The sequence below is a fragment of the Colius striatus genome, chromosome 12 (assembly GCF_028858725.1).
Source record: "Colius striatus isolate bColStr4 chromosome 12, bColStr4.1.hap1, whole genome shotgun sequence".
NCBI lineage: Eukaryota > Metazoa > Chordata > Aves > Coliiformes > Coliidae > Colius > Colius striatus.
This window is the reverse complement of record NC_084770.1, coordinates 22090462-22162398: the sequence shown is the minus strand read 5'-3', so window position 1 is coordinate 22162398 and position 71937 is coordinate 22090462. Positions and strand designations below refer to the sequence as shown.

Below are 71937 nucleotides of genomic sequence, written 5' to 3'. Positions count from 1 at the left end.
AGTAATAAAAATCGGATCTCTTTTCTAATGGTGCATTATTATCTCACAGATACAGTAATTCAGCCTATTAATTATACCAGGATGCTCAAGGCTTCCTTTCTTTCAGAAGAAAACCCACATTTCTTTTATTCCATAATCTTCTCTAGGACAAAGCAGTAAAAGTTTCCACCATAGGTCTTGTGTAACTATTCTGCTGCAAGGTCTGATTCGGGATCCCTCTGTCAGAAAGGGCAGGAGGATGTGGATGCTGTGACAGGGTCACCATAGCCCACACTGGAGACAGGGAGGACGGATCAGCCCCATCAATCTCACCCTCAGGTGGGTGCCAATGCACCCAGTTCAGGTCTTATGTCTGGAGGAAGAAGCAATGAGCATCATATAAAAACATAGGGGCTGATATCTGGGATAAAACTTGCTTCCACAAGGAGCCACCTCATTTTATCACGGCGAGGCCAGAGGAGAGACTTTTCCCTCTCTGCACATGGATTTGTGCACAAGATGGCTCATCCACGAGAGGCAGATGGTTGCAAGATTGCTGTTTACTTTGCTATTTCTTTCTTCTTCTGAATTGTTTTTATTTTAGTATGTGAAAAAGCAATTATGAGCAAAACCTGGTTAAAGCCAAATCCTTGTGAGGGAGTGTGCAAAGCTGAGCTGACCGGAGTGCAGCAGGCAGGGGAGAAGCATAGGGGGTCCAGGCAGATGCAGCCCTGCCAAAGCTCTGGTTTCCTCCCTTTGTTTTTGCATAATCATATGATAGAGATGAGGTCTGGGATCTTGTCAAAGCACTTGGCTCAAAGTGCAGCTTTCTAGTGATCTTCTTATTTGAGGGGAAAATGCCACTTTTCTCTACCCATTATTACCCAGCCTAGATACCTTTACATGGACACAGCTTCAGTGCTGGTGTAAAGAAAGAGCATGCTTGGAAATGACAATGTAAACCAAAGACTGACTTTGGAAATGCTGTCAGTAGTGCTGAGGAGGCTGTAGGGAGTGTGTGTGTGATACCCCTAGGGTGTCCCAGGGAAAGGGGTCTGGTACTTCCCTCAACACTCCCCTAAGCCCCTAGCACCAGTCACCATCATTTTTTGGCACTGGGAATGGGTTTTGACAGCATGGGAGAAGTGCAAGCAACTCATTTTCATTTGTTATTTATATAAAATATAGAAAGTCATACAAATGATCCTGCTCTCTGCAAAGCTGCTCAAAGAAGGGAGAGGTTTCCAGTCAATCATCTGCTGTTGTAAATTGAAAGGAACTCTTGGGAAGTGTCTAAAGGCAGAAACCCAACGTGCTGAGAGAAAAAAAGCCTCAGGCACACACGAAGGATGTGTAACAGAGACCTTAAAGTCATTTCAGGCCAAGGTGTTTTGAGTTCTGTCTTTGCAGTGAGAAAAGCAATTGCATGTCAAGCTAAATGAAGAAGTGCTGGAGCTGGAAGTTACGGCTGTGCTGGCATGGTTGTTGGGACACACTGGCTCAGAGAAGTGATGTGCACAGCAGGCTGCCAGACTGCAAATAGAAGAACAGCAAAAAAACCTCACCCCACCCCAACCTCAAATGACATTAGCTCGGAGCAAAACATGCCTCACCAGCTTGGCAGCTTTCATTACCTATCAGTAATGATCTCTCTTCAGTCACAGGGAGACAGAGGACGAATTAAAAAGAAAATAATCTCCTGAGCATGTTATACATTTCAGGTTTTCAGTGCAAGATGTGATTTAGACAGGATGCAGCTCAGGAAAGTCTCTTGTATAGCTTCCACTCACACGCCAGCTCCCCGCAACAGCTCCTTCCCCTGCCAGCCCCTCAGAGCCTGTAGCTCTAACGGGTCATGACAGCTTCAGAATCTTCCCAGTCAAAAAAAGTGTGTGTTTCTTCTTTTCATATGCCAAAATATTTGACAGAAGAGAGTCCTCTAAATGCACAAATGTAGCAAGAGGGAAAGTTGCTGAGGCCAGGGAACTCCCCACATGTTTATGTCAGTTCACTGAGAGGCGATGCTGCGTCTGCAAAGCCGCTGGGTCTCGGATGGAGGGACTGCACGTGGAAAACTCTTGTGGTGCAGAGAAGTACCTTTGTGAGTTAGTTGTGCAGAACTCAGAGCTACTTACACTGGGGCAGCTTTTCTCCCCCAGGTGTGAAGCCTTTGGTCTTTTGGGATGCTTTAGAATTGATGGGCTCTTGCATAAAACCTGGGAATATCCCTTGCAACATCGCCATTCCTCAGGTTAAACCCTGTGAGTGGTAGGAGATCTTTTTAACCTCAGTCCTTAGAAAGGACCATTGATCATCTGCTCTGACCTTTCCTTCATCACAGGCCATTAAGCCTCACACAGATGCCTGTTTTAAGCCCACAGACATTAATTAGACTCAAGTGTTACAGTCCTTGAGAAGCTCTCTATGCCACAGGAACTCGAGGCAGCCACAGAAACCGGGAACTGGAGAAATGAGGTATGGACCTTTCCTGGCTCTCCCAGGTTTCACTTCTTCCATGCAACAAGAGATTCCATTCATTTTTATAGCCCTGATGTGTTATCTTAATTTTTGGTGAGGTTGCTTGTTAGATGGTCAAACTGACCGCTTTGAACTTTAGGTGCTTTCCTGCCATGGCAGCAAGAAGGGCTGAGGGAGCTGCTGGTGCTACACAGGGCAAATCAGGACAGTGTGAGTGAGGGTGGGGAGATTAACATAGGATGTGGGAAGTGTGATGTAAATGAAGACTGGCAGTGAAAATATGTCTCAGGTGAATGTGGAGGTGAATGAAGATGTGTGGGAAAGTAAACTTGTCATGAAAAGATACTCCAGTGAAAGATGGATTAAACTCAGGGAATCCCAGGTTGTAAAAAAAGAGAAGAGATCGTTTGGGGAGAAACTGAGGGAAATGTGGAGAAGCACGTGGCTGTGAAAGGAATTGTTAGAAAGTCAACATGGGTTCACATTAAAAACCACAAACCCAAATGGGTATGAAGGCAGATGCTGTCCCCACCTACCCAGCCTGTCCTGGCTGTCCCTGTCTCCAAGGTGTGCTCCTGGGCTGGATTCTGCCAGTACCTTTCATTGTTGATTTATCAGTAAATAAGGAACTGAGGCTTTGTTGCTGCTTTGCAAAGCAAGCTTGCTCTAAATTCAAGCACTGCAAGCTCAGTCTGGTCTTGGCAATTCAAAGTTTTTTTCTGCTTCCTACCTGCTGTCAGCAATAAGATCTCTCTCTGTGCTGCTGGATGAGGCAGGCGAGGAAACAGCTTATCCTACTGCAGCATCCCAGGCTCTGCTTTGCACCCACCCAGCCCCCAAATCCTGCTGGGAAACAAAACACAGTCTTTAACAGGTTTCCAGGTTTCATCCATCCCACCAGTGCTCTGTCTGACTGCATCACTCCCATTTCCTGCATTTGTGTTTTCAGCTTGGTAATTTCAGTCCAACTGAGCTTGGCAGAAGAACCCACCAGCCCTGCTCTCAAAGTGGAGTTTGTCAATAGGTTTAAACAGAAATGTCAGGTACAAGCATGAACACTATGGCGTGTGCAGCCTCCAAATCCCTGCTTCTGCCTTCAACAGGAATAGTGCCTGGGCCAACTTGAAATGCTTGATCTTCTCTGCCTCATTAGATACCCACTTTAGCTTGTGCTAATGATGTTATTAAAAGACGGGTTATCCACCAACGCAAACATCCTTGTTCCCTGCTAAGAAATGCAGATGTGCAACACCTGCAGATGTGCAGATGCTTTGGACCGAGTTTTCAGTGTACATTGTGGAGGGCTGGCTGCTCAGCCACCATCAGCAAACCTCATCCTTCCCACCTCATCTGTGGCACTAGCTAGGGGAAGAAATGCCCTGAGATCCTGAGCAGGACACCCAGCCAGCCCTAGGACCTGCATCCTGCAGTAGGGCTGGGGAGGCAACATGGGCATCTCTAAGCAGGAGGCGTTTGCCCAGGGCTATCATCCAGCTGCAGCTCTGCCATCACCTTTGGAGGCACAGGGAGGTGAGTACAAGAGAAAAGAAGAGGGATTCTTTGCAAGATACCTTTATGCTGATCAGGATGGCAGGTGGAAGTGGTTGGTGATTACCAACACAGCCACAATCCCAGTGCCGGGCAGTGGGACTGGTCTGGGCTCTGGCAGCCAGACACTGCCTTGCTGAACCTGACATGGGCACAGCTGGGCACAGCTGGTGCCTCTTGGCCACTCCATCTGCAGGGCTGGCACAGAAAACTGGGAAGGAACCAAATGTTGTTGTGTTGGTGACATTAAGGGTGTTTCTGCTTCTATATATCCCAAAGTAGGCGTCAAATGTTTTGCTCTGTCACAGAGCTCTTCTGCCTTCCTCAGCATCGCCTTCTGTGTCACTAATGAATTCTTGTTTGTTTGTTGCTGTTTGATTTTTCATCCCACAGAGGACTGATTTATTAATAGGAAGAAAACAAGCAATAAAGAATCCCTCCAGTTATTTAGCTTAGCTTGACTCCTAACTCTTCTTTGTTAGCTAAATTAAAAGCAATCCAAACCTACAGGAACCTTACTTCTAATTTGGAGAGCTGCAATTATTAGGAGCTATATTTACCAAGACACTGTCTGAACTTAAAGCCAGATTTTCAATGAGGGCATTATCAGGATAAGGAATTAAAGGAGCTGAATTTGGTTCCTCAGTTTAACCCACACTGTGTGGAGCCTCTTTTCCCTTTTCATGCCAAGAAAGTGTTTATTTACCATTTTTTTTCCCGTGAGTTGACTTTCGCTTTCCACACACGACTGCAAAATATCTAAACACAGCAGACTCCACATCCCTCAGATGTGCTGGAGCCAGGGATCAGTGGGAAACACCAAAATTAACTGTCTTCACTATCAGCATTTAAAAACCACCAAATCTTTCATGATCCATGACTTCAGATTTAAACGCTTGCTTAGCTGTCGTGGCTGCTTACACCTCGTGGAGTCTTTTGACCCATGAAAAATTTGCAACTGGCAATATTCTCACTTCTTATTTCATCTATGGATTTGTTTCTTTTCCTTTTGTTGGTTGAAAGGGTATAAATGTTTGGACAAGTTTAGACTCAGCGTGCTGACACTTCCGCCACATGCTTGAAAACATCCGAATGATCTCTGTAAAATGTATTTTATCTTCCTGGCAACGCTAGGAAAAAACCTAAACAAATCTGTTTATGTGCCTAAAGTGTATTGTAAAACCCTGTGAATCCACTTTGATACATAACAACAGGAATTTGAGTTGCTACTCGAATTCTCCTCTCTGTGCCGGCTTTAATAAAATTCACAGCAAATAGCCGATGGAATGAGCCATTTGAAGTTTGTGCTGGCACCTTGGCTAATATACATATGTGTGTGTGTGTATATCCATACCTACCATGCTATTTCATTTGTGATCCAGCATTGTTCCTCGATGAGCCTTATGAAACGAGCTGGGCTGCAACCTGCACATCTTTGCAGAGCGATTGGAGCAGGATCCGAAGGCGCCTGTAGGTTGGAGTTTCCCTTCATTTCCATTGCTATACGTCTCTGAATGACAGCAAATTCATCCCTGCGCTGGAGACTTGCCAGAAGTTTCTCATCTCGCTGTCTGTGGGCTGCTGCTCGCTCCAGCTCTGCCTCTTGCTGCTTTTTTTTTTTTTGCCTTCCCTTTCCTTCTTTGAGGTTTTTTTCTGATGCCTATAGAGTGAGCTCAACTCAAAGGTTTGCAGCTTCACTCTCTCGTCTGCTGTTCCATACGAGCCAGCCTGGGCTCGGTGCAGCCGGGAGTGCTGTGGGAACGTCGGATTTCTGCCTGATTTCTCTGCAGGTGACTGGGAAACTTCAGGATGCGGCTGGTAATGTATTTCCTTGTTGTGAATAAATACTTCAGCGTTTCTTTTGTGCAGCTTTGTCAGCTTTTGGATAGACTGGCTTGCTTAGAACTAATTAAATGAAGAGATGTCGGGGGGTGGCGGATGCCTACTGGGACATGGATGCTGTTTGTTTTACTCACTGGCTAGAGATGTACAGGCAGATTTCCTCAAGGAATCTTAAATCAAGCAACACTTTTCTCCTTGAGATAAGGAGGCTTGAACAAATAGAGATTAGCAGATGCAATTCCTAATGTGCACAGAGCTGCAGTAAGTTTATCAGGGAAACTGAAATTGAAGGCTGTGTTATGTTTCAGGCTCAGGCAGGAGAGAATCGTCTGCGTGTGCTAACAGTTTCAAACAGTGTCTATAAAAGATGCCTGAGGATTCAGAGGGCTCTGCTGGGCAGTGGACATACTGCTATGGCAGAATTTCTCTAGGTTTAACTGCCCTTTTCTCTTTGCTCTGCAGTTATTGTGGCTACGGTTCATGGGGTAACCCTACAGGGCTTTTCAGCTTCAGCATTCAGCAGGCATTTCAGCTCCTCTAAATACAAGCCCTTGAACAGCGAGTAGATCAATGTAGAGCTCCTGCAGCCAGGAGTTCAGCTGTTTGTCAACATGTAAGATCTCACAGCTTTTGTCAGGTGCAGTACAGGCAGCTCACTGGATTCACATCAAGTCATCCAGGAAACGCTGTGGGGACCAATCCTGGCTCTGACAACGGCCAAAGGACTGGAGTAATTAATCTCAGATTGATGTTTATTTTTCGCATTTCTAATGCAGGAGTTGTAAAAGGCAGAGATTTGGTTTGGGGAGGCTGGTTGTATGTATTTAGCATCAAAGCTCTTCTAAGAACACATTCTATCTGTCTTCTTTTAGCAATACTTTCCCTCAAGACTAGCTTATGCAGTGTGTTATCTTTACACCTGATGCTAAACTGTACATCCTCTCAGTATAGCTCAGAAATAGCCCACGAGGCTCTTTCCTTTTCTTCTGCTTACAAACAGAGCGTTTCCCTGTTGTGTGCATCGTTCTACAGCCATCCATCAGCAAGCAGTGCATTGAAATGACTATATGTAAACACCACAGGGTGAAGAATAAAGCCAGGTGCCGTTAACTCTGCAGAGACAGGGCAGACTAATGTGCCCCTGAGACAGCACATGGGAGGTAAAGCTAATTGTGAGTGGTAGCTGAGGCATTTCAGGGACAGGGTTCTGAGGCAGCAGGTGAGGACACATCCTGCACAGGCAATTCTCCACCGCGTGGCATTCGCCACTTCTCTTACTTCAATGGGAAAGGAGGAGGAGGTTTGACATGTTGCTATTGATGTATTTGACATGGCATAGAAGATATGGCTCTTAGCTCGAGTGTGGGTGGATGTAAATAAGCAAATATTGAATTATCATTTCCACAAAGCTAAAATTAACCTGAGCTGTTGTGTTTTCCAGGACAACTTGTCAGACAATGTAAACTAATTTGCCAAATTGCACAGGAAAAAAAAGAATGCATCAGGAATACCTAATTTTCCTAGAGCTTAATGTATTTTCCTTCTCTTTATTGCCTGTTTCAAGTTTTTCAGCTTCCCAATAGGCTGGGTAAGCTCTGTAGGGTGTCTTACAAATGAAAGAAATACATAAGGAATTTACCTTAGTAGTAAGGTGCTGGGATTCACTCAATGCTCACAGCACAGCACTGTAAAGCCTCATGCATTGTTTGAAATGCTTTCCTCATCTCCTTGCTCTATGCATTTTAAAGTACAGATACTATATGAGGACCTTCACTTGCTTTAAACCTCTGGCCTCTTACAACTCTGATTTTGTGTTACTTAAGGGTCCTGCAGGTTCTCACTCTTGCAGTTTGTAGACTTGTGTAATCTCAATAAAACCGAGGAGACTATTTATATGCCCAAAGGTTAGAGCATCTGTTTTGTGTTTAACAGCTTGTAGAGATCTGAAATACAGAAATGAGATCAAACACAAGGGCAATGTGCTTACTGTAATTTCCCTGGATAACAAAAAACCCACCGGTAATAAATGACGTACTGTTTGTTAGAAAGCTCTCTGAAGGTGAATTCTTATTGTTTCAAAACACCTGTAACTATCATACAGACTTGTAGCTGTGTGAAAGCTTCCCAGTAAATCAAATGCTTAACACAGTTCACATCAGAAAAACAGGCTTTGCAGCATCCCAGAGTATAAGAACGGCAGTAATTAAGGTGAATAGGAGCAGCCTGGTTTCCAGATGTTGTCCCAGGTCACTGTGCTGCCCACTGAGCAACAGGGGCTGTTGCCTGAGTTGAAATATGCTCCTCTACAACAAACTGAAGGAGTAAAGACAGTGTGTAAAATCACCCAGAGCAGCACCAGAGGCAACATGGAAATTTGTCATGAAACCATGATGTTGTCAGGAGTTTAATCAGAGTTTGGCCACGAGACGGATGAAGTCAACTCTCCTCTCCTTGGATTCAGCTGAAGCTAGATGTGGAGACATTTTCAGTTAGCAAGGTCAGATCCTTCAAAGAGAATGTACTGTGTTTTTGAGAGAAAAAAAGAGCAGTGCTTGGGAAAATATCTCCTAGGCAAGAGTAATGGTCAGGTCTCTTCTTCAACGTCCCTACGAGAACAAGAGAGTCAATTGCACTTTGACAGTACTTCATTTAAATGTATGTTGAATCAGTGAAGCTGATAGATGTAGCCTAAAATTGTCCTTAGGAAAGCTGTGAAGAATCATAAATGGGTATCAGTAGAATCAGTGGTTTGTATATAGACACTAAAATGGGTCCATTTCATTGGACCACACGATCCAGACCCAGCTGTGAGAGACAAAGTGGAAAGAAGCTCCCAGCCCATATGACTGGGGGCATTTCCCAGGCAGTCTGCATGATGGTTGTAGAAACACCTCAAAGCATGAGGTTTCAAAGTGGAGGCAATTACCTTTGCAGATGGCATTTGACCCCAAGCACCTCAGCTGTGGTCAGTCCTGCTGCCAGCTACAGTGGCTCAGAGGAGCTGGTTCCTGGGAAGACACTCAGAGTGCAATATGTATAATTTGGCTAAATAGGAAAGAATTGAGAATATAAACCCCTCACCACTGAAACTGTAGTTTTCAAGGAAGGAAATTGCAAGGAATTCTTTATTGTGGTAGGGAGAGATAAAGAAAGATGATAAAGGCATAGTTATGCTGAATATGGGGGGGAAATCCTGTTCTAAGGTCTTGGTTTTAGTATGCAAAATAACCTCTACAGGGAGCCAAATCAAATGTTACTACTGAAGCACTGAAAAAGAGCTGTGTCAAACTCTGTGCCCAAATGGATATGACATACACTGGATCAGGCAGCTGGGTTCAGTTTCTTAAAATCTCTATCACCATCCTGTGGCAAAGGAAATTTGCAATAAAACTTGACGTTATTTTCTGAATTCAGTGAGGTGTTTGAACAGGGCTGTTAGATTAGGCTCGTTTGAAACACCTATAAACTGTAGGTGTTCAACAGGACTGTTAAATGCAAAGCACAGCTGAGGCACATTTCAACATCAGTGACGGCGTTCAGCCTTTCTGGCAGGAAATTAGAACAATAACAACCTCATCAGAAAGCTCAGGCAGTGTGGCTGGGATGAGTGGAGGGTGAGGTGGATGGAGAGCTGACTGAATGACAGAGCCCAGAGGGTGGTGATCAATGGCACAGAGTTGAGTTGGAGGCCTGTGGCCAGTGGAGTTCCACAGGGATGGGTTCTGGGGCCAGTCTTGTTCAACATCTTCATCAACCACATGGATGAGGGGACAGAGTGTACCCTCAGCAAGTTGGCTGATGACACCAAACTGGGAGGACTGGCTGATTCCCCAGAGGCTGTGCTGCCATTCAGTGAGATCTCAACTGGCTGGAGAGTTGGGCAGAGAGGAACTTCCTGAGGTTCAACAAGGACAAGTGCAGAGTCCTGCATCTGGGAAGGAACAATCAACTCCCTGAACCAGTACAGGCTGGGCGTTGAACTGCTGGAGAGCAGCTCCACAGACACAGACCTGGGAGTGCTGGGTGATAATAAACTGAACATGAACAGCAATGTGCCCTCATGGGCAAGAAGCCAATGGCATCCTGGGATGCATCAAGAAGAGTGTGGCCAGCAGGTTGAGGGAGATTCTTCTTCCCCTCTGCTCTGCCCTGGTGAGGCCTCATCTGGAGTCCTGTGTCCAGTTCTGGGCTCCTCAGCTCAAGAGGGACAGGGAACTGCTGGAGAGAGGCCAGTGCAGGGCTACCAAGATGCTGAGGGGACTGGAGCATCTTCCTCATGAGGAAAGGCTGCGGGACCTGGGGCTGTTGAGTCTGGAGAAGAGGAGACTGAGGGGGGATCTCATTAATAGCTACAGATATCTAACTGGTGGGTGTCAGGAGGTTGGGGCAGCACTTTCTTCTGTTGTATCCAGTGACAGGACAAGGGGTGATGGGAAGAAGCTGGAACACAAAAAGTTCCATTGAAACATAAGGAGAAACTCTTTCAGTGTTGAGGTGAGGGAGCCCTGGCCCAGGCTGCCCAGGGAGGGTGTGGAGGCTCCTGCTCAGAAGGGCTTCAAAACCCACCTGGACACATTCCTGTGCAACTTGATCTAGGTGGAGCTGCATTGGCAGGGGGGTTGGACTGGATGGTCTCTAAAGGTCCCTCCCAACCCCACCATTCTGTGATTCTGTGAAAAGCTGAAGGTGGTAAGCTTTTCCCAATAATTCTTGCAGAGGACTGAGCAGGTTCTGTGTGCTGCTCAGCACAAGGCAGCTGGATGCAGAGATTGGTGTAATCAACCCACCATGCCCAATTTTAACTGACATGTCTGAAAACAGCTAAGCTGCTTAACCACAAAGGCATTTGCAGTGAAGTGCTGCCGAGCCCTTTGCCTCTCTGAGGGTGGCAGCACGGTTGCCACTCACTTTATGGAATTACCCAAAAGCATTTGTAAAGACACTTTGTAGCATTGGTGCATCAGCAACAGCTTTTGCTCAACTTTCTCCTCCCAGAGCTCCCTTTCCCACCCAGGCAAAGAGCACAGGAGCAAGAAGCAATTAGATATGTCAGTGGCATCTGAGCACGTTCCCCTCCTGTGAGGTTTAGGTTTTGCAGTGATTCTGAGACACTTGTAGTCCATTGAGTGCTACCTCAGTGTACCAAGCTAATATCAAGGGAGGCTTCTACTGGGGGTGGGGGTTCTGTTGTAATTATTCTTATTGCTGCACCTGAAACACTTATAATTAGCCACAGCCTGGCTGAATAAGGGTGTAGGAAGCTGATTACTGAGGTGCCAACATCTCCTCCTTAGGAGGGTGGGAGCTAGTATTGCTCCCTCCCCTGCTTAACCCCTCGGATAGGAGCCAGTGTCTCCCATCAGAACAGGGAGCATGAAGGTTTGTCTTTCTATTGCCAGATGTCCTCTACCTTCTGTTTCACTGATGGTGGGAGGAAAAAAAGCAGGTAAGAGAATGTGATTCTTCTTTTTGGAAGGGTTGGGGATGTGAGTGTTGCACCTGCTTGCCAGAGAAGGATCTCCTGTGGTCACTTATCTTTCACGCTTGTATCTTAAAAGAAGGAATGTTGTGCTGAAGTATGTTGTGGGGGGGAAATATGTAACTTGTCATATAGTGAATAACCTGTGGACTCTGGAGAGAGATGGCTGCTTTTCTCCAGCACTCCCTGCCTGCATGAGTCCCAGATGAGTGTTGTGTGCTGCTGCGTGTTCATCCTGTGCTCTCTGGAAGGCAGGTATTCACTCCAGGCTGTGGTGAGGTGGGGATGGGAAAGGCTGTTGAGATGCTGTTAGGTAGAAACTGCTTTTCTGAGCAGGGAGGTTGCAACCATGTTGTCTGTGCAAAGTTTCTGTGACTCCTTGTGCTGGTTTTTGTGACCTAAAGCAGAATTACCTCCACAGACCCTATAGCTAGTGTGTTATCTTTGGTCAGATGTCAGTAGGGTCTGGCCTTAATTGTGTCACTGCTTCCAAGTTTCATGACAGTGTTTGATCAAATTGGTGAATGAGGGAAGGGTCAGTGCCTTGTGATGTTGTCCATGAGGTGTGTTTGTCTCTGAGGAATACAATGCAGTATTTTCTTTGGGGACAGATGTTTTCTAAACTCTACATTTAAGAGTAAGCACTTTCCCCTGATCCAAAACTGGGAAAGGTTTTTTAAAAGGCCCAAAACATGCCCCAAAACACACCCCAAATCCTTTATTCTTACCTGTACCAAACACACAGAGTGATTCTGTTAGTATGTGCTGATGCTGGGAATGCTGCCTTGGTCTATGTCCTCTATCCACTACAGTCTCAGCAAGGGACTTATGTGCCACCACAGGCTCTACCCAAGGGAGGAAGATCTAGTAGGGATGGGCTGTGATCACATCTGGAAGGGTGACAGGGATCAGCAGTTTAGCAAGAGAAGGAGTAGAAAGTTCCTATCTCTTTGTCCAGAAGGCATTTTAGTACTTGGAGGCATCATGATACCTGTTTGGTCCTGTCAAGGGAAAGATCTGTGGTACTCTGGCTTCCAGACATCTAGTATTTTTACAGAGGCAGGGTAACAGGTGGGTGGGACATGGTGCAGGTACCACTCAACAGCTGTAATCCTGACAAATCTTTTAATATGGGCAGGACTGGGGCTACAAACTTCATGTTGGTGAAGGATGGCTTCACCTGTGCAAGGGTGGGTTTAGGCCACTCCAGACCCTCCTGCCAAGGGACTTGGATGGTGGCAGCATCATGGTGTCCTTCATATCTTTGTTGTAACACTTAGAGGGTTCTGCTCCATGGACATCTTGGTTTGCATGTCTAGAGCCCCAGCAATTTTTCTCTTCTTGTATTTCACTTTGTCACCTGCTGTTTGCCGTCTGAGTGCTGGAGAGTGGCTCCTGAGCCTTGCAGCTTCGCTGGTGTTTCCAGTGGCATCAGCTGCTGTAAAGAAGGATATTACCTTTGCCCACAAACCTGCTGTCTCCCACAAGAGAGAAAACAAACAAACCAGGAAGCTGAAACAGATGACTTGTTCCTTCTGTCATTTCAGAGCAAAATGTCTTTCATTTCCTGCACTAAACACACGCTGGGCAGCACTCGTGCAAGTCCCAGGGGTTAACTCCAGCCAACTTCATAGCAGATAAATGAATGCTGTTTGCAAGCCCATCCATGGTAACATTTGAAATACATGAGATATGGAGTGGCACTGTAAAGCTTGACATTAGTTTTTAAAGATCTTTGAATACCCTTTGGACTGAATCTGAGCTGATGCCCTTCAAAGCTCCATCTTTCCCACTGGATGAATTTCTAGAGGCTCACAATCAGCTTTTACTTGCGTGGCATTGTGTCTTCTGTCCAGAGGCACATCTGGCTGCCACTGCTCAGCATAGAAGCTTTTGGTTACAGAAAAGTTGTTTTTTGTCTAATAGGAGTGTTTTGGGAAGCTCCTAAAGAAAAGGGGAATGAACTTGCAAAAGAAGGAAAAAATACCTATTTCTTTTTAAGAAGAAAACCTACGAGATTGCTTTGTAGGGTTTTCTGTACCAGGTTTGTTTAAGTAACAGAAACATTTTTATGCAATGCTAGAATACACCAGGAAAAAAAAAGCAGTTTCCTGCTGCATACAACTGCACTCGTTCTGATGAGAGACAAAGCAAACCCTTTTGGAGTGACTTTTGCCCTGCATCCACAAGTCCTACCATACCTCCATCCATGTGAGTGAGTCCTAAACCCTGGGGTGTTAATTTAGTGCATCTTGCTTATACTTGATAAGCATGAAACAAATTAGGGCATGTTAACATCTACTGCAGTCCTGCCTCAGCTTGCCTCTTGGCAGATATCCTCGCATCCATTTCTGCAGCACCAGAGGTAGCTGAGCTTGATCTTTCTTTTGCCATCCTGGGCATAATCCCAGAAACATTAGGTTTGGAAGTCTTTCAGCAGAAATGGCTGGTGATTATGCTAGCTGCCTGCCAACAGGTCCCTTGCCAGGAAGCAGCAGGAATAACGGCCACACCTCAACAAATGGCCTAACGAGCTCAATTCACATCCCTTTGGAAACAGGTTATTCATGAGTGCAAAGCAAATCCAACAGCCCTTCTACTTCCTTTTAGACCTTTCTTAACATCCTATTTTCTTGCTCTTGGTAGACCAGTTTTGAATAAATGGCTACCTCTGGGTTGCTACTTGAGCACCAGTCAGAAGCTGATGTTGGAGGAGGAGCTCAGGGGCTGACAGTGGATGGCCTTTGCTGCTGACCCATCTCTGCTAGTATGAGGTGATGTGGCCACCTTTGCCAACAGCCTATCTTGTGCAATGTAGGCTATTGCAGACTCCCATAGTTAAACCAGGAAATGAATGACTCTTATGAAAACATGGCAGGGGGGAAAGATCTTGAATGCAAGTTCAATGAATATGGAGCTCAATAGGGCATTGCAACCTGTGAAATAGTGGAAGGCAACTAAGGATGTTTGTGGTTGGCTATTCCCATCACTGGCTTCTTGGTACCCACTGCCAACAGGAATGGGTTCTGGTTGATAAGCTGCTGTCACCAGCTGTGGGACTTCTTTTCTTTTTTTTTGTTTTCCCCATCCCTCACCAGGATGAAACTGCAGCTGCAAAGGTCACCAGACATCAGATGCTGCAAATCAGTGTTGTTATCCTTGGAAGAAAATTGCATCACTTAAGTTAATTGCCAAATGGCATTTCTCCTCTGAAAAATTACATACCTGGGCTCTCTAGGAATACAGAGTGCACAGCTTTGAAAGCAAAGCCATTCCTAAGGCTCCTTGAGCGATGTGATTTGGTTAACCTGCTTCCTAAAGCACAATTAAGTGCAGCTGAATAATGAGCTGTACAGGAATGACCTTTCCTCCAAAAAAAATCTAGTCATTGTGCATTTGATTCTTTACTAAAGAAGGTTTTTGCACAGCAGCTAGCATACAGTTAGTGTTCAAAGAGTTACCAAAGGCATTCCCTGAGAGGGTGAGCTCCTCTCCACTCTGGATTTCATCTTGGTTGCAGAAGGTTCAGCACAAGGGAGGGGAGGAGAGCATCCTCCCTTCCATTTATCAGCTTCAGAGAAAGCAATGGAATTAAAAGATTTGGGGCCAGGTTTGAAGATGTGGAATGCAGAAGTGTTTGGGAGCATTGCCTAGTCTGTAGGCACCTGCTGGAGGGGGAGATAGGCAGAACAGCTCCTGGGTTTTGTGTGTCCTGTTGTTTTCTTTTCCTCCAGTAAGAGGATGGGTGAATGGAACATTCTCCTTTTGTTTGTTCCCAGCAGTTCATACCTTACCCTGGATAAATTCTTACACTGTAGCAGTGCTACAAATCTAGCAAAGGCTTGGTCTTGTTTATGAGCACTTTGAGGATCTTTTAAAGCCAGATGCAAAAATAAGTAATATATCCTCTTCTTTTCCTCCTGTGACATTTCCTGTAAGAACATCCTTTGGTAATGAAAACAGAACTATAATTAGTACCAGTGAACAGGTTTGGAAGTGTTGCAGTCAAAAATGTGACCTCAGGTCTTATTTCTCAAGCCAGTAGGTTATGTCTGAGTCTCCAGTGTGAATCCCAAAGGTAAGTTTTAGTGTCACTTTACACCATCAAAAAAAAACCTCACTGAAAGAGCAAAACCTGAAGAGGGAAGATTGGCTGAAATCACACTTTGCAGATTCACAGAGCTTTTTGCATCAAGTCTGGTGGCAAGATTGGATGAGATTTTATTGATGCATCAGTATTAAAAAGAGGCTGCTGTTTGTCTTCCAGCTCCACGTTTCACAGAAATATCCCTGCTTCACATTTTTAATGAAACGCTGTATTTCTGCCCCTCTGTGTTTGCAGAGGATAGCTTACAAATGTGAAGCCCAAAGGCTCAAAAACCCAAAGGCAAATAAACCACCAGTGTTTATGGCTGTTTAGAGTAACTCTTTTGAGTTTCATGACCTTTGGAGTTTTGGTTTATGGATTTTTGAGTGATAATATACTGATTTTGAAGTATCTTGCCAATTACTAACACAGTATCAGATGTCCCAAGTTAACCATAAATGTTACAAAAGGCCAAGTGCAGAACATCACTTAAAAATAGAATTATATTCTATTAATTCTGCTTTGAAAGTTTTCATAATCTCATCTCATCATCATTCTCCCCTCTCATCAATTACTTGGGAATTATTTAAGGAAAGAAGAAGAAATAGAAAATAAAGTTGAAATCTTTGATGTCAGTTTCTTCTCTGTTTTAATCTTTCTCCTCACTTTTTATCTTCCTCCCATCCCAGTACTTTCATGCAGGGATTGAGTGCCATATCCTTTGTCTTTTGTGTACAAATGTAATAGATGGGAGGCTTATTTTTAACTATTACTACATTGTCTAACTGTCTAGATTTAGCAGCCACCATGTGCCTTATGCTGGCCATATCCAGTCTCAAAGAGATGAAAAGAGTCAAATGATTTATGTTCTTATTTTCCTTTCCCTGCAGCTGCAGGCTCAGGGCACTGCCCTGCCCATCATGCACAAGTGTTCCCACTGGAGCAGTGGCAGATGTTCTCTTAGGTAAAACCATCTGCTTCACAGTCCAGGGGCTTAGGTGGGCTTACATCCTTCTGTGATAACCTTTGCATTGCGTTATCCCTTCTCCCTACTCATCTAGCCCTGCATTGCCCTTAGCATGCTGATGAGCTGCATCTTCTCCTGAAGAGGAGCTCCTAAACTGAGGGCCTGTTGTGTGAGAGCATTTCTTCTGGTGACACTTGAATATGCTGCATGTTTTCTAATGAAAGCCAATATTCAGTTTTGAAAGTTAATGACATATAGTCCCTGTAATGTGTCAGAGGGTTTATGGGCACTGCTCCTTTCCATCACCTTTCTGATGGGAGAAGCTCCAGTGCTGTCTGTAGAGGTGAGAAGCCTCCTCCATGGCCTGACCAGTCTGGTGACTTCTCTACACACTGTTACTACTTCTGGAGGAACCTGAGTCTAATATGCCAGATGCAGGAATATTGCCATTAGGTTTGAAGGGAAATCTATTTGTATCCTGCAGCGTCTCTTGTTTCACTCAATTGTAAGTTTAATCTGCCCTCAACTTCACCAAACTTCAGCATTCATTATGGTCTTTGTTCAGTTTGTCTGGATACTAGCATGATCTGCAAATCTCACATCCTTGCTGCTCATCTGTTTTCTGTATCAATAATAAAAGTAACACTGTGGAGCTCCCTGAAGCTCGTTTCAAGCTGTGAAAGTTTTGCTCATTTTACTCCCGAATGCTGCTCATATAAATCCTGCTACTTGGGCAGGGAATTCATTTACATGCTGTGTACAGCTCAGCTACCCCTTCACTACTGCCATTTTGTCCCTGCTTCAGAATATTCTTTACATTTATTGAAAACAGTTGAATAATGTTTGCCTAAGCCAGTTGATTTCAAAACCCCACTGTAAGCCAGCTGCTTTCAGAAAGATGTGGGCACTTTGGATGAGTTTCCTGTTAATCTTTAAACTGCTTCAATTAATCTGTTTTTAAAGCACTTAGTGTTTCATATGCTCATAAGTAAGCAGTTCTTTAAACAAGCTTTTCTTTAAGACAATATGTGCAGCTCGTGCATCTCCTGCAGCAACAGACCACAGAGAGTCATTTTTAGGTGATTCTGCGTTTGTGCTCTGTGGCACACAGCCTTGATTCTGGGAAAAGCTTACTGGATTTTAGGTGTATCTTAAAGAGTTTATTTTCCTTGAGTAAAAAGCTCATTGCACAAAGGTAATTTGGTCCCAGCAGCGCTCCTAGGTGGGCAACTTCTGATTTATATGGAAATAAAAGTGGCAGAGCAATACTATTTCCTACCTTAGGAAGCATCTCCCCCGCAGCTCTCTTGTCATTCTGAACGAGGTCACTCTTGCTGGGTCTCACTGAATAAACTGAAATGCTCCAAACTCTTAACCTTGCTGGCCTTATGGTATCTGCATCTGTACCAAACTCAAGTGCTTCACTTGCTTGAGCTGATGCAGGGGTTTGCATCGTGTGGGAAATGAGTGTTGTTGATGTCTGGTCCGTACATTGCTCACCTGAATGTCATATATACATCTGTGATCCACAAGGTATGTAGGGTATTGGCATCTTTTCACCATGCAGGAGGGAACAGGGAAAAGAAATAATCCTTGAAATTCAATGAGCTACAGAAGGTTTGTTCTCTCTTCTTGTTGAAAGTAGTATTCTCATAAACAGTAATGCTGACTTTTCTGTCCACCTTACCAGCACCAGGCTGAGGCAAAGGAGGAGAGCATTCACAATTCTCTGCTGCACATTTAAAAGGATACTAAGAAAGAGCATCACCAAAAAAGAAGTGATATTTTTTTTCTGTCTTAGGATTTCAGATTTCCTATGAAAAGTGTCATAAATCACACAACAGCTGAGTTATCTCACTTACTCAGACATGTATATCAAAGTCAGGCCAGTCTGGCATGTCCTACCTGTTCTCCTACCACTGAGAGGTAGAAAGTGCAGCTAGGCTTGTCTCTCCAATACTAAAGTCTTTCTGGTTTTGTAGACTGAGTGGGATTTTTGCCCTTTAATTTCTGCAAGTGATCTTTCAAAGGTAATCAAAACAGGTAGTTAAAAAGAATCATCTTCTGTGTTCCTCTGTTTGGATGCTAGCTCGGTGTGGTTTTGCATCTTCTCACTGTGCAATGGACAGGAAAACCTGTCTGGGTGAGCAATAATCCTCCTCACAGCTCGTCCCTCTGGAGCCCTTGCTTGTGCTGGGGAAAGCTTTCAGGCAGCCCATCACGTGTCCATTACTTCTGTTGTCTCCCCACCTTGTTCACCACTTTCACCTGGGAGGGAGCAGCAGGGTTTTCTCCAGTCATTTGGTCTGTTTACTTTTGTTCTGCTCCCTTGGATGGAAATTGCTGGTCAGGACAAATGCTGCCTTCAGGACTGCTTCAGCGTGGTGAGGGTGGCTTCCTTTTGGGCACTACTGTAATGATTGTTTTTATGCTTGGGGTGGTGGTTTCTTTGGGATTTTTCTCCACTTCTTGTTTTAACTCCACACAAAGGATCCTTGAGCCCATATTTTCCTATTCCACTGGGAACACAGACCATAGCATTCAGTTTTTCTGAGTGCTTAGCTAGTGCCTAGATGTTAGGCTAATATTTAAGCAGTCTTTCTCTCTTTCCTTCTTTCCATGTCAAGTGCAGGAGGCAACTCAGTGAAGCCAGCAATGGCTGATGGGGCATTTTCTATTGTGGTTATTGATCTGAAATGTGGGCAGCAGTGTGATTGCTTCAAAATCATGATGGCAAATGTCTCCTCATAAAGGAAGAGATGCAGAAACTGTCTGGAAATGCTGGTGGGTTTTGGGCTCAGCAGAGAGCCAAGGGCTCTGTGTGTGTGTGTGTGAGTATCTCTTGGCTCCATTTTTCTGGTAAGTGTTTCAGCATCCTATTAGATTTGTGTCAAACTCCTCATCTGAATGGTCTCACAAAAATGGGATCTGCTCATACATAAAAATAACAACACAAAGTGGGTAAAATTAAACCTGAGTGTTAAAACTCAAATGTAAATCTCAGGCGAAACGATTGATCCTAAATTATCCATTTGAAAGCATTGCTGTGAGTTGAAAATGATTGTCAGTGGAGACCTTAGTTCAATGCAGAATCACAGGAAACTCATGGACACAAAATGCTACTGATTTTGAAGCTATCATGGCTTTGGGCACACTTGTCTCTTCATGAAATCTGAAAGGAAGGCAACATCATCTCTTCCTTTGTACTAAGAGCACCAGCAAATTAACGTCACTGAAGCAGAGAATCTAATGGCTGTTCTGCAAATTAAAAGCTACTTTCTCCTTAGGATTATGATTGGAAGTAACGTTCCTGAGTGAAGTGTTGTAATTAAAAGTAAAACAGAGGCCTGAGGATGATGGATGTGACCCCTGGCGCTTGCGTGCTGAGAAGGCTGGGTGATTTTTTTTCCCCTAGCAGAAGGTAGATGGGAGATTCATCATCAGGACAGCAAACATATTCAGGCAGGGGTGAGGGAAGCAATTACATAGAGACCTGTCACTAGGAGAAGTCCATGAATATTCTTACACGTATTTTAATATAAAACATTGGTTTAATTGTCTGTTGAGGGACTTTAATGTTCACTTCATAAGCAAAGCAATGAGTGCAGTGATGGATGTGCCCCATCAGACTGGGAGGTGTTGTTCTCTGCGTGAAGATGAAGTGGCCTAAGACATTGAGTGCTAGTGGTGCCTGTCACAACCCTAAAAATAACAGCATTAAGTAATTTAACATCTTATATTTATAATTGAGTATGGCTTAACCAGTGATCTCTGACAGTGTAAATTGTATCGTACTGGGGGAGCTCAAACCAGTGGGCAAGATTAATGGCCATATAATGGCAAGAGAAGGCTGAAAACACTTTCTTCATACAGAAATTAAGAGGCATTAATTTAGACATAAAAGGCATAAATGTTTGAAGACATTGGCTTGCTAGGAGTGATAACATGTATAATAACAGCACTTTTCAAGTTTATTACTGTTTTCAGTATCACAGATGGCTGCAAATTGTAGGGCTCTCTTCTATTGTGTCTTTCCCCTCTGCCAAATTAACAAAAGAATGTGAATTCTTGGCTAGCCTTAATACAGTGCATATGTTAACGATGGAAATTGCTTCATTGTGCTGCTAAACTGATGGAAGCAAGACAAGATGTGGGGAAATGTGTGTGTTTTAGTTGGTACTGGGTATTATTTTGGGATTCAGACTTATGTTCTGCACATAGTGGGGCTCTCTGGAAGATGAACACATTTGCATTTCATGTTTGGCAGCATATTTCTCTTTCGAGTGCTTTCGTGTTTCAGTTGCTACTAGGTATATTTTGGGACAGAAACTTATGTTCAGTATAAACTGGAGCTCTCTAGAAGGTGAACAACTTCACATTTGGCAGTAGGTTTCTGTTTGGAGTGACTGCATCCCAACTGGCCATGCAGACACACATTTCTGATCAGTGTGTTGCTTTGAATTATAAAGAGGCGATTGTCCTGATCTCAGCCTGGCTTCTGGTGACTGGAGAGGCAGGTTATGAACAAGCCCTCGGGGTAAAGCAGGGGCTGTAGCATGAAGAAAGTTGCAGCTGGATGAGTCTTATGTTCCTCATTGATTCTGGGAAGTGTGTAGGTGAGGCAAAGGACTGCAGAGACATGAGGAGCATTATCCTAGCTATGCTAGGTTTCAGTACCATGGAGGGATCTTGTCCTCTGAGCTTGTTGGAATGACACCATTTGTGGGAGGTCACTCAGGTAGGTTTTGGAGAGCTTGGTGTGACTTTTTTGCTCTTCTGGATGCTGAGCTAATGACCTTAAGATCTGATCAGTCACAGTTGCATCTGAAATCTGTAAGTACATCTAGTATCCTCCAGCTCTTCCTGCTCCTCACTCCAGACTGTGTACCCAAAATGAAGGAAAAGCTTTGCTCTTGGTCCCTCTGTGCCTCTGATTCACTCTGTAAAGTAGAATTGCTTCCATCTATTCCCCAGACTGGATAATGTAATGCCTTGATGACATTGTGATGAGCATATCAGAGAGAACAGAAAGAGAATTAGTGATGCACACTGAGGTTTGAAATCTATGTGTAAAGATGTTGCATCCCTCCCCAAACAAAGAGGAGTAAGCAAGCCATACAGAACAGATTAGCTACAGAATAAACCAGCTTTCTGTGGAATAGTTTTAACGTTGACAGACTCCATCCTATGGAATAGGTGGGACAGAGCTGGGTTGTGTAGTTACAGAAAATGTCAGGAATGCATGAGGAAGCTGAGTGAAGCTGAGTGTTTGGGTTGGGCTGCTTTAATTCTAGCATTTAATTCAGCGTTTAAATTTGGCAACTTAAATTGACATTTACCATGACATCATTTTTCATAACTATACATGTAAGGTCTAAGACCCTTCTACTCATCACAGCTTTCCAGACAGGCATGAGAGTAATATCTCTGTTAGTCCTAGTCTACTCTGGATCTCATTGACAGAGGTCACTGGGCCAAGAAAGCATTGCACCTGATAGATTTTTGTGGTCAGCATCATTTTCTATCTTTGCCCCTTTTTTTAACTCTGTGTTTTTAGTAGTTTCTCAGCTTACAAAGAAGATGATAAATACTTATACATCCAGATAGTGAAAGAGTGGAAGCAGTGGAAAACTGGATATTTATATTTTCTTACAAATATATCTGTCTCTGCTATTATAAAATGTCTCCTCCTCCTACCTACCCACGGTTTAAAGCAGACTGATGGGAGAGCATAGTCGCTTTGCTCTTTGCTGGTTTAATATCACTTTTGTGTGGTTCAAGTTGCTCTTGCTGAAAGTCTTAAATTATGTGTTTAGCTCTTCCTTTTTGCTCATTTCAGGCTCAGTGGGAATAACTGCATTGCCTTTGTCCACAATTTCTTGGAGAGTCAGCAACTGGGCTTTCTTGGAGCCAATTTTCTTTACTGATCAACAAAACAGCTCTGTTTTTATTTCTTCTGCTTTTGAGCTGTTCTGTAGTGTGCTGTGTGGTAGAGAAGGGAAGATTCCGGGATTTTCTTGTCATATTGACTTGCTGTTCATGGAATCATAGAATGGTAGGGGTTAGACGGGACCTTTAGTGATCTAGTCCAACCCCCCTGCAGAAGCAGGGTCACCTAGATCAGGTCACACAGGAACATGTCCAGGTGGGTCTTGAAGACCTCCAAGGAAGGAGCCTCCACAACCCCTCTGGGCAGCCTGTGCCAGGGCTCCCTCACCTGAACAGGGAAACAGTTTTTTCTTATGTTTAAGTGGAACGTTTTGTGTTCCAGCTTCATCCCATCACCCCTTGTCCTGTTGCTAGCTACTATAGAAAAAAAGGGATGTGCCAACCTCCATCTCTGTGCCCATATGTTTACATTCAGGTGCATTGTCCAAGTCTGAACAAAGACATCGGTCTTGCTACAGCTCCATCTGGAGCAGGAGTGTGATGCTCTCCTGAAGATCCTGAGGTTTTCCTTTTGAGCTGTGGTAATAAGGTTTGCTAAATAAGGACAAATGCACTAATCTTGATATAAACAGGTTTTGATGACAAAATATTTGCAGGGAGATATATTCCACTCTCTTGGAAATTAGCAAATTGAGCTAAAAATTACAGCTGTTTTCTTTAGATCATAAAGAATGTAACACATACTTTGTGTGTGGCTGGTAAGGAAGGAGAAAAATCCCTGATAGGCTGAAATAAACACATGGGTTGGAGCACAACCTATTTTTTCTACTTTCCCTTGTGAGGAAAATCCAAAGGTGTAACCAGATGCTCTCCTTGACCTTCTCACTCCAGAGTAGCCATCCAGCTAAGTCTGCTAATGGCTTTCACTTTAGCCCAGTAATGTTGCTGTTTGGAGCACATTCAGATATGAATTATGGCCATGAGGAAATCTGGTGTTTTTTCTGATTCAGCTCTTCCACCTGCAGAGCTGCTCTGTGCAACTGCTGAGCCCACAGCCCAGCGCTGCTCTGCAGGGCCACCTGTGATTCATCACTCGCACGGGCGCTGCCGAGACCTCGGAGAGAGGGGCACAGGGAGCTGAAAGGAAAACCCACAGTGTGTTGTGATATAATTTATGCTAGTAAGCAGATCTAAATTATGTAAATTACTGTCTGCACTGAATCTGCCATCTGGAAAAAAGTTATGCATACAAAAATCTGTCAGGGCAATGTGAGGGACAGAGTAACGTTGCAAAGGGGGAAGGGTTGATGGAATAAAACCAAGCTGCTTTAGGAAAATGTATTCACCTGCTACAGTCCAGTGGCAAAGCTATTCTTCTGTAATAGCCAGTTTAATGTAATAGGACTGAAACAATCCTTTAAGGCTACTTTGGAGTTTGAAGACTCTTGTTATCAGGACCAGACAAAATGCAGGTTGGGATGCAAAGAAGGAGAAGGAGGGGAAGATGGTGTATGCAGAGCCACAGGTGTACAGGGGCCAGTCAGCAATGTAAGGGTAGGTGCAGAGGGGATGAGATCTGGCTTGACAGTTTTGGGGCAGAGGATAGGTTCTGCAGCCATTCCACATGTGGCATTTCTTGCAGTGAATGAGAGGGGTAAAAGGCTACAGTATTTACTGATTCTCTAGTACATTAGACAACTCAGTATCTCTTAGATCAGAGCAGACTTGTCTGGCTGCTTCCCTTCCAAAGCAAGAACTCCTGTGAGCTGGAGGAGTGTCCATCTTGGAGATGCATCACCTAATGATCTGTGTTTTCTGGGCTATGCATCCCTTTGTGAGCAGCTATTGCCTTACCTTCTGCTCCCAAGAGATCTCAAGGTAAGACCTCTGCAGAGCACATTACAGAAATCAGTGCTGACAGGGGGATAAGGACTTGCAGGACTGCCTAGAAAGGCAGAGGTTTGTTCTTCATGTGCTCACAAAAAAAAGCCTCTTGGCTTTTCAAGAAACTCACACATTTCACCTCAGTTACTTTTGTGTGCCTCCAGTTCAAGGAAGCAGCAGGCTCCCAGCGATGTGTCATTTGTTACAGGAGCAGCACAGTACGTGTATTACTAATATTCCATAAAGCAGAGCAGTAATTACAGAATGCTTTGTCAAACTTTATTATGTGTAACTACAAAGTATTGTGTGCACTATTACAGGAGCTGGGAGGGAGCCCTCCCTGCCTGCACGCCCATTAACTCGGTAGGCACAGCGTTTCATTTAAAAAAATAACAGTTGGAGACTGTCAATGATGCTCCCATAAAAACTGTGCCAGCTTCTGCTGCAATGCAGAAGGGAAACAAATGCTTCCCATTTAGACTTGGCATACTGTAACCCTACAGAGCTGACTTACCATGATAAACTACTGTCATTGAGCTGTATTCCCCCAAGCCTTTACTAGAGCCTATTTAAAAAGCCTAACACAACCTCATGTATTTCTAATTATTTGTGAGATGAAGGGATAAACACTTCAGTGCTATTTTGTTGGGGTTATTTTTTTGCTTACCATTCTCATAACTTGCCAAGCAGCTCCAAGTGCCTTCCTGCTTTCCATTACTGTTTAATAAACCACTCTTTAATGAAATGGGTCAGCAATACTGTGAGACATTGAGCTTTTACCTGGGACTGAAAAGTGTGTATTAATAGCTTTAGAGAGCAGGTTGCTGGACAGTGGAGGAGCAGCATCACTCTCTGAGACAATGATGCTGGTTAAATTGAAGATTACAGAGCTCTGAAGAGGTGGGTTTTTTGCAGGCTTGTTTCTCACAGCATACACTCACCTCTTTGAGGATTAGGTTGTGTGTTGCTGAGCTAATGGACTGGCAAAGTTGGTTGGTCTTTTGAGACAAGCTACGTGTAGCAAGCTTTGAAGAGAGTATCAGTAAAGCCTGTTGTGGCAGAGATAATGAGTGAGGATACACATCCCCCCATGCTGCATGCTGTGAGTCACTCCCACCTTCTCAAAAGGGCCTGGGCAGAGTGTAGCTGGGCAGTGGGAGTCATGCGGGAAAGGACTGAAGGGATAAATTAGTGCTTGCAGTGGAATCCATAGTCTGTGCACTAACTCAAGCTTAGTTTCCATGCTTCATTATCTTTGATCCTTTTTAAACACCATCAGCAGTTCACTCCACTGCTGTTTAGTTGCCACTGTAGGTCAGGTTCTCAGTGTGGTTCTCAGTGTCCTATAGGACCCTGACTTCGAGATGCTTGTCTTGGCCAGGGCTGTTGTGTGCAGCACAGAGTGTGCATTCTGTTCACCAATTTCTTCACTGTTACTGGGGTTTGTGCTTGAAAGGGTTTTTGTGTTGTTTTGTTGTGTGGCTTTTTTAAACAGCCAGCCAACTTTCTTCATGGAGAAAAATCTGTAGTCCTTGCAGCCAGTCCTGGAGGAAGCATGACTATGCCTGTGCTCAGTGCCACTTGTCTCCTATAGGAAATTCCACCTGGGAGTGAATTGCTTCACTTAGCTCACCTGGGCAGCTCTCATATCTCAGCTGCCAGAAAGAGGTGAATGCAAGAAGAAAATGAGGGCAAAATAACAACAGCTGTAAGGATAATCAGTGACTGAGCTATTTCCTTTTGGGTCCCCTCTTTCTTGAAGTGCTCCTATTAAGGTTTGGGAGTCTGGTTTCTACCAAAGGTGTCTTTGGTCAGCCAGGGATTATGTTTGTCAGTGCTGGAATAGGTAGGGGAAGTTAATGTGCTGTGCCAAACAGCAAACAAAACAAAGCAATCCAAACTGGTTTATGTCCTTAAAACTCCATTACATTAAACTTCTATGAGTGGATGGTGTGGTGCTTTGGTGTAAGAGCAGCCTGTTCTTCTAGCTGGATCATTCTCCAGGTTCCAGCCAGGTGATGATCTCAAATGGGCTTTGTCAGACTTTGTAATACTTAAATAGAAGGATCTGATGGGATAAGAGTGGAAAAACTTGTTCTACCCATGAGAAGAATGAGGTCCAGACAAAGCTCCTCCATCTGCACTGTAGGCAGGGGTGTCACTCCAGAGCGTCTCACAAAGCCCACATTGCTGATATCCAGGCTCTTAAAATGTGCAACAAACCTAATGTGTGATGGCAAGACAAGTAATGACTCTACCATAGATACAATAAGTATTGATTCAATGTATTGTGCTGCTTTTCTGTCTGGTGAAATTAGAAAGGGAAAACATAAGATTTAAATAGAAATCCATTTACTTTCTCAATAGCTTTTACTGCCTCTGTGCTAAATTTAGTGATAATTAAGTTCTCTGTGCTTGTACCAAGGTGCTCCTTTCTCCCAGTGGTCAATCCTGCAGAAGCATAAGTGTTTCCCAGTATCAAGCAGCATTATAATAAGCAGTAGCTCATGTTAGCACATAGTATGGGGGCTAGTCTGAAACAAACCTAAGTAAAACCTTTGTTGGAGTGTTTGTGTTTCTTGAGTGGGCAAGAAAAACTCCTTGACAAAAATCTGTGTCTTCCTCTGAGCAACCAACAGGAAACACTTCTGGGTATAGTGTTTATAATAGATTCAACTGTTTGTGTAGGTCCTCGTAGTGTGTTATGAAAGCAACAAGTAACAAAGAATCCCAGACCAGTTTTTACAGGAAACTTGACTGATGAGAGCCAGCCTTCCTTTTGGCATTTTGCTCTTCAAATGGTATTTCAATATTAAGAATATTTAAGAAAAATCCTTCAGCCCAGTTGTGGTGAGCTGTTTTTGTACAGAGGTGAGCTTGGCTGTGCTCATAGAGCAGCACAAGAAACCACAAGCACTTTGGCATCTCGATTGTTCCTGGATGCTGAGGAGATGCTGCTGGGCTGCAAGCATCTCTCCAATCCCCTTTCCAGTGGGAGAAGCTGTTAGTGAGGCTTGAGGCTCAGCAAAAGGTGTTTAGGTTGGGATGGCAGAGCTTTGGGGTCACAGTGCTTTTGCATTTTGTGTTGGTTTCCTGCTGCCTCTAAAACCAGATTGCCCAGCAAACCAGAGAAAACCCTGGCCCCTGAGAGCCACGTGATATTTCTAGGCTTAAGTTCCTAAGCTTAGGGCTTACGTGGTGGTAGCTTGCAATGCTCTAGAAGAGAGTGTGTTGGAGAACTATGTGCTTAAAATGAACCCAACCCACACCTCCTTTCCCCAGAGGAGAGCCCAGCACGGGGGTGGAAGGGGTGAGCTTCCTTCTCATGGCTGGTACTTGCTGATATGCCGAAAAACTACCCCAGCAACAAAACGATCTTTGCAATCTTTCAAACAACGAGCACTGGCTGTCTCCAAGAGATTACATAGCATTATTGATCTGACCTTTCCTTCCCATGGCCAAAGTTTATCCACTTGTAAAGAGTTTTCTGTAGAAGCACCAGTTTGACCTTTACCGCTTCCCGCAATCCATGACAAAGGGAACAGACGAACACCCAGTGCCAGCACTTGCTTTCTTTAAACCTGACTCTCCAGGTTTTGACAGGTATATCCTGTTAATACTGCAGTTTCCAGAGATACAACCATAGCATTAAGGCAGCATCTTCAACTTAACATTTATATAACATTTCACTCTAGCTTCCACTCTCACCCCACCACACACACACACACAAACTGAATCTGGAGGGATGTGACTCTCTGTGACCGTTTGACCTTTTCTTCAGCTTTTCAGTCAATAAAGTTCAATCCTGTGACCTTGTTGTTGCTTGGCACTGGCTCTGTGCTATGATAGTGGCATTTCTTATGTTCCTGTAGCCTTAAACTTGGCAAAAATGGGATCTCTCACTTGTAGGCTCAGCTGTGAGAGATCTTTGGTGTAATGGACTAACTTTAAAAATGGAAGGCAATATAAAAGCACCTTGAAAAGAAGAGATACAATCAGGCAGGTTCTTTCAAGTGTGAACCTAAGGGCTCTATCTTGCTTTTTGATGACAGAAAATTTCAAACTCCTGGTGAATTGAGCTTTTGTCCTTTCTGCCACTTAAAAGGAGGGAAGATGCATGCCTCTGAAAGCAAGGGACTTCACTGTGCCCTTCTTGGCATTTTATGCTTGTGAGTTCAGGTTCAGTCATCTCACTTTTTGCTCTTGGGAACCCAGCATGGAGGCTCCTGTGTTCTTCATGGCAGTGATACCAGACAGTGAGGAAACAGATTTGCTTGTCACTAATTATTTGGGTTGGTGTTGTTTTTCTACCCAGAATAATTATTGCAGCATTTTTATTTAGTTTGGAGAAAGGGTGACTGTGGAGCCCCAAAACAGGATTGTCTTAGTATTTTCTAACCTAGCTAAGCAAGAGACAGCACTGGTGATACTGGCCCTGGGGGTTTTCAGTGACTGAAGTGTGCTATGAGTTTGGGTATCTCAGTTGTTGGGTTTGTTTTCTTCCTGAAACCATCCAAACCTTCAAATTACTGTTATCACAGCGTGCAAGCTGCAGACATACTGCATCTTGCACAGCAAATGAAATGATGGTCCCAGCTGTGTAGGCTACCTCAAAGCAAGCCCACATAAATGTCCCCTGGACTCTCTGGCTTTGCACACTGTATCAAAGGCTTCAGTGACCAGCCCAGCTTCTCTTAGAGCACAAATTAATAGGCTCATTAGTGGAAACGGAGGCTACGTGTTCTGCCTGCCTGATTTACTAATGATCCTCAGATGTTTTTCTGCTGATCCTCAACACGTAGTGAAAGAGGTGGAAAGTATTTACAGGAAGATATTAAGCTGGGGGCATGTTTTTTGTCTTTGCTTTGGCTGTTGCTCAGAGGGTATATCCACCATGCCCTTCTGCTTTCTGTCAGGGGGAGTGCTTGGAGTGGTAGTTTAGGAAAGGACAGAAGTCTCTGTGTTCTCCAGCAGCTATAGTGGGTGCATCAAGAGTGTCTCAGAGCAGCTTCATTCTCAGATCAAGTCCCATCAGGATTTTAATGAGACCTGTGGGTTAGGTCTAAATCCACCTCCTTGAAATGGTGACAAACAGTACTGAAATGAACAGGCTGGTTTTACCTTTCCTGACTGACACCATCTGGGGCTGCTCAGTATGTACAGTTCTTTTGTTTATCAACATTATGATTTGGGTTTTTTCCCCCTATTATTTTATATCTGATCTTGTGATGTTTGGAAAATGAGGCCTTAATTTCCTGTTCTTTTAAAGATCTCTAAGAACGTATGTTTTCAGGAAACTGGGAGTATGAAAAGACTCCTTGTGCACACTTGATCTGCAACAATGCAGTGGCAAATCTCAAACAAGGAGGGCAGAATTAGCAAACCACATCGAGCCAATATTGTCTAATGTGGTCATTACAGACTGTCTGCATCTGACTGAATTAGATGAAGATACTGCAGTTTGTGAAGTCACCTTCAGAATTCACAGCAAGAAAATTCAATGGACCCAGACAGGATGCTGCAGAAAGCCAGCAAGTCCAAAGGACAGGCTTTTTGCTCCATGATTGCAGGATCAAACTTCCCTGGTATATCTCAGCTGGGATTATTTGCTATTTAGGTTCTCAAATGAGCACCAGCAAGTGCAGTTTTATCTCTCTGGGAAAGCTGTAACCTGTTTAAACACTTCAAGTAGTTACATTCCCTTCAGACTAGGGGCTCCCACAAAGTCAGGGGCTTTTGTTTCTTTCATTAGTTTAAAATGATATCTGAAATATATACTTACCAGTGGCCTCGTGGCAGGTTTCACATAGTATTGTAGAAGTGCTGAGGCTGGGAGTTGTGTATCTGTTTGGGTAGAAAAGCTTTGAGGAGGACGAGCTTTTCAGGCTTTAGTGGCCACAGAAATTACAAGCAACAAAAATTTTATGAGCTGTTGAACAAGCTTCCCTGCCAGTTCTGGGTCAGCTCAATGAAGCTGTATAAAACTGCTGTAAGCTGAGGAGCAGGTTTGGGGGGGACCTGGAGACCTTTGAATGAAAGATCAATCTTAGTTTGCCTCTAACATTTGTGATTAACTTACCTTGCCTCTTGTTCTCTAGAGCGGCAAGTCTGCAAAACCAAACCAGAATGGCTCTGGATATGCTCCTGTTGCCACTGTTCATTAAACATCAGGACACGTGTATTTTCTTATTACTTGAAAGCATATGAACAATTAAAAGTTGATGTGAACATGAAATGAGTAAGGCTTAGGGATCTGCACCCCTGATGGGAATCTGATGCTGTGACAGTTGTGGCTTTAAAGGACATGTTCTGGGGCTTCCTCAAACCCTGCCGACCCACGATGCATCTCTCCCTGTCATTTCAAAGGCTTCATGAATTCTGCCTAAACAAACAAACAAGAAATCATCCATGGCAAAGTCTGCCAGGAGGGAAGCTGTGGGAGGAAGCCCTGCATCAGGCTGGGGTGAGTGGTGGGTGGGGAAGGCTGGGGATGTCTGGAACTGCTGGAGCTCTGTGCTGGCTCCAGGCTCCTGGGAAAGGATTGTCCTATCAGCACTAGTGAGTCTTTCTTTGTTTCTTTCTTTAGACTTAAGTTCTGAGGTTCAGTGGGGAAAAAGTCTTGCCACAATGTGCAACAGAAAACCAAATGATTTTCTTTCTTTCTTTTTCTTTTTAATCAAGTAAAGCAAACCCAACAACTCCCCTGTGGCTCTCTGATTGACATTGTCTAAAACCACAACTATCTACAGCTCTATCACCTGCAGCTTTTCAGCAGGTGCTTTTCAGGCCTCAAGCTCTGTTTCAGCCCTGCAGGTGTGCTAAGCCTTGCACTAGCCAAATGGGAGTTACAGACTTGCTTAGTCCTGGAGGTGGTTTTTTTTCCTCCCTCCTGTTGCTCTCACTTCAAATGAGATCTGTATGGGTGGATTTACTTGCAGATCACAGATGAGACTTTTTTTCCCTCCTGATCCTGGTGCTGGTTAATCTCCTAATCATGCAAGATGTGTTGAAGTTTTCCCCTGGATTTTCTTGGTACTATGAGCCCCTATAGCTATGAAAATAACTACAGGACAAACAGAATCCTTTCTTGAGCCACTTTTCTCTCTGTTATTTTCAAAAGCATATGACAAATGGCAAATTGTCTATTTTAATAAGTAAAATGCTCTATTACAGCATCTTGCAATTTGATATGACATAACATGCATGAGCACGAGTAGCATCCCGTGACTTGGCAATGCAGGGCTTTAGGTTATTTAAACCTTGATACCCTTGTCCATGGTGATGTAGGAATGCATAAAAGAAGATACCTGTATGAGGGGTGGGGAAGAAAAAGTCTATTTCCATGTGGCTTGTGAGTTTGCTTAATTGAGCCCAAAGAGTGGCTACATCTGCAGTCTTTTTGGGTATGATTTATCTCCCAACATGACCATGAAGTTGAGCCTTTAATCCAAGCCTGGGTTCAGCCTGTCCACACCATGCCCAAGGTCTTTCTCTCTATACCTCCCTCTGCACCAGGTCTCCTGCAGACCCACAGTGCCTCTTGCCAGTCCCTCTCCAGCTGAGCCACACAGACACTCCTGCAGCTGCTTGGTCACGGGGAGTTTGATCTCTATTTCCCTAGGAATTCAGAATATTACAGTATTATCACTGCACTTCCCTCAATAACCACCATAGTAAAACAGGCTCTTAGGATGTGAAACAAACCAACCCCACTGTTGGTATAGTAAATCAGGATAAAATGTTGAGATCAAAATGAGGAATCACACTGCAAGGTACCAAAAACTTCTGACTGCACTTCAGCTTCTGCCTCGAGCAAGCTGTGAGATTAAGCTCTACATTTGTTTTTAAGTAGTTATTCTTATTTTCTTTCTTTCGGGGCTAATCTTTCACTGCAAATCTGATTCCTGATGGTAGAATTGTAGGAAAAAAATGCAAATCCTTAGTCTTTTAAGTTTCTAGAAAGGTTTATCACAATGTGAAAAGAAATAAATTGAGTTGAGGGGCAACAGAAGAGATTTCAAACCTGAACAAAGAGGTTTTTTTGAGCTTTTTGGCTTGTAAGTGTAGATGTGTATGCATATATGGATATATGCATAGGACATAGACATGCACGGATGGAGTAACAATATGTTTAGCCCTTGGACATAGAAATCCAAGAGTCAAAAGACAGTTACAGAATGTTTCTTATCAGACCTTTTTGCTCTCTGAGAAGAGAAAATAGCCCTTTGGTACAGTGTGGTAACACTAGTAAGAATTTTTCTTGTGGATAAACCAGATTGATCTGGTGCTAAATGACATGCTGCATGTTCCCATCGTGCTTAAACTGATCTTCAACCTTGCCTTACGACTCTGGGCTATAGCATGTAGTTGTCCTTTACATTTGCTTTACATCACTCTCATCTTCTGAGTCTACAGATTTTCCATTTTCATAAGAAATATCAAATTCATTCCACTCTTAACCAGAGGAGACTGTGGGAGGATTTTTGCTTTTGTGGGTTTCTTTACTAAGCTTGAATTAAAATAGAGCAAACTGTAATACAGATGCTATTTAAGGCCTGGGTGGTTAAGGAATACTTTCCATTGGGTGTTTGAAGTCTGCATTTCTGTTAATATTAAAACATTTAAACAATGAGTGGAAGAGATACCTCTGCTCAGGGGAATGAGTTACAAAGCAAGATATCTTTCTCCCTTTGGACTTCTGATTTAGAAAAAGCACGATCATAAACTTGACGTTAGAAAGTATCAGCGTATGAAAGAACACCAGGTGACAAACCAGGTATTCTTCTTTCCTTGGAACCACTTTCAGAAACATGCAGATGTCTTACTAGAATCTATTTTTTCTGCAAGCCTGTCCTGAGAAACTGACTTTTATTTCCAGATTAGGCTAATAGCTACACCCAGTTACCACTTGGAACTTTCATCTTTGCATGATACAGTGGCAGTAAGTGTTAAAATGAAGTTGCTGTTATATGAAGGTTTACTTACTGCAGAATCAACAGTCAATGTGCTGCCTGTCATAGCTGAAATTGTTACATCCTTCCATGACTTTCTGAAACAAGATGTGGCTAGGGCAGTGACAAAATTTCCCAAGGATGCTAAATTGTTTGAGTTAGTGAGGTTGGTTGCTTGTGAACAGTGGCTAAATGAGCCTGTGACCAGGCATTACATTTGCAGACAACATTCACTATAGAGAACATCAATTGATGCTTATGTGGGGGAAGGTCTGTCCTTCACACATAAAATGATGGGCTCTGAGCTGGTCATTGCCACACGAGAATGAGCCATTAGCACTGTAATAGATATCTTGATGAAAATGTCAACCCGATGACTGGGAAGAGTAAGAAAAGGAAACACAAACCTAGTAATTATTAGGAAAATACAGAGGATAACATCATGATGTTATCCTGATGTTACTGTGTGCAGTGGTGCCTCTTGCATTCCAAAAGAATAAAGCTGAAAACACTCACAAGGAGGCAGAAAACAAAATCAGTTGTAGAGGAGCCTCTGTAAATAGATGAATAAGCAAGAACTCTTCAGCAGAAAAAACTGATGCTGGGTGTGGTAGATGATTTGTATTGGAAAGAAAGAGCAGGATCAACTGTTTGCTGCACATCCAGCAGAGCTGAGGGCTGCTCAACTGAAAATGCATCTTGGGTGATGTCTCTTCTGTGATGTGTACTTATCCAAATGATTGTAAGGGGTAACTGCCCATCTCTCATCCTGATAAAGCTGGGCAGCTGCTGGTAGTATTTCACACTTACATTAAAAGGCCAGCCTCACAGCCCCTCAGCTGGGACGTTTTGGTTGTGTATCTTCTGTTCCAAAGTCTTTGTTGCTCAGACATCTCATTTAGGGAAAAGAAACCATTAAGAGTCAGAAATGAAGTTATTAAATCATAATATATGCATCTAGAATTATGCTGTATAATGTGATGGTGAGAACATTAATCTTTCTCCACATTAATAAGGAATAGTTTTCAACCAAAAGTTTGGTGTGCATGCCAAGCACTCTGGGGTTCTTCTAGGACAATTTCACCAAAATGTGAAAAATAGAGGCAGTGAGTCCCATAACCAGAACAGGACTCTTCTTCTAGACAGGGAGTTCAGATTTCCAAAGAGGAGACACTTTGAGTCCATGTGAAAGTGTTAATTAAAATAAGTGAAACTGCTCAACAGTGCATTCTAAGAACAAGAATGGCTTTTTCAGTTGGCAATTACAACTGTAAATATAAAGAAGGAAACTGTTTAGATGATTTGTTCAGTGTCAGTTTGCTCAGCATTAAGACTTACTAACAGGGGAGCATAGATAAGGCAGCTCTGGTAGTCCAAATGATAAATTATTAAAATTCCTATTACAAACATGGAGCTAATATTTGGAGTTATACTGGTGTGCTGGGGAAGCTTCATCAGTAAAACCCTCATCATTTCTGAGCTGCCTTGGGCACATGTTAAGTCAATCAAAGAATCTTGACTTCAAGAGTTTAAGTTCACAAGCCGTGGTACAAGCAACTGTCACATCTGCTAATGCTCACTCAAGCAGTTAATGTAACTGTTGGGAGGTATACAGCTACTTGTGAAGTTTTTCATTTCGTTATTCCTGATGTGCAAACACTTCTCCAATAAAAATCTGGAGGAAGAAGCTGGATGAATAGCTGGGATGACTTCTGGGAAAGGCAGCAATGCCCAGAAAAGAAGAACTGAAGCGATGGTGAATTGCTGCTGTGGACACACAGATGATGTGGGCCTGTCCAGGAATTGCTGAGCCTGTGAAAACCTCTTTTTAGCAAACCAGTTTATGTGAAAACTCAGAAATTCTTCCTGTGCATCACAAGCATCTGAAGACGAGTACGTCCCATAAGGTGGTTTTATCAACCTCATAGATATTCACCATGGCAACCCAGTTTCTAGAGTTACAAGAAACTGTGAATTCATTTTGGGAATTAATGTTGATTACAACAATTTGAGTTTGGGACCCAAATATTTGTTGTTTTTACAGAGTTATGATGCTAAAGCTATTTGTTGCTCATACTCACAAAGTACAAGTTATGCCACCTAACACAAGTGAAGGGTTTCTGTCAGCACTGCCCAAGTGTCACTTCTGGCAGAGTCAATCACAATTGTAATTAGAATGATTAGAATTATTGTAACAGAAATTCTACTTGTAGAGAGTTGACTCAAGAACCACAGAGCAATGAAGTTGGAGAATGTTCCTCTTTCCATAGTATTAAAGATAACAGAGCTTGAGAGCTATGACATCTTTGAAGGTGAACATCTTTCTATTGAGAAATTTACCTGCATTTCAGACTCTTGCCCATGTATTTCCCTGTTCATTTGCAGTGAGCTATTGTATTCCCCCAGGTCCACAATGGAAGCAAAGTATGTGCAGCCAAAATGATGCTTGAAACTACTTAAATCCCTAATTTTTTTTCGCTCTGCAATGAGGGCTGCTAGAGCTCATAAATGATGTCTGCCTTCTGAATGCATCTGCTTCCTGCTTGAGAAGTCTAAATTAGCACAAAACTCAATTTGTATGAAGATATTTCTAGTTGGATGGAAGTTCACCTTCCTCATTAGGGTGCAAAAAAAACAGAGGGTGAGGAAAAATTATTTTGAGCTCTGCTCTGAAGCCGTTGGCAGTGTTCTTGATTTCTCACATACAAGAAAACCAAACCCATTTTTTTCCCATTAGAAGTGTTTTGAAACTTGATTAGTTTCAAAGAGGACAGAGATGAGCTGTGTCTAAAAATGCTACTAGCTTCCAGCTAGCATTTTTTTGATGGCTTATGGACAAATTGCCCTGCCTTTGTTGGATATAGAAGTCTAGTCTTAGTGTTTGGCCAAGGGGCTGGGGAGTTGCATGAACACAATGAGGGTTTTTTAGGGAACACCATTGAAATAATGAAAAGAATTTTGCTTCTCTGAGAGCTTGTATGAGCCAGCAATGTGCCCTCATGGGCAAGAAGCCAATGGCATCCTGGGATGTATCCAGAGGAGTGTGGGCAGCAGGTTAAGGGAGGCTCTGCTGCCCCTCTGCTCTGCTCTGGTGAGGCCTCATCTGGAGTCCTGTGTCCAGCTCAAGAGGGACAGGGAAGTGCAGGAGAGAGGCCAGTGCAGGGCCACCAAGATGATCAGAGGACTGGAGCATCTTCTTTATGGTGAAAGGCTGCGGGACCTGGGGCTGTTGAGTCTGGAGGAGACTGAGGGGGGGATCTCATTAGTACTTAAGAGTATTTGAAAGGTCAAGGGGATGGGGTGACACTCTTTTCTGTAGTGTCCATTGATAGTACAAGGGGTAATGGAGAAAAGCTGGAACACAAAGTTCCACTTAAGGAAAATCTTCTTTTCTATGTGGATGAGGGAGCCCTGGCCCAGGCTGCTCGGGGAGAGTGTGGAGAATCCTTCTTGAGAGGTTTCCAAACCCGCCTGAATGTGTTCCTGTGCAACAGATGAACCTGTGTGAGCAAGAGGGATTGGACTAGATGATCTCCAGAGGTCCCTTCCAACCCCTACCACTCTGTGACTCTGTGATCATTATCCTGGTGCAAGATTTTGAGACAAGTTTGAAAGCCTTCTACTTGGTTGGAAGCCCTGATGGTATAATTGCAATGGGAGAGGAGTGGAGATTTGTGGTATTGGCAAGGATCTGTACAGTTCATTGCTTCTGAAGGACAACATGGTGCTGCAGAGAAGCACCTTATTACTGCGTGGTTGATGTAAATGCCAGTTCCTCTGCAACAACTGTTTTTCTTATCCCATCAGGTTTAAGGACCTGGAAGAGGTCCACTAAAATGACTGATTGCTCAGGAGCTACTTTTCATATGTGACTTCAAACACTTGGAATTTCCACACACTCTCTGCAAAGTCAGGCATGAAAAAAAGTAGGCATATATCTTTCCTTTCCTCTCTCTTTTCACTTTATTGAGGGTTCAGAGGAGAATTCATGATTTGCCATAAAAAGCATAATGTGAAGTTCAGGATATACTTCTGGGCAGAGCCCTCCTGACCTCTTGGGAAAGCTTGTGTGAGCAGCCCTAGCTTTTAAAACAACAAGGAAGGCCCTGGAGTGCCACAGAGAAGCATAACTTAATTGCTGTGACTTTCTATGTAAAGTGAGGCATAAATCCTTACTTTAAACTTGTGCCTGGGTGTTGCTTCTGCTGATAATGTAAATCTGCTGCATTTTTGAAAGGTCTAGGTCAAGGGAGGAAACTTGGGTTTAATGAATCACTTCATAAAAATGGGTTTCTGCTTTTCACCATGAAGAAAACTTATAATTCAGGATTACAGGGTGTTTTGCAGGGCTGTTTGTATTAATATTTACTCTGCAGCAGAACTAACTCAGATAAATTGACAAAATGAGAGTGCCTGATTTTCCCAGAGGTACCCCTAATGTTGAAGGCACATCTTTTCCTTTGGAGAAGGGAGTGAATCTCTACTCCAACAAACCTCCACCCATCCACCTCCCAGGTACCTGTGCCCTCAGCTGGCAGAAACTATTGAAATGATTTAAATAGTCTTCAGTGCTCTTAATTTCTCCAAACCCAGGCTGCCTAATGCAGCCAGAGGTAGCAACACGCTGTGTTTCTGCTTTTAAACAGCATCAGCAATATTGTTTACCTTGAGGATCCACCCCCAGTAACTGGATTAAGCTGGAGTTCAGGGACAGTTCCTAGAAATAATGGAATTAAAGGCTTGTAAAAAACCTGCTTTTAGTTAATGTTCTTGTATGTCATGCTCAGACTGAATGCTGGAAATGCTTTTTGCCATAATTTTCTCCCTTGCATCTTGGGCTTTGGGATTTTCTCTCCTTTATTTGCTCTCATGCTAAGTCCTTGGGAGAAGCTATTTTGCAAAGAGCTATGAATATTTGGGTAGAGAAGATTGCCATGATAAAGACATTAGGTTTTCATTTGCTGTTGTTGCTAATTGATCTGTAGCCCTCTGTAGCAGTCATACATCCCACAATGCTGATTCCTTATTGCCAAAGTAACTAGGAACAAGCATGGGAACGTTTTGGATTCCTTCTATAACCTAAGGCAGCCTTTTAGCTGCTGCACTTGCACCACATTCATGGTTATTCCCTCTCTCTGGCAGACCATGTTTCTTTGGGTTTTTTTTACACTTTCTGTGATTGAGTCTGTTGTTGTGTTTAAAAACCTCTCTATGTAACCTAAAGACTGACCATGAAGGATGTTTTCCTCAGTAGTCCAAAGGATTTTGAAGCATAAGTGTTACCTCTTCATACTCCTTCTCTGTGCTGAACAGAGTGGTTGGGTTGGCAACCACAGATGGATTCAATGGAAGACAGCTCTGTGGGTTGGGTAGGAAGTGTCTGGGCAACAGAGGAGGTGGTTACTGAACATGATGAACCTCAGCACCCACAAAATGGGTTGTCTCCAGCTGATATCTAGCCAAATAACCTATGACAGGGTGAACATATTGTGAGTAGACAACATATTGTGCAAAAACTGCTCAGGGAGAGTATGTTTGGCTTTACCCTCCAGGATCTGGAGTTAAGGGCAAGTGCAGCTCAGTGGGCTGAATAAACCTGACTGATAACCCCAAGACATGGTGATGTGTGTGGGCACAAAGACTGAGGAGGGCAAGCAACCCAAGACCCTTGTCACAGTCATACCTGAACATGAACCTGAGCAGGATCAGACCTGTAGCTAACTGCAAAATATCAGTCCCATTGCTCTTACATAGAGAGCAAACACAGTCCTCAGTCTCTGATCAGAGAGATACTTTAAGGAAAGAAGTAACAAACATTCGTAAACATCCATTATGGGGTTGTTTTAAGATGTTTATGTGCATTGCCTAGGAAACCCACCACAGTTTATCCATCTGGCTCTTATGTGCTGAGGTGGCACTCAGTGCTTACCTTTTTCTCTAGGTACTTAAATCCATCAACAGACACTAAAATGAAGATGACTCCCTATCTTTGAAACCTAGCATCAAAGCAGAATGTCTGTGTCTTGATTTGGAGGTGAAACTCCCCCTGGCTGGAGTTTCCCTTAGAGTGGAGGAGGAGGCTGGAGAGTTGCAACTGAATTCAGGCAAGGGTCATGGAAGCAATCGTTGACTTCATCTGTAAACAAAGACCAGGCAGCCCATTTTTCAAAGTGTTGTTGGAAAAATGTCCAAAGGCATATCTGCAGTTTAGAAACCCAGCATATGCCACAACGTCTCAGCAACAGATCTGGGCAGTGGAATCATAGTTCTATAGATACTGCACAAAAGTAGCCATAGCAATGCTAATTTGTGGGTTGTCTGGGGAGCAAACACTGATCATTAGAACAAGGCTAATCTCCTCTGTGTTTTTTCCTAATAAAAAGGAAGAGCACTAAATAATTAACACAAACAAATGAAAACTAATTTGCCAATTTTTAGTTTTTACCCAATTGCATGATCCATGTTAATGAATAATTTACAAGCCAGAAACGAGTCTAAAACGAAGCTATTTCTCTGGGGTCTGCTGTACATGATATCTGAACATCCTAGCTGACTGTTCATTTTTATTTATATAGAGAGATATATATATATATATAAAAAGAGTAAAAAATAACCCCAGAGAAAACAGCATTCAACATGAACCAGGCTGTAATAAAAAGAGCTGCAGACTCCAGAGGTTTTACCATTTCCTTATAGACCTGGGATCATTTGTCTGAGGCTGTTTTTGAATTATTCATATAAACTGTAGCTCTTTTGCTTTCAGAGATTGAATGCAAGCAGCTTCTATCTTATGGCTTCACATGCTGCTTTTTTGTTTGCATTTAAGTTTTTTATAGGGTGCCCTTTATTCAAAGGCTCTGCTGGATGCAGCGGGATTCTATCAGCCGCACATTAAACATTAAGAACCTGTATTGTGGTTAATACTGAGGGTTTCACACAGCAAATAAGGCAGCTGGTGGGAGGGTGAGCCAAGGAAACAAGGGAATGTAATAACTGAAGAGCTAATAAACCTTGGAAATAATGCTGTGGTTCTGCTTTGACTTTAGAGTGCTACCACCAAGGAAAAAGTGTTTATTATTTTAGCTCCAAATGTACATGTTGGTTTTCAGAATGTTCTGCATATCCCTGCCCCAGACCTCTAGAAGACTAACAGGACATTAGATTAGCACCAATGCTTCTCTAGTAGCATTTTAGTTTGGCTCAGAGATTGTCTTTGAAACAAATTTCCCAGTTGCCTTCCCTTACTGTCCTTGGACTCAGAACAGCTCGTGCTGCAGACACTGCATTTGTCATAGCCAGAGCTCAGCTGAATGCCACTGATGAGTGTTTGCCCAGAGGAGCAGGTTGCTGATATTCCTCACTGCTTACCAGAGCTTTGGTTTCACTGTACAAATCTGTCTCTGTTCTCTCCCACTACTTGTTAATGTAGATACTGCCACGAGTCCCACCCAGGGCATCACACCACCCCTTCAACCTTCCCACAAGATGCACATGATCCTTCAGGAAAGTGCAGTGGTTTAACTTTCCTACCCCTGCCCATGGTTAATCCAGTCTGAAGATGGCAAAGAGGAAAGGGAACATATATTCCTGGCTGTGTTGGAGCTCCTTAGATCCCAAAATATAAGAATTGACTGCACTCTTTAAATAGATAGATGTGGTTTGGGTGGAGCTTATGGATTGGATGACTACACAGGGTTTTACACTTTGCTTCTGGGCCACAACTTAGTTGGAAAACTTCTAGTCTTTCTCAACAAAACTCAAAATGACAGTGTGCAAGTATCATGCTCCTAATACTCTTGTCAAAAACAAGGTGGTTCGACAGGATCTTCTTTTTGAGGAGGGAAAGAACTTCCTTTGGTAATCTTTATCTTCTCCTCAGTACTTCAAGAATAGGATTTTCCAGATATTACTTCAACTTCCTTTTAACCATCAAATGGCAGCATCCTGGTGTAAAGCATTATGGCCTTATTGTCATGAGATGAGCAGCATTCAAAACTGGTAACCAGCTTAAACTATGCCACTGTTTCACCTGCCTGGTGTCACTATTCTGTTTCTCAGCAGCTGTTCCAATTGTTGAGAGGAGATGTAAGCCAAGGAATAACAACACAGACTAGAGAGTTACCTAAGCGATTGAAGTAAATTAGATGGAGAGAAGAAAACTTGCCTACAGTTTGATTCATGTGTTTTACAGCCAATGATTCAAGATGATTCATGCTACAGTCAGAGAATACATTTGGGACAAATTCCCTAGGGTCCAGGCTAATTAGTACTTTGTCTACTTTACAGTAAGAGCTCTCCAGAATCTGGACTTCAGTACATAGCTCAGTAGCTGCAGCCAAGCTCTGGTAGGGATGTCCTTGGCTCAGTACTTCAGAGTGATATTAGAAGACGTGACAGAGCCCTGCTGTGCATCCTCATAGTTGTACTGTGATGTGGAGATGCTACATCAAAGGCTGCTTCTCATGGTGAGGGCTGAAGCTTGGTGCATGTAACGCAGAGAGCCTTCTAGTTCACGCTGAAGTTCATCCTAATCTTGGACAGCAAGTTAACACGTTTTTCCAAGTCCTATTTAACATAAAGAATAGAAGCAGATGCTCAAGTGCCAACTGGATCAGAAGGGATTTCCTTCTTTAACTGGGACTTTTGTGGCCATTAGGTGTTCAAATTCAAGCTGAGTAAGCTAAACTTGCTTAAAAACTCTCCCAGCATACCCTCTTGTGAGGCTTGCCCAGGACATGGCTTTTCTGTATCTTTCCAAGAAACACTGACCTTCCTGGGCTCTCTTTTTGCAGTTGGTTTTGTATTTGACATGTTAAGCTGATGAAAAACATTCCCTGCTCCCCAGTTCAGACATCTAGATTTCAAGTTCTTGCTCCCTCCAGCCCTGCTTGCTGCTTCTTGGCCCCATGGTACTAAGCCAGGCTGCTCCCCACCCCATAAGCTGGAGCACTGCTGGTGAATAACACTCAGAAGGCATCTGGAAACCCAAGAAGTATCTCTCTCTCTCATACATCTCTGAGCCTTCAAACAAACCATTCTCTGGGCACTTGCAGCTTGTTATTCTGCATTTGCTGTTAGGGAGTTTTTGAGAATGATGAAGGCAACAAGTTTAGGCTTTACTCAGCAAATCCCATTCAGGTCAAGGCTGGGACATGCACCTGGCTTGCAAGGGATGAGAAAATACATAAGAATTCTTTTCTGAATCTCAAATGCTGAACTGGTCACCATATGTTAGCTCCAAACACAGCAAACTGCTGAGCATGGCTGAAGTAACATAAACTGTTAACATTGATGCTAGGGTTCTAATGCCAGGAGGATGAAAGTGAGCTGTTCCCAGCACTTAATTCTTTGTTAGAAATGCAGTAACAGCACCAATGACCAGCTCCTCAGCAGCTTGTAAAGGCTAATGTAGTGGCAGTCTTTACACAGTAGTGTCCAGTTACAAAACTTTTAAGGGAATCTCTTTCTCTGTGGTCTGGAAATCTGCTTTTTCTGGTGCTTTACAAAGAACCATAGGCCTGTTCAGGAAAATATCTGTGCAGGTTTGCAAGTGCTTTAGTATTTTATCATTATGTGTTCAACTGCAGTGATATCTTCCCAGTAAGAAAAATGCTTCCAATGGTATCTCCTTCGTGATAAGCTCTGCTTGTGAGAAGCAGACTGAGACGTTTGCTGGGCGAGAGGAGGAGAAGAGACCTCTTCTAACCTGTAAATGAGTTTCATTGGGTTTTCCCTGCTGATGAGTATCAGGTTAGAAACATAACTTCTGGCAAAGCCCTGGCAGCTCGTTGTAGCCAGCTATTGCATCGCCACTAATCAGATTTGTAAAGTGCCATCCTGATGTTTATCTGCTCCAGGTGAAAAGCGTCGCCGCAGCACATGGGATGCAGTTGCTAAGCAACCACCTTCAATTAAAACATCTTCTTAGATATCTGCAGCATATGAGAAATTAGATTTAACTCCTCAGGAGCTCAAACAAAAGCAACCTCTGAACCTGGCAGATATTACCATAGATCTCTTCTTCGCATCAGCAGTTGCTGTCACTTCACCTGTAATAGAGAGTCCGGGAGTGTTATTTCTCTCCAGGTTAACAACGTGACTCCTGCACGTGCTTCTCATTAAATGCTTTCAGAGTTGCAGGTGTCATGTTAATGTCAGACAGCTCTGAGGAGGGAGAGAGGCTTGAACCAACCTCTGACCTCAGGATTTTTGGACTTCTAACCAGAGAAACACAGAACTTCAAAAGGCTCAACCTTAGCCTCAAGTAGTGCTCAGATCTAAGTGCTGGAAAAGTGCTTGTTTAAAATAAGCTCTGACTAAATCCATTTTGAAAAGTTAATCTAAGCTTAGATTTTGAAAGGAGTTTGCCACCTCTGCCCATCATCACTGCCTGCTTCTGCTCCATCAACCCTGGTCCGTGGGGATCACAGCTGGTCCATTCTTCTTGCTTCAAAGGACTCCAGCACAGTCAGGAGATTTTCTTACTCAGACTCTGTGATGCACACCTTTCTGTAAAAGCTTACAAACACAGCTTTTGCTGCCTACATACCACAGGCTCCTCAGGTTTCCTCCTAAAAGCAACAAAAGGACGCTATTGGGGAAGTGCTATCATTTGTAGGGTGCTCTTTTTAAGACTTCCTACAGCTGCAATAGAAATAAGAGTCCAATAAAATTAAACTCTGAACATACTGTTTTACAATCTGCAAAGTGCTCAAATACCTGAATTTTGTTGAAAATTAATGGGATCTGAGTGCTTTTTCTTGGATCCTACGAAAAACCACACCTGAGCTCTTTCTGTCCTGAGATCCCAGGCTCTCTACAACTACCTGAAAGGCAGCTGTAGGGAAGTGGGGGTCTATCTGTTCTCCCTAGTAACAAGCAATAGAACAATGGAAACAGTCTCAAGTTGCACCAGGGGAGGTTCAGGCTGGATGTGAGGAGGAATTTCTTTGCTGCAAGGGCTGTCAGGCATTGGAAGGGGCTGCCCAGGGAGATGCTGGAGTCACCCTCCCTGGAGGGGTGTCAGAGGTGGGTGGATGTTGCACCGAGGGAAGTGGGCTGGTGCTTGACAGGGCTGGGACAGAGGCTGCACTCCATGAGCTGAAAGGTCTCTGCCATCTGAAATGAGTCTATGATTCTGCTGTGGAGGATGATTCACAGCATTTGTGCATTTGGAGTCTTGCTGAAGCATTTTGTTTAGGACTTGTGTATCTTGTGGAGAAACTCAGACAAAACCAGAACATTCTGCTGCTGTTCTTTGGAGCAGCCTTCTAATCACTTTCCTGGAGGACAGTGAGCATCCTGAAGGTAGTGTTGGAAGCTTGGAGGTCTTGAAAGAAGTAGATAATATTGGAAGCTTCTCCATACCAGATTTTAGAAGTTGATACAAAGAGGTATAAACACAGAAGAGCAGCAAACATCTGTTTCATTATGTTTTGATGAGGTCCAGTGCCTTCCCTCTTGTCTCTCTGTTGAAACACCCATTGCTTATCATCCTCCAGCACCTCAGATGACATAACAGCAATAACCTGAATGCTGGATAATGGCAATGATTTACCATAAGCTGGGAAGTAACTAAATCCCAGCTTTTTAGAATGAGAGGACTTTGTGTATCTTTTTGTGTTCTTTTAATACCTGGGGGTTTTCATTCACCAAAGGAGAAGGCCTGCATGGTTGCTCAGCTGCTGGACAGAATACCTCACAACTTGCAATTATAGTTAATTTTTATGTAGCAAATGAGATAGGTGGGTTTGGATTGGGTACACTTGCTCTGAAACCTGCCATGTTCTGTGATGACCTTTTTCTTTCTTCTCCAGGATTCACATAGCTGTAGCTAATGTGCTGAAAACACAACCGAACAGTTTTCTAATTTGCCTCTGAGACTAATCTGTGGCCATCTTTTTAATGGGATTGTAAATTATATGCACTTTACAAAGGGACTACAGTAGACTGAACAATTGTGTTAATGACTCTTATCAAGAGATTAACTGGGAAGGCAGGGTGTAGAAGATTAGATTACTTCTCCTGTGAGATTGCCAAGGGAACATCTTTATGACTTGTCTAATTAGCTTGGTACCATTTTATAGTGGTCCCCAGCAGTGCTACAGAAGTTAGAGGCATTTCTGCTGTGATCCCCCTCTTATGTTGCACTGGGGCTGTTTCCAATTGCATTGAGGTGAAATGCTGGGGCATAAACAACCTCCTTTTGAAGGAGCTTGAAAAAACACTTAGCAAGGTGCTCTGTATGAAGCCTCATGCATATGGTGACCATCCAGCCAACACAGGGTCCCAGTTTTGATAAATTTGCTATCCAGTGTGCAGACAGCAAGCTGGAGACTGAAGAAAAATCACTGCTCAATTAAGTTGAAGGGTTTTGTGAGAGGTTGGAGCAGTTGGCTCAGGCAGGAACAGTTGCTGATGGGGAGCCCATGTTGGCTCCCTGGCTTACAGCTCAGCTCTGGCAAGGTGGCAATGATATATGGATACAGGGTGATCTTATCTCAATCCTAATGCTATCAGTGTTGGGACCCAAGCAAGGACCATGGCATTTACTTTTCCCTGAGTAGCCTTTTTGCTAATCTCCCTACTGACTTAATTAGCCTGTGCATACCTCTTAGCATAATTACACCCATCCTTAAAGTGGATATGATGCAGATCTACTTGAGAGAGCAAAGGAAGCTTTATAGAAGCTAGATCTGCACAGAAAAATGCAAGTCTTTTGTTACTGCTCAACTTCTGAGATGTAACATCTGGAGCAGATGGTGAGAGCCATTCACTAGGCTGGCTGCAGGGTGCTGTCCTGCTTGCAGGGATATGGCCTGAGAGGACTATTTCTGAGTTTCTGCAGCTGTAATGATGGCTGAGCAGTTGCTGGCTGAAAAAATGTGAAATATTTCCCACTTGTATTAGAAAACACTGTGTTGTGTGGTCAAGAGATGACAGGGATGGAAGGAAGGTAGCACAAGGATGGAGACTGACACAACTTGTGCTTACTGTCTTTAGCAAGCACAGCTTAGCTGGCACATTAGTAAGTGGATTGCTGGTTTCTTGATGTGCTTGCATAGTTATAAGCATCAGAATGAGTGACTATTTCATTATTATTAGCAAGGAAAAGCTGTTACTCATGTTGAAGACAACACAGGAGTGTTTGGTGAAAATTACAATGTACATAAAGATTAAGACCCTAATCAAAACTGCTCAGTGTGTAGCTCATCAAAATGGTGTTTCTGGGAGTGCACACGTGCTAAGATGAACCTGAGATTTGCACAGATGTTGCTGCTCTTCTCCAGAGCCCTCAACATGAGATTTCATGTGGCTGTTGATTGTGCTGGCACCTCATTCACCTTGCAGGAGAGGGAACATGTTAGTGACAATGTCTCTAACCCCTGCAAACAGGAGTAAAGCACAATGGCCTGTGTGTTTGGACTGGCTGGGAACTGGTGGCATCTTTGGGGAGTTTTGTTCTTTGATATTGTGGCTGAGGACAAAGCTAAAGTATAAATAGCAGCTGTGTGGCATGGAAAGTCTTGATGGGCCAGGTTGCACTGGGGCTATCATGCTTGGCAGCCTCCTCCATCCACACTCATCATGGCTTGGAGCTGCTGAATGCTTCTGCCTTGCCTCTGTTGTCACTGCCCTGGACAGCGGCATCTGTCCTACCCAGGGCTGGTTATTCCCATGCTGAGTATTCCCATTGTTGGGGGGCAAAGTGTACTGGTGTTAAACCCTGTGGGTGCATTGTCCAAGCAAAGGCAGTGGCTGTGAAGCTGGTGGCTCAGGGACTGTTTTGTAAGCACTGCTATGCTGCATCTATGTAATAGATGATTGTGTGTGTCCTTCAGTTATGGACCAAATATGTACTGCTTGGCCTGAATGAGGCTTCCAGAAGTGGGAGAAATGTAGAAGAGCATTTCTGTAATGGATGTGTGATGATTATTTTTTTACAGTAGCTGTCTGATTCCTGAACTGGTTCCTCAGCCTCCTCTTTTGTGAAAATTAGTAGATAGCACCACATGCTGAAAAGCTGAAAAGTGGATTAATATCTTTCTTTTCAGTTTTAAAACACTCCTCTATTGTTGTCATTAGAAGTAATAGGCTCATAAGCTATAAAAAGAGCTGCTTACTTTTTCTGGGGGGAGAAAAACCTCCCCTGGGAGTTCAGAAGATGGATCTGTCATGTCAGGTTTTCCCCCTGCCTTCTTCTTCCTGCAATGCTGAAATTCACACTGGTTTGGTTGCAATGTCATCACATTTCTCTGAAAATTAAGCTGGACTCAACTGTAATTTACAAGGAAAACCTTAGAGGGAGTTGGAAGATGTGTTTCCTCCTGTAGAGTGCGTTGGGTGTAGACTCGTGTTCTTTGTGAAGTGACTTAGACCAAAACACTGGTGTCTTTTTTAGCAAGAAAAACGTCTGCAGCCCTTCAGAGGAAGGGTAAAGATGAGGAAGCTTGAGCTGTTGGTAACACTTAAGGACAGGTACATCTCTCCTCCATAGAACCATTCACCTACCACTCCCCGTGTAATGTAGCCGATGCTGTTCTCTCCAAGGTGCAGCTGCTGTTCCCTGATGTAAAACACAACACTGGAGCTGCCCTTTCATTTTTTTGAGGATAATGGACAAAGTGTAACACTTGTTCTCTTCCTCTGTAGAGCTGTGCTGACTTACACCAGGTGTTACACTTGTAAATCAGGTCCCACACGACTGGCACTAAAATCCTAAATGTGATTATAGCATCTCCCCATCCCACAAGCGAGTAATTTGGTGCTTGTTGCCACATGTAGGGTAGATGTCATATCTGACTGAACATTTCTGGACTTGAGTGAGAAATTGGCTTTCTTGACATGAACTTGAGTCCCAGTGTGTGTATATCCATGCATTTTCTTTTTCCCTTGAGCTAAAACCTCTGCAGTGCTTTCTTTGCTGAGTCCCCTAGAGCACTCCTCTTGTTCCAGACCTTTCCCTCCATGTTCAGAGTGGCTGTAGTTACAGCAGCACTTTGGCAGCAGAGGAGCCAAAGTGTCAAGAGACTTCATTCTCTCTAGTTAGTTCCCTTGGCATAAGTTAAAAGCTTGTGTGCTTTGAGGCAGAAGCAGTGCTGTTGAAAGCCCTGACCACAGTGACAGCATCAGAAAGAAGAGGCTTTTAAAAAGGAATCTAACTTGGCTTTTTAATGGTATTCATCCTTGTGCAAGGTTTCCAGAGCTGCTGTAACTATGAAATAATGTTCTGTAGCCACAGTGCAATAGATTACTCTTCCTGAGGGCAGAGATGAAGGAAGGAAAAGAAAACAATTTATTGATATCACGGGAAGTGGAGAAGAGCTCAACAGGTCACATTGTGAGTGCTGCTGTCCCCTGGGAGATAGCAGCAGCGTTGCTGCATTTTCCTTCCAGCCATTTATATCTGCTTATGAGAGGAATTAATATATCAGCTGTGCTGGGCATCCTTAGGTAGCCAGGAGCATGCAATCCCTTTGCTAAAGGGATTAGGCACAAGCTCATATCCATGAAGGCCGAGACTTGCTGCTTTTCTTTCTTATGCTGAGTTTACACCTAGTCAATGAAGTTTTGTATGGAGTCCTCTTTTGATTAAATGATGAATGAGGAGAGATCAGTGTCACAATTTAGATGAGTGGGAAGAGAAGCAATTAGATGTTATGTCCGTAGGGTATGAAAAGGGAAGAAGGGCTTTACACAAAGAAGATGAAAATATTACCAATTCATCTATGAAGTGATGAAAGTGTCCTGTGAAATAGGAGGCAAACACATCCCATGGGAGTTTTAAGCAGGAACAAGTAAAACTCTGAGGAACGTGGCAGTGAGGAGTTTACCTTTGGCAGAACAGTAAAGTTGACTGCTCTAATAAATCTTTTCCTTCTTTGCCTCGTTATATTTTCAGGGTGAAGGGGCTGAGGGATGTCCCTACAACCCAACATTAGGTTCCAAGTTCTGCAACCCACGCCAGCCCCAGGTGGGTATTGGGGCTGTGCTGGGTTAGCCAGCAGCAGCAGAGTGGGATACAGCTGCTGTGTTGAGTCAAACCTTGTGCTGAACAGCACAGGGTACAAAAGTCAGACAGCAATAGAGAAGCTATCAGAAATGCTGGAGAATTTGTGGTTTTCCCTATTTATTTCTCTGTGGAATGCTGTTGCAGGAAAACCCAATTCAAACAATCCCAAACTCACACCCTTAGCTCCACTTTAAACTGGTGTGGAAAATGTCACAAGTCAATCTGAAAGCAGTTCAAATCATCACAGAGGTTTCAGAGCACTGGGGTGAGAAGCCCCTCAGCCAGAAGGGTTGTGGCATTGCAGATGATGCTCTGCTGCTGTGTGAGTGGGGATGTTATCAATAAACATAACTTGGATTTTCAATAAACTAAGAAAATATGTATTGAGTGAAGTATCTCTTAACTATCCAGAGTAATGGAATCATCAGCAATAAACTGTGGGAGTTAATTGCCTAATGGCTACTCTTCCCATATGTGCTCCATTTGTCAGCTAGAGCCTCAGAAAGCTTGCATCATTAGTGCAAGCATCAATGCAGCATCATTAGTGTTGAAGCACTGTGATACCTCACACTCATCCACTCACTCAGGGCCACTCTGAGTAGTGGCAACCTCTTTCCACCCTGAAACATTTCAGTGATTCTTGCCCTTTGTTTCCTACTCTTGGCCTCATTTTGTGTTCAGTATGACACACTCTTCCTTGAGCAGTCCTTAGGCTTTGGTTGACACCTTCTTTGGCTTGTTTGGAAAGATGAGTGTGTGGACAGAGCTTTCACATGCTTACCAGGGTAAATGTTTGCAGCAGAGAGCCTGTAGTCCCACTGCAGTGAAGGTGAGCCATGGAAAGAAGCATAGGTAGTATTTGATGGAAGAGCCTGAAGCTGTTTGCTATTAATTAGCAGCTAATAATCACATTGTATTTTACATAATCAAGATCATAGCTGTGATGCACCAGTAAAAAAGTAAGAGCTGTTCCCTTTCTTGAAGGTGTCATGACCCAAATGGATAAGATGCAGACAAGAAAAGAGGTGGAAAGAGCTGAGGTGCCATTGTTAGGTCAGTGGCAGGCCAGGGTGCAGGATCTGACCTGAGTGACAGTGCTGTGACTCTGTGCAGTAAATAACCCACTTCACTGATGCTAATGCACACTTTGTTTCTAAATCTGAAAATGAAACTTGTTTAAGTAGGTTTAGGTAACTCTATTGATGGCACAATTTTTGTAAAGTGGTCTGTCAAGTTGCTCTGACAGCTCTGGATCACAGAGCCCCTGTAGCTATGTTAATCTTGGGCAGTTAATGTACTTTCCTTGAATGTTCACAGTTCAAGTGTTTGAGATCTCTGTCTGCTTGCCAGGGAAAATAAAATAGGGCATTCCCCTTCCCATCTCCAATATACAAAAGTCATCTAATGTGACTTTTTTGTTCCAAAAGATAAAGCATTTGTCACCATCAGTCACCAGCTTTCCAGGATTCTCAGTGCATTCCATCTGCAACATCAGCTTTTCTCTCCTGCCCTCTGAAACGGGCTGCAGAACACTCCATACAGCTTTGAAAGGGGAGTTAAAGCAGATTGGTTTGTGTCTGCCCAAACTGAGGCTCCTTGTCCCTCTGATGTACCCCCATAATGGGCACATAGGTATCACCAGGGATGCTGCACAACACCAGTTGTGTACTGAGAGGGAACAGGAGCTTGAAGGAGCTGCTTGTGTAACCCAGTGTTTCCCACAGCAGCAGTGTCTCCATGCCACTATGAATGGCTGCCCAAAATAGTAGCAAGTAAAAGCCTCCACTGCAAAGGATCCTGATCTTTCTATCCTCTTTAGGCTCATTGTCTCCTGCTAAGAGGCTTAATTAACACACTGCTTGACAGGCCTTGTCAGACTGGAACAAGGACTATACATAATTTAATACAGGGGCCATGGTCTTCTCTGGGAAAACAGGGCAAAATATACATGACTAAGAATAAAATGAAAAAATACACAATAAATAAACCTCAACATCCATTGTGGACACAGAACAGGGTGTGTGGAGGGGGGGAATTATCTGTTAAATGGAAAATAGTCTTAAAAATATGGGTAACAGCAGAGCTTGGTGTGAGCAGCTTGGAATAACATTGGCAGTGAGCTGTTTTGAGCAACCAAAAGCAACTGGGGTGTTTGAAAAGCAGCTGAGGCTGCTCCTTCCATGCTGGACTATGAATGGCAAGGATGAAAGCTGGTGCTGAAGGTGGTTTAGCACTGTGTGTGCTGTGCTCGGACCAGGGCGATGGACTGAGAGAGGTGAGCAGCAGCAGAGAGAGCTTCATCATCCTGCATCCATCTCTGATGAGCACAGGATTGGAAAATGGCAGGAGGTGAGAATGTTAAAGCCTATAAATTGGCTTCCTAATAGGTGACAGAAAGAGGCATCAGGTGGCTTTGATCAGAGGATGCATCCTGCACAGCTTCTGGTCTCAGTGGCAGCAGGCATTGCACTTTCTGACTTCAGATTGTCTTCAATTGTGCTTGCCCTAGCTGTGCCATCGTTTCTGAGGCTGTGCTGGGAAAGGAGTGATTGGGTTTGCACATGCCTGTGTCAGTGCTGTGGAGAAGAACTCATATGTTTGCCTTTAAATGTAACGTCTCTGCAGTGATGAACTGGGTGAATGTGTTTGCTGGTAAGAGCGGTTGAAAGCTCTGGTGATTTTGGTTTATATGTCCAAATTAAAGCTTCTGGCACTAACTCCCTCCCTGTGTAGCATCAGCAGGCTGGCAAGACAGAGCTCTCCTTCAAGGCAGAGACTGGGCTGTGTTCTCCTCTGCTGAATTTGAGGGAAAGTTGTGGTGAGGTGGGGGTCGATCTCTTCTCTCCCATATGAATGACAGGACAAGAGGAAATGGGCTCAAGTTGCCCCAGGGGAGGTTGAGATTTGAGATGAGGAACAGCTTATACCCTGAGAGAGTTGTCAGCCCATCCCAGGCTGCCCAAGGAAGTGGGGAAGTCCCCAGGCCTGGAGGGATCCCAAAGCTGAGGTGCTGAGGGATGTGAGTTAGTGCTGGGCTTGACAATGGGATGTGAACGGTTGGACTTGATGATCTTAAAGCTCTTCTCCAGCCAAAACAATGCTATGATCTCACTCAGGCAGCATTGGGCAATGCTGATGCTCCACCTCCTTTCTAGCATCCTCCCTGTGCTCACCAGCACCCTCAGCCCAACACAAAGGACACATCCTGCTCCAACAGAACCCCTGTGCCACTCTGACATAGGGTTTCTCCCACCACTGTAGCCTCTATGTCAGGAGGATCTCAAACTGGCCCTGAGGAGTTTCATCAAGTGACTTGCAAGGAGGGAGAAGAGGAAATGCAGGGAAGTGAAAGATTTTCTGCACAATAGAAAAATCACCATCAATGCATTTTTGATTAACGTTTGGAAGGCCACCAATGAAACAGAGAAACTCACATGTTTGAATAACTACTACACTCACTCTTCATTATAAAAAGGAAAAAAGACCTCATCCTTTTTTCCCTGCTATTTTTGGGCCAGGGTTCTACTGGAAACAGAGCATTCTCTTCCCATCTCCATCTCTCTGACCTCTCGGGAAGCACTGTTATATATTCATTCAGCAACAAGAGACAGACCTCTTGGGCAAAGATACTGAAACAATAGCACACATGTCCAAAAAGGACTTTGAAAATTAATTTTTAATATGTGGCCTCTGCCCTGATTTCTCTGTGCTAGTCTGAACCCACAGCTATAAATAGCTCTGCTGACTTGAATGGATGCTTGGGGGTACAGCAACACAAAGGAATCATCTCCAGCTCCTGGAGATAAATATTTATCTAGGTATGATTTAACATCTACAGATTTCTTTCCTTAGAATAATTTGGTCTTGTTAAAAACCAAACTTCTTGAAAAGGAGTTTAGGAACTATTGCCTTTAGATTGTTTTGGATTTCTGCTCCTCTGTGCCTGAGCCTGCCTCGATGACCTCATATCTGTTGGCTGCTGTCACCTCCACTGCCAGTCAAATGAGAGGTGACATTTCAGTGCAAGCCCAAATGAAGAACAAAGTCTACAGCAACCTCTGGGCCCCTCCATTTAAAGAAAAGAGACCCTGAAAACTGCAGAAGACAGCTGAGTGAGGTTGTTAAATCATCGTGCTGGACATGCACATGGAGAGCTTGTCCTTGGGCTGTGGAGCCAGACACAGCTGATTGGCAGGGAAAAAGGCAGAGGGACACAGAATGTTTTTTCTCCAACTAAATACAGAAAAGCCAAGCAGGCTATCATAATGTGTGAACTGTGCTGGGAGCCAGCTCAGTGCAGCTTCAGACACTGTTTTTGCCCAGGCTTCTCTGTGGTAAGAGTCTGTGGAATCCCTTGGTCTCTCTGCCCAGTAAGGTTCCAGGCAATGATGAAGTCATTAAAATAACCTAGTTTCCTAAAAGCATAGCTCTACAGCTGGAAAAAGAATTCATGAATAAGCAGAGTGTACATGTGAAAGACTAGAAAAGGACACTTTAGTTTGCTCTTGCCACTGGTCTTGCACTTGAAGCTTTCATTGCTTTTTCTTCCTCTGGTCTCTCTGTGTGTGGATCTACCTGACTGCTCTTCACGTCTGTGTTCAACACAAGTGGGAAAAGGAAAACTGCAGTAAATTAAACCAAATGTTTCCATTATAACCAGGTTTGCAAAGGCACCAGAATTCATGATGCTCTCCAACAGGAGCATGGATCTCTTCCAGTTTAATTTTCTGAAGTTTGAGCTTGCAGCTGGGTCACTCCTGGTGTCAGCTGGGAGCTGCATCTCCAAAGGCTGCAGGTTGGAAGAGCAGCAGCATCCTGGCTGTTGGTACCACCCAGCACTTAGCATACTGAGGGGCTGAGGGCAGTGTCTGAACCCCTCTCCTTGGGCACAGCAGCACAGCTAGCCTCATAAATTGTGTTGCAAGGAGCAATAATCCATACTTCATGGTTAATGAGGCCAAACTGGAATTAGTATGGATTTTATGTCTCTTTCTCTTCCCAATTATGCAAACATGACTATGCCCCTTCTGTAGCTGCCGTGTGTTATGGCTTTTATAAAGCCTGTCCAGTGATGTTTAATTGAAAGACTGACTAGTCAAAAGTGTCACAACCAATTTTGGCTTTTACTTTGGAGTTTTGTGGGGTTTTTTTTGTTCTGTCTTCACCCTGAGGTTAATAGAAAATGATGTCAAACACAAGAAATGATTTATGTAAGTCATGCAGGTTTTGTCACCCTAAGCTATATATAAAGTCAATTGCAGATTGTTTTCACATTCTAAATTACTGTCCATAGCTCTGGGGTACACTGGGGAAAAAAAAGGACCAGCAGAATAATAGGGGAGAAAAAAAGGTTATCTTCTGAACTGAACTGTGCTTCAGAGAAAACAATTCTGGAAGTTGCTTCTCTTTAATTTGCCAGAGGAGGATGTTCCTCAGAACAGGCAGCAATAGAAAGTTTCAGGAGTGGATTATTTGCAGTGGCTGGTGAGCAGCAGGCAGCAGCCAGGGCTCTCCACAACACATGCAGTGATCACACACAGCTTCATGGGCTGCAGTGTCTGCAAAATGGTGCTGCAATTAGAGACCCAGAGGGGCAAAGACTGGGGAAACATCTAACTTGTCATCTTGACAAATCTAGTTTGTGCATAAATTGTGTTTTGCTGTAATAGTCCTTCCGAGGCTGGGAGGAAATGAAAGCTGCATCGGGAGTAAAGCTGCTACCAACTGCGATCTTGTTTCGTGTCAAACAGGATGGAATCTTGTACAGCACTAAAAAGCACCACATGGAATTTCTCTGCTTCATAAAACTGGTTTCAGTTGGGAAAGCAGAAGGGAGAGTTGGCTGCTCTGTTGTGCTCTTGGAGACTGCAACAGTCTTATTGGAAGCAAGAATCTTTGATTTATTCCCCAGATAAGATATACGAGATGAAAATATCCTTGTTCTGCCTTTTTAATGTTCTTAGCCTTGCTGGGAATCCTGTATCTATATGCAAGACAGGTGTAAAGTAAACTACTCCCCTTCCAGATTCTCAGTAGCATTTGCTTTTACATTTGATTCCCAACTTAATGAGCTAAAAGAAGTCCTGAGTGAACATCTTTGTGGCTCGCACAGACTTCTCATCTTCCACTGTTGTTTAGTTACCAAACAGTTGATCCACAAACACAATGAAGGCAGATCGCTGCATTTTGGGGTGGTGATGGTCTTTGCATGCTATCATAAGGATGTCCTATTGAGGACAGCTGTTGTTGAGGAGACTGGGGGTGTGTGCTCTGTGCATGTGTGCCCCAACAATGCCAGGGCACGACATAGGATTGTGGCCTCCGATGGCACAGAAAGTCCAGCCACAGGAATTGCCTCCCCTGGACCACACACTTCATTACCTCCAAGTTCTCCTTCACCCTATCTGAACAATAAACCCCTGACAGCCAGTAACAGTTCAGGTTTTAAAGCCAAATCTCATCATGGGTAGACTTTTCCCAGGACATTAGCATGGATGCAGGGAATCCCAGATGCATCTGCAGTTACAGTTGTGACATCTCTGCTGCTGAAACAGGATCTGATGCAAATACCCTGGTAAAGGCATCAGGCTGTAAATCTCAGTCAGTGACTCTCTTAATTATGAGGTGGAATACTGCTTGATTGCAGAACAAAGTGCCTGAAAGTATGAGCTGACACTGACTTACCTATAGCAAGACCATCTCCTCTCGAATGAAAGCAGCCACACACCTGAGCCATGAAAGAACACTTTCCTCTTTTGCTCTGCTTATGATTTTTGTTGGGTCTGATGTTTTCTTTCAAACTTGTTCTGGACATATTGCTAAATAAATTGGTTTCTTTGTGGTTATTTTGGACACCTGGATCTGAAAGCCATCCCATAGCCATCACCTGAGGGACCGTTTTGTTTAGCAGTTGGTTCATAAAGCTTTGAGGCTGAGCAGGAACCTCCAATGTCAACCAAAGGCTTCCCGTAAGCACTTTGAATTGATTTCTTTTCTCTCCTTGTAGGAAGAACTCAAAAGGCTGCAGCACACCTTGGAACAGGTCAATGATGGCAAAGACTTGCTTCAAAGGTAAAATGTGCTATTTCTGCAGTATCTCACATGTGGTGAAGCAAAATGGCTTTACTAAGGCAACAAGCCCTTTGTGAGAGACAGGCTCTTTGTTGCACACTATGTTTTAGTAATAAACTAAATAGTCAAGATTTTGCACCTCTCCAATAAACAATTCTTATTTTTAGTTACAGGAGGATAATTTCTGAAAGCTGCTGCTGATTGAATGATGTAATTAAAGTGCCCAGTAAAGTCTCAAAATAACTCCACAGGTTGGGGTCTAATCTTACAAATCTTCATGCAAAGGCCTTTCGTTCATGTTGCTAGTCCCATCCAAAGCAGAGTCCCAGAATGTTTGATTTTTATCTCCCAGCTCTCTCACAGCCATCAGTTTGCAGCACCAACTCTTGGGTCATCATCTATTACAGAGAATCCTCTCCTCATGTTCCTGTCTGGCTTTTGCTGATGTAATTGGTTTGCTACTGGCATTACCATTGTTACTTTCCATTTTACTCTCTGGCTTCTCAAAAAGCAGCCCCAGAGATGAAAGTCAATTTAGCAAGAATATCTGTTATATTTACCAGTGGAGTATTTTATTTGCAGCAGCTTCTTTGCTGAGTGTCTTTCTCTGGAGCTGTGGCATCTGGAAGGTTTAGTGCAAAGAATCAGGTAGACTCCAACGTGGAAACTGAATCCAAATTCATACTTTTTGTTGAGTGGGGCTGGACTCAGGGACCCAGCTGCCTCCCTCCAAAGAGAGCAGCACCTTAGAACAAGCAGCTCTTGTATGTTCTTGTCAAAGAAATCAGAATTAATTCGCAGTGATTGCAAAGATGTCATGCTGAGATGCATGAAACCCATTTTCTTTGCTCTTCCACAGCCATCAGCTTGCCATGGATGAAGAAAATAACATCGAAAAATATCACCTCAACTTACAGCCCTTGGAATCAAAAGTGAAGATGTGAGTAATGAAGATTGGCGTTTCTGCCTTTAAATGCAGATGAGCTTTTCTGATTCTCAAACCACAGAACCCAGACTGTCTCTGTCATGGATTTCTGGGTAACTTTAATTATAATAAGGCTCTCAATTTAGCATGATAACTCAGCTCTTTGTCTCAGGAACACAAATATCCTCTTTGAATTAAGTTTCAAATACTAAACTTCAATGCTGTACTGGTTTTGTCATTTCCTCTGTGAAACTAAAGAGTATTTGAGAACCTGCCACTCTTTCACATATACAGAGAACATCCTAGAGTGGAGAAGTAGAGCACAGAGCAAGTACAAGTCTCTTCAGTGGTATTTTTCACATTTAATGTGAAACCTGATTAAAGCTCTCCAGGCAACTCACAGAGCTCCTCTGTGAGAAAGGACAGTCTCGGGCTGCATGTGGATGGAGGTGTCAGGCTGGGGGGGTGTGGGTTCCTGGGCTGGGGTGTGCAACACTGCTGTATATAACACTAAGAAAGCTGGGTTTTATTAGAAAGGGAAATAGTTGCTAGCACTCAGCCAAGGCACATGCATGACACCTAGCTGCACCACCTGGAAGGGAGAGAGAAGCGTTGCTGTGTTCTGCTAATGAACGCCTCAGCTTCCAGAGGCAACAGTTGGGGGCTTTGTTATACATTTCTTACATGTTGTATAGTTTACCAAGCACTCAGTTACTCTGATTGTGCTGTAATACACATAGTAATGCCAGGGATGTAGCTTTAAACTTACCCCTGTGCCTATGGGAGCAGAGGATTCATCTTTGTTCCCCTTCCAGCATTGTTCCCCCAGCCCTAGTGCAGGCACCAGCTCCATCCAGAGGCACTGAATCTGCACCAACAGGATGCCTCTTGCCTTCCCAGCAGACAGCCAAAGTTTCATATGGCTTTACTTGCATCAAAGACATGAACATCCTGATGATGAAGCCCCCAGCTCTGATGTCATAAACTTTTGCCATGAAAGGTACAGCTTTACCCAGAAGTGTGTGTGTCGCCACATTACATATTGGACTGCACTTTCAGTTGGGAAGCTCCAGCTGACTCACTGCACAGGATGCTAAAACATTCATGCTAGATTAAAATATTAAAAGGACATGAAGTTTTGAATTAAAATCCAGGCACTGTCTTTAAGTCTTGCAAACATAAGCCAGAGGAAAGAACACATTTACAAAGAACTTTCCAGGAGGGTAGTTCTGACTTAATGTTGATACATTCCTAAGCTTTAAAATAGGAAGATAAATGTAAATACAAATAATATAAATATATAAATAGTAGTTGTCTGTGTTGTGCAGTAAAGTTTGAAGCTAAACCAATGCAGAATCTGAATGCTCAAGGTGTGAAGATGTGAGGATTTTTAAAGCCAAATGCATTCACTGGAAGCTCCTCCATTGGCACTTGTGTTTTGGGAGCTTCAGTAGATATTTCTGTCTGTTTTAAGGCTGTTGTATGAGAACAGCCCAGGCCTTCCTGACTCTGAAGTGCAGCTGGTCTTCTGAAAAATAAACAAAATAGACATATATGATTTTGTCAGCCTTCAGATGTTCAAAATGCCATGTGTGTTGAGAGCATGGTTGCCTGACCAGGAAAAATGACACACCAAGAGACACTTCCCACTGTCTGGAATTCCCAGAATGGAAGGCAGTCAGTGAGAAGTTGTAGGTGTCCTGGTGTTGAGCTTCCTCCTCCTGCTGCAAAGCTGAGAAATTAGATGTGCCAGTATGTAATCAAATGCCTTTTCAGCTGTGTCTGGGGGCTAAATGTTTTTCTGGCTTAGGGAGGTGGGAGTAGAAATGAGATCTTAACTGCTAAAAAGGCAATGTGGGGGGAAAAAGAAAGAAAGAAAAGCATTTCTATAATAAAGTAAATTTACACCAAAGGTTTTGGACCTTTTGGTTTGAACCACAAAGCCCATGGAAGACTCTTTCAGGAAGGAGCTTGCACTCTGCACTTCCCTGGGGTGCAGGTACTTTGGATGGAAGCAAAGCCAGACTGGATTTGGGCTGGGACTCCACCCAGGGAGCACCCCAGGAGTACTGCTGAAGACTTTACTGACTTGACCTCCCAGTGAATAAACTCTGAATTGCTTAAAAACCTAAACAGAAACTCTCTCTAGCCCATTGCCCTGCAGCAAGGCTGCTGAGCCTCAGCTCAGAATTTAGCTCTGCTTTTCTGCAGAGTTCACAGATCACCCTGTATGCAAATACCCAAACACTTGGTGTTGATGCCATCACTATTGTAAACGCAATTTTAAGTGCCAGCATCTCTCGCTGTTCCCCTTGGCACCTTCAGAAAGGCAGAGGCGGTCCGGCACTGCCACCTGCTGAAAGCTTCCCCAGCCTCCAGCTCCTCAGCTCGGCCACCACCCAGAAAACTGAATCACTGTACAGAATTTCACATCAGACTTTGGGAACTTGGTCAAAGTTTAGAGTTTGGAAGCAGAGCTCTTATTGCAATCTCCACATGTTGCTTTGCAGGAGGTTTCAAGTCCTCAGCTACCAAAGATGAGGAGGTTTTAAAGGATACTGGTTTGGTTCAGAATTTCCAACCACACAGTCTAAAAGCTGATACAGGATTTTGAAGGCTGATCATTCTTTTAGACACACAATTGTGTATTTTTGTTTTGCTTGCAAGATGTAAGAGAATCACTGAGTTGTGTGTAGCCTCGAAGTTAAATCACTTATGCAGGTTTAGGGATTTGAAGTAAAAGAATTGCTGCAACTTAACAGATAGCTCCAGTTATGCTAACAGAGGGTAGTTATAAATGATTGTTATCCAAACTGGAAAACAAAGTGCACAAAAAAAAAAAAGATAAAAATATCCAGACCACTTCTTCAGGACCTGGGAGTGCTGCTTGATGACAAAGTAAACATGAGCTTGTAGCCAAGAGAGTCAATGGTATTCTGGGGTGTATTAAGAAGAGTGTGTCCAGCAGATTGAGGAAGGTTTTCCTCCCTCTCTGCTCTACCCTGGTGAGGCCTCATCTGGAGTCCTGTGTCCAGTTCTGGGCTCCCCAGCTTCAGAGGGACAGGGAACTGCTGGAGAGAGGCCAGCACAGGGCTACCAAGATGCTGAGGGGACTGGAGCATCTTCCTTATGAGAAAAGGCTGTGGGACCTGGGGCTGTTCAGCCTGGAAAAGAGAAGACTAAAAGAAGACTTAGTCAACAATTATAAGTACCTAAAGGGTGAGTGTTGAGAGGACGATGTGACACTTTCTTCTGGTGTCTCTGGTAATGGGCACAAGCTGCAACACAAAAAGTTCCACTGGAGCAGGAGGAGAAACTTGTTTGGTGTTGAGGAGAGGGAGCCCTGGCCCAGGCTGCCCAGGGAGGATGTGGAGGCTCCTTCTCAGGAGGTTTCCAAACCCACCTGGACATGTTCCTGTGCCTCCTGATCACGGGGAACCTGCTTTAGCAGTGGCTGGATGAGCCCTGCAGGGCCCTTTCCACCCACACCATTCTATGATTCTATGATACACACTTTAAACCCTTTTTGTTGCTGCATTCGCCCAACCCTATGCCTTGGTGTTTGCCACAGCATCCAGCGGGCATGGCGTGAGTACCTGCAGCGCCAGGACCTGCCCCACCAAGAGCAGCTGGACAAGCGCAGTCCCTCCCCACCCTCCCTCTCCTCGGGCAAGATGAGCAGGTCCATCAGCATGAACACCTTTTCTGACAGCAGCACACCGGTGAGTTCAGAGATGGGACCCCATCTTCCTATTTTATTGCATTTTGTTGGCTTCTTTTCTAGGACTTTGGATAAAGGAAAGCTAAATTCTGGGCTAGTCATGAAAGGAGGGGATTTGGGGGGGAGTAGTAGTGTCTCAAATGAGCCTGCAAGCAGATGTGCCTCTTATAGGTACATTTGAATGTGTGACTGTGCATGTTACAAGTGGTTCTTATCAGATATTAGCAGTGCTTTTGATGGGAAAAAAAGGTGTTTCCAAATGTTCTTCTGCCAAAAGCAGGGATCCACATGTGGTCAGGATTTCCCAAAGCACCCCAAATTGTAGTGCTTCTCCTACAAATAAATCTGGGGCTTTGAGTTGAGCTGTTTTGCTTTGGTTTGCTGTTCTAAAAGAGACTTGGAAGAGTTGATCTAGGAATTAATCACGGGATTTGATTTTGGAATCAATAGTCCTGTACCTAGCAGACTACTGGCTGGAGGCTGTAGTGATTTTAAGGTCACTCTAAGCTAAAACCCCAAACATAGAGCCATTATTTTTGAAAACAAATGTCTCTGAGACTGTCTCTGGGTGGGATCTTTTAGGTCAAGATATCAGTAGGTAAATGTAGAGCCTATAAATATTAGTTTCCACTTTGTGACAGAATACATCAGATTTGAGGGAACTGTAGAACAGGAGATAGAAGTTTGCCTCAGTGTGTGTTAGAGCAGCTAAATAAAAAGAAGGATGTGCCCACTGTTTGGCTGAGCTGTGCAGGAATGGTGTGAACACGGTGTTTGAGTCCTTGCTAGGAGTGTGTGTTGGTCAGGAAGGTCTGTTACCAGTCACAGGACAATATTTCGTGGCTTTTGAGTTCACTATCAAAATCCATAAATCGTTGCTAGTGGCAGTCTTTAAGTAGCTGGAGTCCCTGTGCAAGGAGGAGATGTCTAACTCAGGCACTTCAGTTGCAAAGTTGGAGCAATGCCACCTAATGCAAAGCACAAGGCAGGCTCACAGATACCTGTGGAGCTTTTCTCTGCTAAGCACCCTGGTCTTAGACTTTCAGGGCCAATTTGACTCTTTTCTCCACGGGATGAGGTTCACACTGAAGCTAGGTGAGCTGCTATTTGTGTGACACCATGGTTAGACTGAGAGTGCAGTGTTTTACTTTTAGATGTGTTCAGAGCTGGGGGCCAGGATGAAGAATGATGTTGCGGTATTGGGTTGTACACCAGTATCTCATGTATTAAAGCGAGTTAGGTTCCTCTAAGGAGACAGATATGTTTGGATATGAATGTCAGTCGCTGGCCCTTGCCGGGGCAGGGCTGGGGATGTGGGAATGCCGAGCCAGCCACTCGGCTACCACAAGAGGTCCTGCGAGCCACACGCAAGAGGCTCCCGGCTGCTCCTGGAGGTTCTCCATCAGCAGCCGCGTTTGAATGATGCGTTTTCAGTGCTTTCGGGGCTTTCGAGGTTAAATGACTCCGTCTGGGAGTTATATATTTGTGGAGAAATTAAGCTTGGATACTTAGAGTTGTTATTTATTTTGCATTAATGCGACACCCACTCGCCTCTACTTCTACATCCTACTTATTTAACACAAAAGACGATGGGAGTATGTTCTTCTGCTTTACCAGAGCCAAGCACGTCAATAACCTTTGAAAAAGCAGGGGACACTTCTGAAGGCAAAGGAAAACCCAGTCGATTAGTTGTGACCTTGATTATTGCAATACCTGAGGCTGTGAGGGACACACACTTTTATGAGCAGGATGGTCCTCAGTTCCTGGATGAGGCACTGTGGCTCCAAGCAACTGCTCTTGTATTTTCCCAAGTCCTCATGAACTATTTAAAACCAGCCATATTGATTGAAGATGTTTTTCTGTCTGTATCAGAATGTTCTGTGGGACATCATGGAAGTATGGAACATTTTTCCTCTCTTGCTCTTGAAACTTTTCCCTTAAAAAACAAGACAAAACATCCAAACCAGAAGTAGGAAAAAATAATTAAATCCATAGGAAACTGAAACCCAGTGAAAAACCTGAACACCCAGAATAAAAATCACCCAAAATCGAAAGTATGAGGCTTTTTGTCAGCCCATGAGCAAGGTGAGAGGACAGGGCACCAGTGCAAGCACTACCCCTAGGAGGAGTCAGTAGTGATGAGCTGAACCTTGACAGTAGCTGTGCATTCCTCATAGGGAGACACTTATTAGTCTATAATCATTAAAACTTTGTGACTTAATCAAATATGATATTTCCTTGTTGTCTCAATCAAGAAAATAACTGCAGAAGCACAAAGCTATTATAGTGGAACTTCAGAGAAGTGAGGAGAAAGGGAGGTACCAGTAACAGTTACTCAGCAGCAGCAGGGCTGCTTTCTAATCAGCCATACCACAGCTTTCATGGTTAGAAGCTTTTATATGACATTTAAAAGCCATTTGTTAACAGTGAGGTGGGGATAGCTAAGCAAAGAGGCTTTGCCTCTGGCCAATGTGAGATGCTGGCCAGGTATTCAATCAGTTCATCACTGGTTCATTAATAGAGGATGATGTGAGCTTTCCCTTGACTTGCTGAAGACTATGTGCATCTTTCATGTATGTAGCTTCAAAAAGCTGTATTTTAGCCCTACCAGCTGTGGTTACCATATTTGAGTTCAGAGAAACAACCTAATTGTGTGATTCTAAGAGTTAGAAGCTTGATAAATCATTAATTATAATACCTTTGAATCAAGTGTTTGAACTTGTTTTGGATCAAGCTAGCTGCTTTCATGACTGCAGGAAACTGTTGCTCTCAAAAATGAAATACAGATGAAAAACTTGTCAAATAGAGAAGAAACTAACAGATGCAGGAGAAAATAAAGACCCACTATTAAAATAATTCCTTATTGTTGCCACTGTCTCCAGGTCCTGGTAATTTCCAGCAGCTTTCTTGAGTGAAATTTTGTCTTGATTTTATGTCAGAGGAACTGTGGTGTCTTCTGGAATGTGTGGCATTGAATCTTTGTGGGTATTAAGGGGAAAAGACTCTTCCTTCAGGCTGTGTTTATATGCCACTTGCCCTTGAAGCCTGGGCATCTCATCTTGGTAGCATTTCGTTACTGTTATGTGTGTCCTTTCTTTAGATGGCTCAAAGGTACCAGGTGGTAAACAAGGCATCATTTAACTAATTAATTTTGACTGGCATCACCTTTATTTTCTGGCTTAAGTCTTGGTCAGAATGGCAACAGAGGAGAATGGATAACTTAATTCAAACCTATAATGGTTGATCACAAGTGTCTTGAACAGTTCTAAGTAGTTGGAAAACAGTCAGTCTGTTACTAAACTTTTAAAATAAATATGTTTGCAGACAGTATAGTGTGAGGAAAGCAAAGATCAGTAAGCCTTTTCTGGGAAGCAGTGATTGGAAGAGCAAGATGAATGATTACTGTTCTGGAAAATTACTTGGAGAGTAACATGTGCATCTCTTGGGAAAGTTTTCTGTGCTTTAGACATACTTGTATACCTAATAAAGTGCTCAGTTTGACTATTTGTCACTGAATATGTTCTTCTTTGAGATTCCTCTCCAATCGACATACATTTCTATTAAAACTGCCATGACATAACACCAGGCAAAGTGGTAAAAATCCCTTATCAGGTGTGTAGAAGAAAAGAATAAAGTAGTGTACTAAGCAATCAGAAACTCAGAACCAGAAAAAAAATGGTACTAACCCTGAAGTATTACAGACATTGTGGAGTTGATGAAGTCCAGAATCCAACTTTCTATAATTTTAAAGATAAAATGATGATGATCTGTGAATATTTACAATGAGATTTCACATCATGGGGTTTTTTAAACGATTCCCCCTCTTCATTTTGCTTTGTTCTCTGTCACATACTGGACTCTCACGAGGCATGTCACTATCTTAAGCCACAGGTCTCAAGACATGCATGTGTGCTGAGTGAAAGCACTATTAGTTCTCTAGGTTCCTGCCAGAGTCCTTACTGCCCTCTTAATCCAAGAGGCTTTCAGGTAGATCAAATTATCAGGTAGTAGGTCATGATTTCTGTTTACAAACAGATAAATCATTCTTGACATTGAGGAAAGAAAGTCTTTGTGCTGTAGTCTACAACGTTCCCTTCAGCTTGTCTCCCAGGAGGAAACTAATATAGTGGGCAGAATGACAGAGAAAGGATACAACTTGAGTGATGAGATGGGAATCAGACTTTTCTCATTTGGCTACTGTGTTGTAGGTTAGCAAAGAAAGGATTTTCCTACTGCATATGTGTAGTACAGGTAGTTTCATAACTGTTGGAAAGGATTTGTTGCCAATCACTTATCAGAGTATTGTATTAGGAGTATCTGTGCCATGTTTATTGTATTTTGTTTCCTTTTTGCACGTTCTTTTTTAATCAAAAAATTAGGAGAAAGTCACAGAACAGCTTTGAAAATCATGTTCTTCTTTGTAGTTACTTTATTTCATGTTATTGTGTGGAAAAGTGCCAAAGCTTACCTTCCTATGTGGCACACAGCTGCTACCTTTTCCCTCTTTAAATGGACAACTGTATCTATAGCTACTAAGAAAAAAAACTTATGCCAGATATGACCCTCTGGCATGCAGTTGTGGTTATAATCTGCTTTCATGCTGACTTCTTGTCTCTTTAAATGATTCAGTCACAAAGACATAATCTGGGAAAGCCACAGAAAGCCTAATAATCCTCACCAGCATGCAAAACCTGCCATGAGACATACCTGCACCCAGAGTTCTTACAGAATTGTGGTGGCATCTCGATTAGCTTAACATCAAAAAAATTTAATCTGAAACACTGGCATGGAAACAAAATTAATTGGTTCCACTCTGGCCAGAAGCAGCTTCCACTGTGTGTGATTGAAATTACGCGTCAGCCCGCTCCCACTCTCCTGTAGCTCCCGGGAGAGCAGCCGGAGTCCCCGCAGCCCTCCGGGTCCGTCCCGCTCAGCGCCCGCGGCCCTTCAGCACAGCGCACAGCAGCGGCGCCGGGGCTTCAGCACCGCAGACAGCGGCCGCCCCCGACCCCGCGGTCGCGCCGGGCGCTCGGATGCGCCGCCGCCTACTGATGCCCCTCTCCTGCTAACCCTGCCTTCATTCCTGCCCAGGCAGGCTGCCAAAACACGAGCTTTTCCTGCTAATAACGTTCATTCTGCTGTTCATCAGGCTGGTGATAACGGATCCTGCAGAATGATCCATTCTTCCTCTAACACAGTGCTTGAATAAGCTGCCTTCTGCTAAGAAATAGTATTGTTAGAGCTATAGAGTCATAGAATGGTAAGGGTTGGAAGGGATCTTTAGAGATCATCTAGTCCAACTCCCCTAGTCAACCTAGATCAGATCACATAGGAACATGTGCAGGTGGGTCTTGAAGACCTCTAAGGAAGGAGCCTCCACAACCCCTCTGGGCAGCCTGTGCCAGGGCTCCCTCACCTCACACTGAAATAGTTTTTTCTTATGTTTAAGTGAAGCTTTTTGTGTTCCAGTTTCATCCCATCACCCCTTGTCCTGTTGCTAGCTACTATAGAAAAAAGGGATGTCCCAGCCTCCTGACACCCACCCTTTAGATATTTGTAAATGTTAATAAGATCTCCCCTCAGTCTCCTCTTCTCCAGACTAAACAGCCCCAGTTCCCACAGCCTTTCCTTGTATGAAAGATGTTCCATTCCGCTGATCATCTTGGTGGACTCTCTCCAGAAGTTCTCTGTCCCTCTTGAGCTCAGGATCCCAGAACTGGACACAGGACTCCAGATGAGGCCTCACCAGAGCAGAGTAGAGGGAAACTTGCTTTTCCAAATGCAACCATATGGTTATTTTTTCTACCCTTTCTCCATTGGTTGATGTTACAGAAAGTATTTTCCAAGATCTTCCCCCTTCACCACAAACTGAGTTAGATGCAAGTACAACACAAACCAAATACATGTTATAGAGCAGATCCCTGCTTTGTCTTACAAGGATACTATTGACAATAAATGTCATTTCAAGTTAATTACAGCACCAAATACCTGATATTAATTCCTAGTTGTTCAACATAAGAGCAAACTGAAGGACAAGAGTTTCTGTCTGAACATTAGGAAGTGCTTTTTCTCTGTGAGAGTGACCAAGTACTTGTACAGGTTGCCCAGAGAGACTGTAGAGTCTGTCCTCAGACATATTCAAAAGCCATCTGGACATGATTCTGGGCAAACTTCTCCAGGTGATCCTGCTTGAGCTGTTAATAAGGACCTGGTAACCTCTAGAGCTGCCTCTCAATCTCTTTTTGTGATTCTATAAAGTGATAAGTAGGAACTGGACTGAAATACTTGGAGCATAATATTGAATCAAAGATAATGCAGACAACAGCAAAAAACGTTTGCAGTTCATTCTGTTCATAATTGAGCCTCTTATCTGTCTGGAGTTCTGTAGCTTGGGGAATTTGGACTGCAAGGTTAAAAAGCTTGTTCTCTTAGTAAGAATGAGTAGATCATTTACTATGTTTGCTATTGGGGAGGGATCCTTTGCAAAGCAGCAAAATAAAAAGATGCAAGGTGTTTGATTTTTTTTTCTAGAAGGGGTAGATTTGGCACACTTTAAATAATGGTGCATAAGGAGCTTTGCTAACTAACAACATTTATCCTGTGTGTATATCATTTTCTATCCTACCAATTTGAAATAGTAACATTTTAATGCAGACTTACTACTAAAATTCCTTACTACTCACTGTGGGCAGGATTGAAGTGATTATTTTTTATTAAATCATAAAATTTACAATGTGCAAGTACTCTTAATGTGTGGGTGGGTATCTCTCCAGAAAAGCAGCAGTTCAGTACATTTTCTTCACAACTTGCAAACTTCTGTAGAGGGAACAAAGGAAAAAAACAGCCACACTGTTACCACATGCTGCTCACTGAAAATGATTTCACTCTGATAACTGTTACTTTGCTTTTTAGCTATCAGCAGTCTTTTAACAGATGTTGTTTTTAAACATTGCCCTGTTTGGATGAAATGTGTTCCATTGGTTTAGTAGTGATCTGGGACTACAGTGTAGTTCAGAAAGGTGGAGTTTACTAAAGAAGAGATTTGGACAACATCATGTGTTTTCACATTTAATTTGCTGTACCAGAAGCTGACACCTTATGGCTTAGAAAACATTCAGGACATTTTTTTTCCCAGGCATTATGTATTTATAAACATTGTCACCTTTATCTGAAAAGAACTTGGCTTTGTATACTGCAATGCAGTACAATTTAGAAGCAGAAAAAGGTCTAGGGTAAAACCTAGGCTCCATCATGGCAGGTTTAAAGCTTCTTGAAAGCCAGTGCCCAGCTTTCCAGGGCCTGTATCTGGGCATTGGGATTTTCAGTTTTCTTTTGTATGATCATCAAAGCTTTATTAAATGAAGAAAAAAATACAGAACTTAATATACAAGACTTAAGAGATCCTGTCAGTCCCTTAATTCATCCTTTCTTCTCACACTGATGGAAAGTCATACATCATTCTGCCTGACATAGTTTTCAATAAGACATTTTCAAAAGAAACCTGCCTTCAGTCAAAATACTGCCTTCAAGATTCAAAAGAAAGGACTTGCAATAGTGACATCTCCCCCCTGAACATTCTGATGGGTCTTGGATCTTCTGGATTGTAGGTAAATTGTCCCCACTTGTAGTGAATTGTAGGAGTGTTCATGTCACTAAGAAAAACCAAATCTGTTTATTACAGCCATGAGAATATCATGTTTCTTGCTGTATCCTGTCTCAAAGGAGCTCTCAATTGACTGGTATAAAGGGGAAGTGGTAGAAGGCAAAGCCAGATGCCATCAAGAGTGTTTTCCTGCCCAGACACTGTGCCAGATGGCACACAAGCTGAAGGGTAGGTTTTATTCTCCTCCCAGCTCCCTCAGTTATCCAATAAAACTGGCTGTGGTAGTCTGCACGTCAGTGCCATCCTGAGCTGTAGTTGTTGCTCTGACACAGGACTGTGACATAATGACACAGAATATGGAGTTTGTTTATTGTACTAAATTGCATCAGAGATCACCTCAAGCTTGGTTTCCCTTGGATGCTCTGAAGATCAGCTTTAATAACTGACTTAAGAAGGAGGCCACGTAGGTTGGGACATTTATCTGCACTGATGGAAAGAAACATTTTTCCTTCACCACAGCACTTGTGCATTCCCCCAGCCCTATTTTTCCTCCCTTGCTATTATTTCCTACCTTGCTACAGCCCTGCAGTTAACCCACTGCTCACACTCTCCTCCTGTGTGAAATTGTTGAGAGCAAGACAGAAGTACAGCAAATAGTCTGCAAGTTATCCCTCTCACTTGGTGTAACAACCCTCACCTAATGCTTTCCCACTAATGCTAACAGGGTGGTTTTTTTCCCCCTGTAGTCTTTTCTGTTCTCTTCCTCAGTTCCATCTGCTTCCTCACTACACCAATCCTGCCCTTCTGGCTTGCTTAAATAGGAGAGTACACAGTAACACATTAAGAAAAACAACAAAAAACAAAAAGCAGGAGAGACACTGACAAAATTAGAGTCCCACGTTTGGGTAAGTAAAAATAGCTCCAACTTCCAAAACAGAATTCCTACCTTGTCTGAGACTGAGCCCAGGACAGCTCTGGTGGGAGGGATGTGTTTGAGAAAAGAGTGTTCTTCTGAAAAGCAGAGTAGCAATTTCAAGCACCAGCAATCCTGCATCAGTTTAACAGATATGGATTAAGGTAGGAGACAGAACGAGCTGGGCTTGTAAAACAGCTTTTTACCTCTGGCAGTAACCAGGCAGCGTTGGCTGATGATAGTTTGTTTAGGTGGAACTTCCAGCAGCAAACATGATTTGTGATTATTAGCAAAAGGAGCTGCAGTGCCAAACAGAAAGCACAACTTGATTCACTGTTTATGAATCTGTGACTCAATATTACAAAGAATCTGAGGCATTAACTGTGATAAACATATTAACATTCTTAATGATAATAACACGTTACACGTTTGCAAACCAAACCTCTCTCCAGTAAAATACTGGTGCCTGTGCCAGAAAATCTCATTATTTTGTTCTGGAAGTTCAAATGAAGAATTATTATTTCTATTTCTGATTGTCTGGAATGGATTAGTGGAGCCCTCATAGCAAAATGAGTCCAAAACTAAGAGGTTTATGAAATGAGAGTAGATTTTATGTAATATGAAGACAGGAAGGACAGATCCAGTTGGGAAAAGATCAGATTGGGAACTACCTCTGCCACTAAAAGCCCAGACTGCTTTGCTGTTCTTCCTCCCTGACATGGTACCTCACAGCTGCACTCATTTTGCTCAGTGATGCATTGAGATTTGGTTCAGAAAGCAGAAAAATCACCTGTAGCTTCTGTGTGTGTATAGGTCCCCACATCTGCAAGCAATACCTGTGCTTATGCCAAAGTCTGGGGCATAGGTTGTGGTGGAGTCACCAAACTTTGTAAGGCAGTGTGATCCCAACAAGCACTCCTGCATTTACAAATCTACACCTACATGGAAGAGGAGCATTGGTGTGGGGAATGCTCCCTCCATCAAGCTGTGAACAGCAGCAGAGGGAAAGACCTGCTTGATAAATATTTACAATGAGATTTCTATATGATGCAAAAATGCAAATCTTTGCATTTTCTCTTGAACAACGTAGATGGAAACATAATTAAAGATGAGGAAGACAAACCCAGCATCAGGGTGAAATGGGCTTAATTAGAAATCAAATAGCTGATGATGTTGTGGGAAGCATTAATGCTGGTGTGGGCCGTAAGATAACGTTGGAAACTGAGTGAATGTGGAAACAAATGTTATTTTCAGTCTCTTTAATTTGCTTCAGATAATTTCAGCTCTAAATGTAAGCAGAGAATACACAGTGCTTCTGGCTTAATGTGACATTTATCTTTTGAATGGGGATTTTATGTAGAAATAGTTCTTGTGGGGAGTTTGTATATGTATGTGTACACATAATAATCCAGAATGACAATGTGTGCTTAACTCTCTTACAAGTAGAGTCCCACGGGGTTTCTAAACACGGGGCTGCAAAAGGGCCAGCTCAATTCCTTTCTGCAGAATGCCAATAGGTCTCTTTTACTTAGTGTTGTGTAGGTTGAATGTTGACTATTGATCTGATTAGTCAATTTGATACATTGCACTTGAGTAGAAGCACGATCAATTCAAAAATTATCTTGGTTGATGACAAAATGTCCAACAAGAGGTTTCTGATTGATGCTTCTGCAGGAATGCTGCTTGAGACAATTGACAGTAATTGTGGTGTTGGTTGTTTTTTGTTGGACAGGGGGGCTGGCTGTGGAGTGGTGACTCACAATGAGATCACTCTGCTTGGCACTGATGACAGCGGGTTTAGTTTAGAACTTCACTCGTTCCACTTCAGAAGATTAGGCTGAATACTGAATGTCTTCTAAGATAGTTTTATCTACAATATCTCATTCATTCCCACAGCATGGAAGTTCCACATTTACCAAGCTGATGCCCCCAAAAATGTAAATAATAGTAACGAAGGGTTCTAATGGTTAATGAAGTGAGTTGAGAGCAGAATCAGGTCATTATAGAAGATCTTGGAGGGTTTCTCTGCAACCCCGTGGCAACACTTTGAAAAGCCAGAATATCATTTAATTGAGGAACATCCTCCCAAATCATATTTCACCATTTTATAAGATGTCCTCTTTGTCTGTTCTTTTATTTCCAATTGCTGTTGTTCTCAGGCAGAACAGAGCTGGAGGTGGGAGAGCTGCATTGCTCTACTGTCATTTGCCAGCAAGCACATGTGCTGTGGCAGTGTGGGTGATGTGCCAGTAGCCCTGACAAATGCTCACTGTGACCAGTGAGTCTTGATGGTGGTGTTTGCAACCTTTCTGGGGAGTGATCTTTTTCCATCTGAAAAAGGTCTGATTGATTTTTTTCTTTAGGCCTGGAAAGACCAGGTGTGTTTATGATGTGCAGCCAAAATATGTTGAAATATGTAGAGCTACTAATGAGACTCTGGGATCCCAGCTCTGTACCTTTGTTGTCCATGACAGTTGAGCATGGTTAAAGAGAGAATACAGCAAAGCAGACTAATCCCAGTTCCTAGGATGTGTTGGGGAAGAGCAGGCATTGGTAAATCCAGACTAGAGAGGTCTGTTGTCATTATC

At 43.3% G+C, this 71937-nt stretch overlaps 1 protein-coding gene across 1 annotated transcript; it reads left to right on the top strand.

The window, feature by feature from the left end:
- The first annotated feature begins 50281 nt into the window (after positions 1-50281).
- On the top strand, positions 50282-67985 carry IQCJ (IQ motif containing J). The gene is made up of 5 exons (XM_062005742.1): positions 50282-50290; positions 56123-56187; positions 57047-57127; positions 60684-60838; positions 67969-67985. Exons 1-5 carry the CDS (start codon positions 50282-50284, stop codon positions 67983-67985), a joined length of 327 nt encoding a protein of 108 aa, XP_061861726.1.
- The last annotated feature ends 3952 nt before the right edge of the window (positions 67986-71937 follow it).

What these genes read in the sequence shown, in the direction of transcription:
- IQCJ (XM_062005742.1), top strand. An exon ending in GGCAAAGACTTGCTTCAAAG is followed by an intron (nt 56,188 to 57,046) that starts GTAAAATGTGCT and finishes GCTCTTCCACAG; the next exon opens with CCATCAGCTTGCCATGGATG. An exon ending in TTGGAATCAAAAGTGAAGAT is followed by an intron (nt 57,128 to 60,683) that starts GTGAGTAATGAA and finishes TGTTTGCCACAG; the next exon opens with CATCCAGCGGGCATGGCGTG.